Source organism: Aotus nancymaae, unplaced genomic scaffold, assembly GCF_030222135.1.
Source record: "Aotus nancymaae isolate 86718 unplaced genomic scaffold, 86718_ANA_hifiasm-v0.15.2.pri h1tg000036l, whole genome shotgun sequence".
Taxonomy (NCBI): Eukaryota; Metazoa; Chordata; class Mammalia; order Primates; family Aotidae; genus Aotus; species Aotus nancymaae.
The window spans coordinates 4,807,825-4,879,913 of record NW_026988450.1 but is presented as its reverse complement, the minus strand read 5'-3'; the positions used below and the strand labels follow the sequence as shown (position 1 = coordinate 4,879,913).

General features: G+C 41.2%; 1 protein-coding gene and 1 non-coding gene across 2 annotated transcripts; one reads left to right on the top strand and one right to left on the bottom strand.

Annotated features, from left to right (window-relative positions):
- Window positions 1-25,499: 25,499 nt before the first annotated feature.
- LOC135278105 (U6 spliceosomal RNA) lies at window positions 25,500-25,606 on the bottom strand. Its single transcript, XR_010345665.1, has one exon. It is a non-coding gene; the product is annotated as a U6 spliceosomal RNA (small nuclear RNA).
- A 7,545-nt stretch (window positions 25,607-33,151) lies between these two features.
- ALKAL1 (ALK and LTK ligand 1) lies at window positions 33,152-59,280 on the top strand. Its single transcript, XM_012442911.2, has 5 exons — window positions 33,152-33,514; window positions 50,572-50,625; window positions 53,059-53,139; window positions 54,411-54,487; window positions 58,721-59,280. The coding sequence occupies exons 1-4, from the start codon at window positions 33,325-33,327 to the stop codon at window positions 54,473-54,475; spliced, it is 390 nt and encodes a 129-aa protein (XP_012298334.2). The 5' UTR covers window positions 33,152-33,324; the 3' UTR covers window positions 54,476-54,487; window positions 58,721-59,280.
- The last annotated feature ends 12,809 nt before the right edge of the window (window positions 59,281-72,089 follow it).

Here is a 72,089-nt window from a genome sequence, read left to right as displayed (position 1 = left end):
ACAAATCTCTCTCTCTCTCTCTCTCTCTCTCTCTCTCTCTCTCTCGGATAAGCACAACAAAGAGACAAGCAATCCAATCTTCTGGTAAACTCTCCCATCCTGAATCCTTAAAAACTCTTTGTAAGAGGGTGTGCCTCTGACCTAACTTGGCCAGATGCCCCTCTCAGGGTTGTTTTCTCTAAAATAAACCTGTCCTGACTGGCAAGCCACCTTTTGTGTTTCTTTTTCTTTACATCTTACAGTTGGGACCTAGATTAACCATTTTTTTCAACCTAGAAATAAAATCTCTCTCTCTGTTTTATTTGTAAAGACACTGAAGTGTAGAGAAGTTAATGAAGTAGCCCAGGGTCAGGACTGTGAACTTTATTCATTATTCAGCAATTCAACTATTATAGACAAATGAAAATAACCTTGTCTCAAAGTCTTACTCCACCAGGCACAGTGGCTCACGCCTATAATCCCAGCACTTTGAGAGGCCGAGGCGGGTGGATCACAAGGTCAAGAGATCAAGACCATCCTGGTCAACATGGTGAAACCCCATCTCTACTAAAAATACAAAAATTAGCTGGGCATGGTGGCACACGCCTGTAGTCCCAGCTACTCAGGAGGCTGAGGCATGAGAATTGCTTGAACCCAGGAGGTGGAGGTTTCGGTGAGCTGAGATCACGCCATTGCACTCCAGCCTGGGTAACAAGAGCAAAACTCTGTCTCAAAAAAAAAAAAAAAAAGTCTTACTCCTCATTTTCCATTTTCTACAACAGGCAGTATTATTCTCCCTTTAACCCAGATGTAAAATCTATTTTATTCATAATAGATTTACTATTAAGTGTCTATTATGAAAGTAAAGGGATATAGAGTTGAGAGACTGTGGTCCCAATCCTCTACCCCAGTTGATTCTGACTCTTCTCATTCCAAAGTGGCCACTACCTTCCCTTTAGTCTCCCAAAATCAAATATATTAAGCATCAAATTGGACCACTACTTTAAGTTATTTGCTAAATTTGAATCTGCCTTAGACTCTCTTTTTTCACTTATCGTCTGACTTTGCATGTGTTTTTTTTTTAATTTAGCATCCTATCTTTATGCCTGTCACATTAGGCTCTGAGTCCAGGAAGGCAAGAACAGCAGCTGGCAAAGGCACCCAAACAAGTATATTTTATTTTGGAGACATTCTTTGTGTCTAGCCTAAATCTATCCTGATGCAGCTTCAGACAATAGAACCCTTTGCTTGGTCTACTTACAGGATAAATATGATAGAAGGGGAATTCAAAGAAGGGAAATGGGGAAAATACGACACTTTATAAGAGTGACACTTTAAAAATATGTACATTGCTGCAATCATTAACAAAACCCCTAAAAAAGACTCGGTGCTCAGAACAAACAATCCACCCTTTTAAAAAAGTAAATGATGTTTCTTGTAGCCTAGGAGGTATTTGCATGAAAAAGAGAAAGGCAGTTTTATCTTTGTTGATGGTGAGAGGATGATAACAGGATAATTTATTTTTAGTTTTTAAAGCCGGCCCCTGCTCATCTGCCTGGTAGAACCCCCGAAGCTTTATTCGGTGCACACCACCCTCAGGGCATTCACTTCTTCTTCTGACAACAGGTCCACAGGTGTCTCTGCCTAGGGGCTGAAACCGTCATTTTAGACTGCAAGACCATTAAAGGGAGAAACCTGAGTCCACTGAATCCTTTTCATAAAGCATTAGAGGAATTAGATCAACTTGGTCAAATCAGTACACCTTATAAAATTAGGGGAGAAAACTGAATTTCTTCTAAAAAAATAAACTTAGCTCCTCATTTTATCAATACCCCAAAATAATATCCTGAACTGAAGCTATGAATTGCAGATAACATTAAAAAACAAGAACAGTCCTCGGATTAAATACTGTAAAATTAAAAACAGGTGGATTTTTTCATATACAAATTAAAAATTCACTTCAGGACATGTAGTAATAAAAATGAAATGCCCACAATGCACAAAGAAATATTTCTACAAATATGAGAAAGGCTTGCTATTTTATACAATTAAAAATAAAACAAATGAACAAGAAAATCACAACAATCAATAGATAAACAGGTCAAATTATCTCAAAAGATGCCACGAAATTTTGAGTTGGAAACTGTTATCTTTAACTTTAGAAGAGAATGTGTCAAAAGAGAAAGTGGAAACTAAAAATTGTGTTGCTCAGTGGTCAAAATAACAGACTACTCTAAAAGTCACCTTAATAGTTTAATCTCACCTACTTTTCAGTGGGTTTTGTCATCTGGGAAAAATTCAAGTTTTTGTTTTTAACAGGTCTTGCTTGGTTGCCCAGGCTGGTGTGCAGTGACATGATCTCGGCTCACTGCAACCTCTCCCTCCCGGGTTCAAGCAATTCTCATGCCTCAATCTACTGAGTAGCTGGGATTACAGGTGCCCACCACCACACTTGGCTAATTTTTATATTTTTAGTAGAGACAAGGTTTTGTCATTTTGGCCAGGCTGGTCTCGAACTCCTGAACTCAAGTGATCCACCAGGCTCGGCCTCCCAAAGTGCTGGGATTGATGCAGGATTTTTTGCTCCTTAGTTCAGCTAAAATCTGAGTTCTTGTCCTACGACCAGAAAAAATTAGGCATTCAGACACATTGACCTTGGGTCCACCTGCCTGGTGCAGCAAAGCCAAACGCTGACATCAAGATTTACACCAAGAAAAAATGAAGCATTTATTAAAGTGCACCACATGAAGAGAATCAGGCAGCAAATGCTTAAGCTTCAAACTCCCAAATGGCCTAAATGTAAGAGGCTTTTTTTTGAGAGAGAGAGAGAGTGCCGAGGCTGGAGTGCAGTGGCACCATCTTGGCTCACTGCAACCCCCACCTCGTGAGTTCAAGCAATTCTTGTGTCTCAGCCACCCAAGTAGCTGGGATCACAAGTGTGCACCACCATGCCTGGCTAATTTTTGTATTTTTAGTAGAGGTGGTGTTTCACCATGTTAGCCAGGTTGGTCTCAAACTCCTGGCCTCAAGTGATCCACCTGTCTCAGTCTCCCAAAGTGCTGGGATTACAGGCATAAGCCACTGTGCCTGGCCACATGTAAGAGTTTTTAAAGGAGGAGGCAGACGTTACAGGCAAAGTCATAAATCAATACATGGAGGCTATACATTCTTTTGGTGGAAAATTGTGGGATTTCAAGGAGTGGCCCCAGAGGTCATAGGTGGATTGAAAGATTTTCTGATTTGTAGATTGTTAAGCTTTGGTCTAAAATCCTGGGGTCAGTGGAACAGAATGTTGAGCTCTGGCCTGTGGGCATGACTTCCCGTAGGACGCTTACCAAGAAATTTAGAACAAAGAACAGTAGTCAGAATTCAGTCCTCAGTTCCCTGCATCTGAGGTCTACCTGCCAGCAGACAGGATTTTCCATTTGATTTCTGAAAAGCAACTCAGGGACAGATGTTAAGATGTTATCTTGAATTTCCATAGGGAACCAAACATCTCCTGACTCTAACCTCCTTGGCTGCTGTTTTAAGCTATTGTTGTTACCTTCTTGCTTATCAGGTTGCTAGTTTTCTTCTCAAGGCCAGCTAGGTGCCTGGAATTTCCCTTGAAGCAAACTTAAGATTTTCTTTTCTTCTGATGCTTAGAGGGCTTTCACTAAGAGTTTCCACTCCATCTCAATTTAAGCTTACCCTTCATCGACCATTATTGTTTTTTCCCCCCTAGTATGTGCATCTCAGCTCTATTTTTGAGCTACCTGAGAGACAAACACTAGAGTTACATCATATGCTACTGCTAGTGGGAAATCTCAGAGCGCTGAGCCTTAATTTGGACAGAAAAAATGTTCTCGGGAATCACAGTAAATTCAATAATATTTTGACAATCTCATCAGACTTGGACTAATCTGCTGTAGACGGTGTTAGGTCATAGGTGTCAAAGAGTTTTTGGGAACTGCCTTTAGCGAGCACCAGGTTCATCAAAACTCAAAGTACCTGTGCTTATAGGACTTTCTACCCGACTTAAGCGGTTTATGCTCCTGTCAGCCAGACACTGAGCAGCATCTCTGGCGAGACTGTCTCTGGCTACCTCATTTGCTCTCTATCTTTAGAAATTCCATCTTAGGGCCTCCTCTCGGGCTAAGCTTTCTCAAAGATTTTACCTTCTAAACTTGTAGCAGGAGCAGCCGCGGGAAACAGAGCTCTCGAACACAGAATGGGGAAGGAAGGAGTTTATTATTATTATTACGGCCAGGAGCCGGGTGATGGTTCCAAATTACCCAGCTCCTCCAACAAAGGAAGGTTCCGCCTTTATATAGGCTTGCACTCTAGATATTACACGTGAAAGAATCTTAGGTTTACAGGCTTAGAAATCACCAGTGAAAGGGCTTTGGATTCACAGCTTTAGGACTCACATGTGAAAAGGTTTCGGGTTTACAACTTTAGAAATCACATATAAAAGAGTTTCAGGTTTACAGTTTTAGAAATCACATATGAAAGCCTTTTGGGTTTACAGTTTTAGGAATTGTAAGGCCGGTTGCCTCGCCGGGAGCACGGACGCAGAACCCCCCCCACGCTTCTTTTCAAAAGCTCGGACAAGCCTGGACGAGCTCAAGCAAGCTCAGACATGCTCAGGCTTGTTCCCTTCTCCCATGCTCACACAGCCTGACCTTCCCTTAAAAGAGCCCAGTATGCAAACAAGGTGTGGTAACCCTAGCGTCTTAACAACCAATAGCAGCCAAGTCTTAATAACCAATAGCAGCCGAGTCTTAACAACCAATAACAGCGGAGTCTTAACAACCAATAGCAGCCAAATCTTCAATAGCAGCTGAGTAATTCCAACCAACAACAAGCCAAGTCCTAGGTAAAGGCTTGTAACTTACCCAATAGCAGTCCTGCTCTCCCACAACCAATGGAGCTGTTTCACTCCCTATAAAACCCCTGTCTGGGAGGAGTCCATGCAACTTCTTCAGCCCCTCCTGTCGGACTGCAGAACCTCGTCCGGGAGCCTGATAAATTCCTTTGCATCAGATCTTGTGCTGGCCTCAGTTTCTTCACTTTAAACTCGGCGAGAACAGACCTTACAGGAATCACGTGAAAAGGTTTTTGGATTTGATCTTGTTTTAAGTAAAAACAGTGTCTTCCGGAGAGTTTCCCCATACAAAGCCGTGTTATTTACAGGAGGGTAAACTCAGGAGGCACCAACTGGCCAGTCTTTTCTTCTACTGAAATGCTTTGTGGAAGTCGAGGGGGAAGTTGACCCCAGATGCTCGGTCTCCTTCCTCAAACTCACTGCCACCTCCCAGAAAAGGTCTGGAAAACAAAGGTGGTTTATCGTCTATCACTACTGACTCCAGCTTGCGATGGCCATTGCGAGCGACCCAGAAAAGTGTCCTAGAAAGTCCAAGTTAGTCCTCAGATCAGATGTCACTGAAGCTGGTGCTTGTTCCTCCTGCATTGCTGAAGAGGGCTGCATGTGGAAATGCTAACAATAAAAACAGTAAAGGAATGTTTGTGTGTGTATGTCCTGCATTGCATATGAACCATGAGAAAATTAACGTACACACAAGACAAAAATTTTTAAGTTGCCTTAAATTAATAAGTTATTCCATAAATAAGTATGACCTTGTAAGCATCTCATGGTGGGACTCAATCTAATGAAAGCTACTCACTAAACACTGTATTGTCCAATGTGACTGGATTGCCCACAGCCTGGCGAGCATGATGACTTAGAGTAGAAGGGCTTTGAGTGTCCCCTGGCAACACGGGGGACTAGGCAGAATGACCAGTGAGTACATGCATGTGAATTCGTGCTATTGCTGGGGAGTATGGCTTCTTAGATGATCACTGTTCATTTGAAATTCTGGCCCTTTTGTGGCTATTGCAGTCTAACAGATAACTCTGCTGTTGAAAAGTAGGAGTTGTTTATTATCTTAGCAGTTATGTGAAAATGCTTGCAGCCAAGCCAAGGAACTAATTGCTAATTTTGCAGAGATGCAAATGTTCTTTCTGTAGACAAGGAAAGCCAAATTAATAAAAATCTCTTAAGTACCATCCTAAAACAGATCAGAAAAAAAAAAAAAAACCCCAATGTGCAAAACTGTTGAAATTGGATTTGGTTTCGATGACTATGTTCAGTGAATAAATGAATACAGAGTGAGGAAACTAACAAGTTACTGGGTGAGAGTTAAGAACATGATGTCTAGAGCAGACTAGCCAGTTCAAATTCTGACTCTACCACTTACCAGCTCTGACCTTGGACCAGTCGCTTGCTCCAACGATGAAAATGTTGATAGTGTTAATATTAACAACTTGAAGGATAGCTGGGAGGATTAAAGTTGTTAGCATATGTAAAGTGTTTAGAATGCTGTTGGCAAAAATGGTAAGCTATTGCTGCAGCATAGCCCTGTATGTTTCTCTGTTATGTAAGCACAGGGCACACATTTAGTGTGTCTTTATCTTTTTTATAATTAGCCCATTGCCTCCAAATTCATATAACAATGCTAACAGTAGAAGGGTTCCATTACAAATAATTTCAGTAAAATTACTCTGCATTCATATATCAGGCCAGTGACAATCCTCAGAGTCATTTATTCATACATTTTTCCTAGTGAGTATTGATTATTTTAAGGGCATGATCTATTAGAAATTATGACTCAGGGCCAGGCACTGTGGCTCACACCTGTAATCCCAGCACTTTGAGAGACAAAGGCAGGCAAATCACTTGAGGTCAGGAGTTCAAGACCAGACTGGCCAACATGGTTAAACCTTGTCTCTACTAAAAATACAAAAATTAACTTGGCATGGTATTGGGCGCCTGTAATCCCAGCTACTCAGGAGACTGAGGCAGGAGAATTGCTTGAACCTGGGAGGTGGAGGTTTCAGTGAGCCGAGATTGCACCACTGCACTCCAGCCTGGGTGACAGAAAGAGATTACAAAAAAGAAAGAAAAGAAGGAAAGAAGAAAGAGAGAAAGAGAAAGAGAGAGAGAAAGAAAGAAAGGAGAAAGAAAAAAGAAAGAAAGGTGACTCAGAACCAATAGAAAATAGCCTTAAATACTCTCAGTTTTATACATCAAACTTAATATTCACAATGGTTTGTACTAAAAATTATCTATACAATAAATATTTATTAAATTTATTCACTTTATTAACATGATATAATTTATGACACTAAAGATATTCTAAAACATAAGTCATAAGTAGATGATTCTCAAGAAAATGTTCATGGACATACTCTAATTGGTTCTCTTATGATTTTCTTTAATTTAGAGATGATCCTATTTTACCAGGAATAAAAACAAAACCTCTTGTTTACAGGGATAAGTCACAATTGAAAGATATTTTCATATAATAAGACAACATTTAGTCCTACTTAGACATTTTTATTTTCATTCTAATTTCTCATCCAGGTCTGGAGGATCAATTTGTAACAAGGTCTTAACTACACATTCCAAAGTACGTTAGCAGAAATGTGTAACAAAGACCTCAATTCCCATTCCGACTGTCAGAAAAAATAGTTGCGATTTTCAGCGTCTGAAACAATATTTTGTGAATGAGAGATGCCTCAAATGAAGGAAATCTCTATAGATATCAATATTTAAGTCATCCGAACTCCTCTAATAGCACAATAAGGAAATAAATAAGAGAAAGGATATTTAGATTTCAAGTAATACACTTAGGAAACACGTATTATTACTGCCCATCTGCTCCTCTCAAATATGCCTGGACATGTTTCCTAGTGGCAGAAGGTGAGACTAGGCAAAATCTCACAATTGTCAGAGTATGGTCCCGCTGAAAACAACAATAATTATCTTCCTAAAGTAAGTGTGGTGTTTCAATTATTGGTAATCAAGTTTATGATACTCTATTTTCTGTCTTCAATTTGACATCTAGGAATACTGGTTATGAAAGTGACAATTGCTTTAATAATTAGGGCACCAAAGAGCATATGAAATTAACCTTGTCTCCTTGAAATTGACTGATATTCACATGTGAAGTACAGCAGGTCTCTTTTTATCTTACATCTACTCAAATCTCTCTTTGAACTGAGGAATAGTGGATGAAAAATCTAATATGAACATGCAATTTTTTCAATTATTCAGATTTTATACATACAATAAATATTAGATGAATTCTTTTGGCAGTTGATGACTTAAAATCTATTCTCTTAATTAATAGACAACTTTTAAAATGTTTTAATTTTTTCGGAGAGTGAGTAGGCAACTTACCAAGGAAATAAATGATTTATTTGAGTGGCATGTGATCTTTTTTAGCTGTAGTCTAGATATAAAGCCTGAATTCAAACATCCACCTTAACCCCTGTATTCTAGAATTCAAACCTAGTATAAGTCATTAATAGAGTTGTATAAAAATCTAACTGATGTCTAAATTTCTCCAGAAATGGAAAAAGTTACTACCAACCAGGGCAATTTTATCTTTGCATAATCTCTTGATTCTTGAAATGTTCTTTCTTTAACCAGTTTTCTTGAAGGCACATAGAAAAATTTTGATCCATCTTCCATAGAGAAAACCTTCAAATAGGGACAATAACTATCCTAAGCTTCATGGTTCCACCATTGATTTGGATAAATAATATAATTTCTGTGACATTTAATTCCTAGATTGAAAAAAAATTGAGAAAATACATACTAGGTGTTCTGAAAAACCTTAAACTACAACTCAGAAGTTAAGTTACGTGTTTTGGAAGCAGGTAATTTTTAAAACTAATTATTCGAACACTCTTTATTAGATGTAAGAAAACCCTGGATAAATATGAGGTCATAGGACAGTTGGTTCCTGAATGAGCCCTATAAATTACATCAGAAGATGATGAAACAATGAATGACTTTGCACAGTTGGTGATAGGTAGAATCAAATTTGGAGGGACTTTCAGAAATTTGAAGCAAAAGAGTTTTGTCTTGTTTTGCCTTGTTTGCTACTGAAATATAAAATCTTTAATCAAGAAGAGGGACTTATGGTGACACCATTATAAGTCCTCTTGATGAGTGACCCTATTAGAAAATAATTGAGATAGGATGATTAAATTTGCATCACACAGACTTCAGACTTCAGGTGATGCGCCCACCTTGGCTTCCCAAAGTGCTGGGATTATAGGTGTGAGCCACTGTGCCTGGTCAGAAATTTTATTCTTAATATAATTATTGACATGACTAGATTAGGTCTACCATTTTATTGTCTGTGATGCTTTTTTAATTTTTTTTTCAGAGACAAGTTCTCACCTTGTTGCCCAGGCTGGAGTACAGTACTATTCAAATAATGTCAGAAACTATGGGAGCTAGAAGGAATACACACATGTTTTCTAAGTACTAAGAGGAAATGAGTGTCAATTATAATTTTATATACAGTAAAAACATTCTTTGGATATTAAGGGTAAATCAAGGCAAACACAGATGATGGAAAACAATAATAATTTGCCTCCAGAAGATCTATCCTGAAAAGCAGCATAAGGAATTCATAAAACAAAAAGGTTATGATAAATGAAGCAATATTAGAATGTCAAAAAGGAGGAAAGAGCGAAAGAATTATTAAAAATATGTGTAAACACAATAGACTATTCTTCTCTTGCATTTAAAAAAAAGTTTGATGATTATTAACTAAAAGTACCAATAGTATCTGATGTGTTTTTCAAAATATGTAGCGCAAATATTTAGGACAATTATAAACAGGTGAGGGTAAAGAAATTTAAGGAAGGCAAATTTTGTACACTTCTCATCACCTGGTAAAATGTTGACACTAGCAGACTGTGGTATATTTGTATAATGTAATACCTTTAACAACCACTTTTATAAAAGCCAAACAAAGAGATACACTCAAAAGCATTATCAATAAAACCAAATGGAATTCTTATAAAAGGTGCAAGTTACTGACAACAAGGTAAAAAAAAAAGCACAGAAGCACAAAACAGAAAGAACAAACATAAAATTAAAAATAAAATGGTACTGTAATCCCAGCTACTCAGGAGGCTGAGGCAGGAGAATTGCCTGAACCCAGGAGGCGGAGGTTGTGGTGAGCCGAGATCGCGCAATTGCACTCCAGCCTGGGTAACAAGAGCGAAACTCCGCCTCAAAAAAATAAATAAATAAATAAATAAATAAAATAAAATAAAATGGTAAACTTAAAGCCTTCACATAGCTATAATTACATTAAATGTAAATGGTTAAAAAGTTAAGGACAGAGATTAGCATAGTAGAAAAAACTCCAATTCATCTATATGCTGTTTTTTTTTTAAAAAAAAAAACACTTCAGATGTAATTATGTTTGTAGATTGAAAGTAAAAGGGTAGAAAATATGTACCATGCAAACATTAATCAAAATAAAGTAGAAGTGGCTATATTAATATCAAATCAAATCAGCTTTAGAGAAGAGAAAATTACCATGGAGAAAGAGGTACGTACAGAATGATAAAAGGGTCAATCCACCAAGAAGACATTGCTATAATGTGTCATTAACCAAAAAAGTCATAAAACATGTGAAGCAAAAACTGATAGAATTGAAAGGAGAAACTGACATATCCAGATCAGAGTTGGAGACTTTACCACCCCTCCTCCACATCTGATAGAATAACTAGAAAATCAACGATGTAGAAGAATTTAACAACTCCACCAATCAACAGGGTCTAATTGACATTCATAGAAAATTCATCTATCTGAAGACTGAAAACGTACACCATAACACACAGATTGATGAGGGAAGTCAAAACTTACAGTATGACAGGAATATTGATGAATTTTCTGGATTTTTTTCATTTACCTGAGGGTGATCTGATTCACATAACTATAGCAAGAACAGACAACAAAAACTCAGGGATAATCCTCTTTCTGGCTTGAAGAGTAGAAAAAAACGTCACTGTGAGTTGAGTGGGGAGAGTATGAAGGAAATCCTCATAATTTATCTCTTTTCTCCTGCTGCTTCACACCAAATGTGGCCACCGCTGCATGACAATGTTCAGCAGCACGGAGGCTAAATGAAACCCACTTTCCCCCCCTCAAAGCAACCGGGAAAAGGGACTGACGTGCTTGGGGGGAAACCCCAGAGAGAAGAGAGGTGGAGAAGGGCATCTTTAATTCTGTGTATGAACCATGCAATTCCTGAACTCACAACCAAACTGTTCATATGCAAATCAGACCCAAAGAAACACAGCAAAAGCTGTGAGAACTGTGATATAAACACCACTAACAGTTGAGGGGTGCATATGTAGGACAGAAACAAACAGAAGACGCTACTTGTGTGATAAAATACCGTAGAATAACACTCTTGTACCAATGTCAATTTTCTGGTTTTGATGTAATGCTGTTCAAAGACATTGGAAACACTGCCCGCAGAAAGCAAGTCAGAACTTGCAGTCTTAACTTAATTGAGTTTATTGCCTGACTAATAAATAATAGTTATGTAATAAATAAAATATTTATGTAAATAAATATTCTCCTGAAACTCAGAGTCTCATATGTAATATGCAAAATATCCACATTTTTATATAATCCAAAATTACTTGACATACAAATAACCATAAAAATGTGACCAATTATCAAGGAAAAAGACCAAAAGATATCAACCCTGAAATAAGTCAGATGTTGAAATTATCAAAGATATTAATGCAGTTTTCGAAATCATGTTCCATGAGATAAAGGTTTCATACTTTTGAAATGAATAGAACAATAAAGATTCTCAGCAGAAAAATAGAAGTATTTTAAAAATAGAAATTTTACAACTAAAAATTATAATAAATCAGAACTTACTTGGATGGTTTCAATAGAATAATAGATATGACTAATAAAAAAAAATCCATGAACTTGAAGACAGAGCCATTGAAATTATCTAATCTGAAGAACATGGAAAAATATTGAAAAAAAAGAACAGGGACTCAGGGCCTTGTAGAACAATATCACAACATCAAAGGTCTAATATTTATATTATTGACATTCCAGAAGAATAGAAGAAAATGATGCAGAAAAATATTTGAAAAAATAATGGATGAAAACTTCCCAGATTTGGTAAAAGACATACAGATTTAAGAATTTCGGCAAACTCCAAACAAGATAACCTCAAAGACAAGCATATTCAGACACATAATCAAACAGTAAAAACTAAAGATAAAGTCTTGTCACAGCCAGAGAAAAATGAACTGATGATATAACAATTTAATTAACAGTAGATGTCTTATAAGAACCCATGAAGGCCAGAAGGAAGTAGCACACATTTTTTTAAATGCAGAAAGTAAAGTACTATCAACTCTGAATTCTATATCCAGAGAAAATATTCTTCAAGAATAAGGCAAAGTACAGATATTCTCAGGAGAAGGAAAACTTAAAAAAATTATTACCATCAGACCCACTCTAAAAAATGCTAGAGAAAATTATTTAAGCTTAGATAAAAAGATACCAGAGAAAAACATGGAACTTCAGAAATAAAGGAAAAGTAGGAGAAATGGTAAATATCTGGGTAAATGGGTTGGCCTATTTTTTTTAAGTTCTTTAAAGATGTATGGCTGTTGAAATTTGAGAGTTATAGCACTGTCAATTGAGTGTTTCAAGTAGAGAGATGTAATACATACAATAACTGTAACACAAAGGAGGAAAGATAGAGGGACTTCGACTGTGGTGAGGCTTCAACTTTGTACTTAAAATGGTAACATACTAACTACAAGTACAGGCACTATGTATCATAATTAGATTAGGTACTGTGTATTATAATCTCTAAAACCTCTGAAAAAATATTTTGTAGTCAAATTAATAAAAAAGTCACGAATTAAATTATTAATGATTTAGACAATAAGTAAAAGGGAATGCCAAAATTATTCTACTTGCTCAAAAGAAGGCAGGGAAGAAGAAAAAGAGAAACAAAAATCATAGGGATTAAACAAACACAAACAATAAAAATGGCAGCAAAATAGCACACACCTGTAGTCTGAGCTACTCAGGAGACTGAGGCAGCAGGATCGCTGCTGCTCAGGAGTTCAAGGCTGCAGTGAGCTACGATGGCACCACTGCACTCCAGCTTGGGCAACAGAGCGAGACCCTGTCTCTGAAAAACACACAACAAACAAACAAAAAACAATTTTCTGTCTTCAAGCCAGTCAAAAATATTCTCTTTCAGCATATTAAATAAAACTTAAAACATTTCTTTCTGAATTCAGTCTATATGATCTTGCTTGATACTGACTAGCAAGCCATTTGCTGGGGGCCCAATTACCCATGCGTTTCTTCTAGGACCATGGCTGATCCTCTCATCAAGAGGTTCTCAAGCAAGTGAGCATCAAGCATCCCTGAGGAACTTGTGGAAGCACAGACTGTTGGTCCCATCCTAGGATTCTGACTCAGTAAGGCAAACAGCTCTCCCTTCCTTCCCTCCCTCCCTCCTTCCCTTCCTTCCTTCTTCTTTCCTTCCTTTCCTCCTTCCTTCCTTCCTTTTTTTGATGGAGTCTCGCTCTGTTGCCCAGGCTGGAGTACAGTGGCCCGATCTTAGCTCACTGCAACCTCCGCCTCCTGGGTTCAAGCTATTCTCCCTGACTCAGCCTCCTGAGTAGCTGGGGTTACAGGTGTGCCACTACACCCAGCTAATTTTTGTACTTTTAGTAGAATGTGGTTTTGCCTTGTTGGCCAGGCTGGTCTTGAACTCCTGACCTCAGATGATCCACCCGCCTTGGCCTCCCAAAGTTCTGCGATTACAGGCGTGAGCCACGACACCCTGCTGTGGACAGCTTTCCTTTCTAAGTTCCCCAGGGAGCCTGGGAGAACCGTTTTGAGAACCACTGCTCTAGCGTTTACATCCTGTGGGAAAAAGGAAAACAGGTCCCTTGCCTTTCTAAAGGAGGGCAGTTGATAGATGGGAATAGAGTCAAACTGAATAAAAAATAAAAATGACTGCTCCATAAATCTGGGGAAAGGGGGACAGGCCAGAGCTGAGAATAGGACAAGTCACCATGGTGAAAGCAACTTCTAAGTAGAGCCCAAGAACGCAGCTCTGGGAGGCCATGGGCGGCTCACAAATGCTTATTCATTGTGATGGAAAGGGAAAGTCACCTAACAGTAATTTGGCTAAAGAGACAAAAGACATTCTTTTAATCATTACATATGTTTTTAAAGAGAACTCGCAGGTGAGAGAGGGAAGCATCTTTGCGGGTGAGACATCCAGGATGTGGCTTGGGGACTTCTCTGTGAACAAGACCAGGCCGAGTGCCGCTGGCGCTGGCTCCCAGACACCCAGCTTCACAGCTGAGAGGAAAAGGACTGGCTGTAAAATAGAAAATAACTAATTCCTTCATAAAACTGTCAAAAATCCCCTTTGGACAGTTGGGTTTAAGTAATCATATTAATCAAGCTTGGGAGATTTACAAGGAGATTAGCAGATACATAAGGGAACTTTTTTCCCTTAAAGGGTTTGAGTTTGTTTTATATTTAAGACTGTGTAAGAAGGTAGAAGAGAGAAATTTAAACAAACTTTATAGTAGGCTTAACATGCTCAGCGGCACAGGAGGACTGGAGACTCTCCTTCTGACGGGTTTCTCAGCTCCACCATTGATCTCACTCAGAAAAAATTCATTAATTTAACTGGTGGCACAGAGTCCATTCATAAGAAATAAACCATCATATGAATGGTTTATTTAAAGCAATAAATAATATTTCTATCTATATAGCTCAAATTATATCTCTCAAAATTTATTATAAATGAACATTCTTTTTGCTGCTTATTAGATCTGATAAAGACAAGAAACAGCACATAAACTGTTAGTCTTTTGAGGTGGAAAATGCTGTTCCCCTCATTATTATAATCATAATCTAATCATCTGAACATTTTTACACTCTGAATAGAATGCAGTACTTTCTTCAGGGAACTCTAAGCAATGAGGGTTAATGTCCTTTATTTCTCTTTTTTTTTTGAGACAGAGTTTTGTTCTAGTTGCCCAGGCTGGAGTGCAATGGCGCAATCTCAGCTCACCGCAACCTCCACCTCCCAGGTTCAAGTCATTCTCCTGCCTCGGCCTCCCAAGTAACTGGGATTACAGGCATGCGCCACCACGCCCAGCTAATTTTTTGTATTTTTAGTAGAGCAGGGTTTTTCCATGCTGGTCAGGCTGGTCTCAAACTCCCGACTTCAGGTGATCCACTCACCTGGGCCTCCCAAAGTGCTGGGATTACAGGTATGATCAACTGCACCCGGCCTAATGCCCTTTATTTCTAAGAATGGCAATCAACTAAATGTATTTGTGGCCCATAATAACAGAGAGTATTTATGTGAGTTACTATAATCGAAACAAAAAGTACTTCCCTGCATCACGATCGCATTGGAATCTCATCCATTCCTTGTGAGGTTGGCCCAGCCAGATACTGGGATTACCCCATTGTTTTGAGGAGCTAAGACTCAGCTCCTCGATGTTTTGCCCACATTCATACACTAGGAAAGAGAGAAGTGGCTTCTCAGTACTGGCCTTTGATGACCAACACTTCAAGTAGACTCTTTCCTGATTCTACTGTATTTCAGGCCCTCCTCAGGAACACAGTAAAAGTTGCACAGCATGCAGAAAACTGCTATTGAGCACATTTAAACGTACTAACTGTAAGGCCAGTTGCCTCGCTGGGAGCTCGGACACTGCCCGCCCTTTGTCCGAAAGCTCGGACATACTCGGGCATGCTCCCTTCTCCCCTTCTCACACAGCCTGGCTTTCCCTTAAAGAACCCAGTATGCAAGCAGGGTCTTGTGATTCTAGCCAATAGTAGCCAAGTCTTTCTAGCCAATAGCAGCCGAGTAATTCTAACCAATAGCAGCCAAGTCCTGTATGCAAACAAAGGCTTGTAACCTTACCCAATAGTAGTCCTGCTCTCCCACAACCAATCGAGCTCCTTCACTCCCTATAAAACCCCACGTCTGAGAGGAGTCCGTGCGACTTCACTGGCCCCTCCTGTCGGACTGCAGAACCTCGCCCGGGAGCCTGAATAAATTCCTTCACACTGGATCTTCTTGTGTTGGCCTCAGTTTCTTCCTTCGAAACTCGGCAAGAACCCAAGAACAAACCTCACACTAACATTTTAGCACATTTTGAAACTACAATAATGTGTTTTATTTGCTTTTCCATGGTGATTTTCAAGAACCTTATACGATGAGGCTTAGGTCATCCAGAGCGCTCAGAGGAGCAGGATTAAGCAAAACCACCCTTTTCTAGAACTGCTAACAAGTGCTATGATCACACAGCCCTCAATGAGCAGAAAGCCAGTGCGTTTTCATCCTCCACAAGGATTTTTCTCCACTGGTCAGAGAAACTGATGAGTCTTGGGAAAGACTTGACAGCCCTAAATAAAAGAATTGTTTGTATGCTTTAGAAAAGAAGAGAATTTTTCTGAGGAAATGAAAATGCATCTTTTAATTAAAAATATGCCAAAGAGGAAGGGACTAATATACTGCTCCAGGGCCCTTGCAAAGAGTTTTAGTCTCTGTGGAAGCTCTCAGTCTAGAGCAGTTTTCAAGTGTGGTTCTTGACCCCCTGTGTCTTAATCATTGAGGTCCCATGGCAACACACACAGATGAGCTGTTCTCTTTCTGGCTGTACTGAGTCAGTCTCTGTATTGCGGCTGCCTGTTTCTCAAGTTTCCCAATTGAAATCGTAGCTCATTTTAGCCTTGAACTCCTGGGCTCAAGTGATCCTCCCGCCTCAGTCTCCTGCACAGCTGGGACTTCAGAAATGTGCCACCAGACCCAACTAATTTTAAAATTTTTTCATAGAGATGAGGTCTCGCTGTGTTGCTCAGACTGGTCTCGAACTCCTGGCGACAGGTGATCCTCCCACTTCGGTCTCCCAAAGTTTTCAGATTACAAGTATGAGCCACCACACCCGGCCCTAAGTGATTCTTATTTTCACTAAAATTTGAGAGCCCCTGATCAATACCAGAAGTTCAGTTAACTCAAGCCTCTTAAAGCAGGCTTGGTGAAAATATGTTATGCTAATCAAACTCACCTGAGTCTAATGCACTAAAATGTTCTAAAAAGTAAGAACTGTTATTACTCACCTGTCCAGGACTTAGAGAAAAGCCTAACTGATCATAGAAGCTCGAAAAATGTTGGCTGAATATTTAGTAGAACCGAGTGTCTCATATATAAAAAAATTATTGAATAAATATAAATAGGGGAGAAAGAATGAAGGAATCATTAATAACAATGGAAAATCCATTAATAACAATGGTAAATGACCATTTAGTAAACACACAGCAATTGATGCAATTGTCAGTTATCAATGGTCTAAAATTAGTAAGTTAAAATATGAGAGAAGAGGCCAGACATGGTGGTTCAAGCCTGTAATCCCAGTACTTTGGGAGGTAAAGGTGGGAGGATCGCTTGAGACCAGGTGTTTGAGACCAGACTGGGCAACATAGTGAGATGCCGTCTGTACAAACATTGAAAAATTAGCCAGGTGGGGAAATGGTGGTATGTCTGTAGTCTCAGCTACTTGGAAGGTTGAGGTGGGAGGATCACTTGAAGCTGGGAGGTTTAAGCTGCAGTGAGCTGTGATCGTGCCATTGAACTTCAGTTTGGGTGACAGAGCAAGGCATTGTCTCAAAAAAAAAAAAGTATGAGAAAGAAACGAGAAAGAGAAGCAAGGCACTTGGTCAAGGAGTGTCTTCCCACAGGATACTTACTAATTACAAAGGGAAAACCAGTAGATTTACTGTGGAGCTATCTGGCAAATGCCAGTTTGACCAAGTGATCAAACAATAGCAGTAAGAAGACATAGCGACATCACCTGTCTCCTGATAAGATGCCCTGAGTTGGGCACCCTGTTGCTTCTGTGGTGTTCTTGCCAAAATGCATGAGCAAAATTTAATCACAAAGAGACTTTGGAAAACCCAAACTGGGTGAGTGCAATGGTTCATGCCTGTAATCCCAGCACTTTGGGAGGGTAGGAGGGAGGATCGCTTGAGCCAAGGAGTTCAAGAACAGCCTGGGCAACATAGCAAAACCCTGTCTCCCCAAAAAATAAAAAAAAAATTAAAATAACTGGACATAGTTGTGTATGCCTGTGGTTTCAGCTATTTAGGTACCTGAGGTGGGAGGATTGTTTGAGCCTGGGAGTTTGAAGCTGCAGTGAGCTATGATCATGCCGCTGCACTCCAGCCTGGGCAACAGCATGAGATCCTGCTTTAAAAAAAAAAAGAAAAAGAAAAAAGAAAACCAAAACTGAGAGACATTCTGCAAAATAACTAGTCAGTGTTCTTGAAAAGTGTCAAGGTCATGAAGGACAAGAGTCTGAGGAACTTCCCAGATTGGAGGATTCTAGGAGGCCAGACTCATGAAGCAGAGTGGGATTCTGGGTCGTCCCCTGGGCTGTCAGCAGAGAACGTGGCTGAGTGTGCATCCACCCTGGAGTGTAGTTGACAATACCGTATTCATTTTAATTTTCTGGGTTTTATGATTGTACTATGGTTACATTAGATGCTAGCATTTAGGGTAGCTGGGTGAGTAGTAAATAGGAACTCTTTGTACTACTTTTGCCACTTTCGTGTGAGTCTTAAATGATTTCAATACAAAGCATTACAAAATTAAAACTTTTTAAAAAGTGCGATTCACAGACTCTCTACGCAGAATTTTTTTTTCCAGGATGGTTGGTGGGGGGGCAGGGCTTGCTCATTAAAGATGTGGTTCCCTGATTCCCACACTCAGATCTAAAAATCAGAATTTCTAGAGATGGGACCTGAGAAAACTCTGTTTTCGCCCAATTCCTGTGTGGTTCTTAAGAACACCAAAGACTGAGAAGATAGGAACTCCTATCTTGAACTCTGATAACGTTTGAGAACGTCAGAAAAGTTTATATTCTGGATTGAAAGTTAAAAGAACCAACATGTAATAGATTGGTTTAGCCACGTGTGCTGAATTATTGTGAAGTGTGAGGTTAATGAAATTAGGTAAATTCCCAGGATGTTGATCCAGATCATTCAAACTGACAATAGACTGATAAAGATAACTAATCGTGCAGTAATTTTCCTTTCACAAAGCAGTGGTGCCTCTGATGACAGCTGAAACCACTTGATAACATCTATCTCTTAGGTGGATTTTGCTCTTGTTTTAAATCATTGACTGGTAATCTGGAAAGAAATAGTCCAAGAATGGAGAGTAAACTTCATGGAGATAGTCCTTAAAACCATTTAGCTTTTTTCCTCTAATGTATACATTTATCAAGTGATTTTTTCTCTTTTTTGGTGGGGGAGACAGAGTCTAGCTTTGTCGTCCAGGCTGGAGTGCAGTGGTGTGATCTCGACTCACTGCAACCTCCGCCTCCCAGGTTTAAGCAATTCTCCTGCCTCAGCCTCCCGAGTGGCTGGGATCACAGGTGCGCAGCATCATGCCGGCTAATTTTTGTATTTTTAGTAGAGATGGGGTTTCACCATGTTGGTCAGGCTGGTCTTGAACTTCTGATCTCAGATGATCCGCCTGCCTCGGCTTCCCAAAGTGCTGGGATTACAGGCGTGAGTCACTGCGCTCGGCCTGCCGGATGTTTAATATCCCTATTTACTTTCTCTAAATGCCAGTACTAATTCCCGTGCAACATATCTATTCAACTCACTCTTCCATATTTGCAGTGGCTCTCCGAGGAAACAGTATGACCGACATTTGAGAACCATGGAAAGTATGTCAAAACGTTATGACAAACAGTATTAATATATATTGTGATGATGGTATGTTCAGTAGTTTTGGGGAGAAGGTTATAAAATCAAGGGTAGTGCTTTAAATGTTTACTCTTTTGTTATATGGAAAGCAATTTTATATGATTCTATAGAAATCATTAGAATTATACATGATCTGGACTTTTGTTTAAATGGACTTCCTATTTTAGAATTTTTTTTTAATAGGGTCTCACTCTGTTGCCCAGGCTGAAGTATAGTGGTGTGATCACGGCTCACTGCAACCTCAACTTCCTAGGCTTAAGCGACCCTTCCACCCCAGCGTTTTGAGTATCTGGGACTACAGGTACCCACCACCATGCCCAGCTAATTTTTAATGGTGAGGTAGCAAAGAAATAGGAACACTTTTACACTATTAGTGAGAATGTAAATTTGTTCAACCATTGCAGAAGAGAATGTGATTCCTCAAAGTTTTAGAACTGGAGATACTATTTGACCCAGCAATGCTGTTACTGGGTATATACTTGGAATATAAGTCATTCCAAGGATGTCTATTCTAAATCCTTGGAATATGAGTCTTTCTATTATAAAGATACATGTACGTGTATGTTCATTGCAGCACTATCCACAATAGCAAAGACATGGAATCCACCCAAATGCTCATCAATGATAGACTGGATAAATAAAATGTGGTACATTCACACCATAGAATACTATGCAGTCATAAAAAAAGAATGAGGTCATATCCTTTGCAGGGACATGGATGAAGCTGGAAGAATTATTCTGAGCAAACTAACGCAGGAACAGAAAACCAAACACCGCATGGTCTCATTTACAAGTGAGAACTGAACAATGAGAACACATGGACACAGGGAGGGGAAGAGCACGCACTGGGGCCTGCTGGGGGAGAGCAGGATGTGGGATAGAGCATCAGGAAAAAGAGCTAATGCATGCTGGGCTTACTACCTAGGGTTGACAGGTGCAGCAAACCACCATGGCACATGTTTACCTGTGTAACAAACCTGCACATCCTGCACGTATACCCTGGAACTTCAAAAATAAAATTTTTTTTTTTTTTTTTTTTTTTTTTGTAGAAACAGGGTCTCACTATGATTCCCAGGCTGCTGTTGAACTCCTGGATTCAAGTGATCCTCCCACATCAGCCTCCCTGTGTTTGGATTACAGACTTGAGCCACTGTGCCTGGCAAAAAATTTTAGATTTATAGAAAAACTGTGAAGGTGGCATGAAGCGTTCCCAACTACCCTGCACAGTTTTCCATGTTATTAATATCTTAACATTAATTTGGTAATTTGTTATAATTAATAACCCAATATTGAAAAATTGGGTTATTAACATGATAAAGCCCACACTTTATTCAGATGTTCTGTGTTTTTTTTTCTCTAATTACCTTTTTTCTGCTCCAGTATTATTTCCAGGACACCACTTCACATTTAGTCCTTTTATCTCCTTAGGCTTCTCTTGGTGAGGAGGGGCGGGGGCATGTTTCTCAGGTGTTCCTTGGCAGTTTTGTTCAGGTATTTTATAGAATGTCCCTCAATTGGGATTTGTCTGATGTTTTTCTCATGATTAGTCTGGGATTATGGGTTCTAGGGAGGAGACCAAAAAAGGTGTGGCATTTTCTTGTTTTTTGTTTTATGAGATGGAGTCTTGCTCTGTCGCCCAGGCTGGAGCGCAGTGGTGCAGTCTTGGCTCACTGCAACCTCTGCCTGCTGGGTTCAAGCGATTCTCCTGCCTCAGCCTCCCGAGTAGCTGGGATTACAAGCGTCTGCCACCACATCTGGCTAGTTTTTGTATTTTTAGTAGAGACGGGGTTTCGCCATGTTGGCCAGGCTGGTCTCTAACTCCCAACCTCAAGTGATCCCCCTGCCTTGGCCTCCCAAAGTGCTGGGATTATAGGCACGAGCCACTGCGCCCGGCCTGAAGTACATTTTCATTACATCATACCAAGGGTGCACACTACCAGCACGATATCACTGTTGGTGTTGACCTTGACCATCTGTCTGAGGCAGTGTTTCTCCGGTTTCTCTACTGTGAGGCTGCTCTTTCCCCCTGTCCATACTGTGCTCCTTGGGAAGAGGTCACTATGCTCTGACCAGACTCAAGGACTGCGGAGTTACGCATCCCTTCCTTGAGGGCATAGTATCTACATAAATTATTTAGAATTTTTCAGAAAGGAGGTTTGTCTCTTTCCTCCAATTTATTTATTCAATTATTTATTTATACCAGGAAAGACTTATGAATATTCATGGTATACCCTGGATTATAATCTAGCACTACCTTATTTCTGTTGTTGCTTAAATTATTCCAGTTTTGGCCATTGGGAGCTTTTTTTTTCCTTCCTTTAAAGGGAAATATCAATAAGGATGGCTCTTTTAGCTGGCTCCTGAGTTCCTTTGACAGACGCCTCCCTCCCCATCGTTGCATGTATGTGTGGGTGTTTTTTCTTTTTGCACTTCCTTCTGGCACTACAAGATACTTCAGGCTCCGCTCGAGTAGTTCCTGCCCCAGTGTTAGAATTGGCCGGTTGTCCAAGGAGCCCAGGACCCTTTTATTAGCTATTAGCGAATGCTATTAGAAAGCAGGACCCGGGCTCTAGGCGTGTTCCTCATTACTGGGTGTTACTGCCTCTGACCCTCTGCACTGACAGGGCAAGGCAGTACATGTGCACTAACCAGTGTATATACATGTTTCCACAAATATTTCTATGTGTAACAATGTGTACCTGTATTAAACTAAACATGAATTTATACTGAGGTTTCTAGTTTGAATCCATTATCACATGGATCATTCTAGCTTCTTCCCTTGTTTATCTGTAAACTTCACTCCCAAAGTGCCTGGCCATTTTGTCTATTTTTAGACTGAGTTGTTTGTTTTCTGAATTTTATGAGTTCTTTTTATATTTTGGATTCAAGTTCTTTATCTGCTATATATTTTGCAAACATTTTCTCCCAGTGTGTGGCTTATCTTTTCATTCTCTTAACAGTATCTCTCATAAATGTTTTAAATTTTAATAAAGTCCAACCTATCGATTTTTTTTGTCATGAAGTGTACTTTGGTAATGTATCTAAAAACTCATTACTAAATCTAAAAACCCATTGCCAAGTCCAAAGTCCAAGATCATCTGTGTTTTCTCCTAGATTTTCTTCTAGAAGTTATAGTCTTACATTTCATTTAGGCCTATGATTCATTTTAAGTTAGTATTCATGAAAGGTATACTGTCTATGTCTGTTTTTTTTTTCCTTTTGCCTATGGGTGTCCAATTTCTTCAGCATCGTTTTTGGCAAAGACTACCCTACCTCTAATAACTCATCTTTGTTTCTTTGTGATGCTATTGGCAAGCATTTTGTAATCAAGACACGATGACAATTTGTTAGACTTTTAAATGTTTTATGTGCGTACTCTTTCTCTCTTCTGTGAACACATGCATACCACTCCCTCTCTTTGGAAATTCACAGTACTTAGAGTGCACATGTCTGAAAGTATCTGATCTTGAAAACAATCCTAGGGGGATAGAAAGCCTTAAAGGAACAAAGTGCTTTGGGAATAAGTAACAGAGTAATCAATTCCAACTAGGCAAGCTGTAGGAAATGGGTGGGAATATAAGAATTGACATTTATATGATGTACCTATAGGATTTATACATATATGAATAATATATATTCTAAGGATATATCAGCTTCAGAGCAATGGGATATACTTGATGGAAAAAACAATTGAGAAGACCAGTGTAGCTGGATAATAAAGTAAGAGTGAAACTTACAAAGGTTCCAAATGACGACAGTTTTGAAAACCAGTTCGGTTGTTTGGATTTGGCACTGCACAACATATGGAGCACCTATGAGCTTATGCAGGACACTGACATGATCAGATCAGCACCTTATAGGTGGGTATTGAACAATGAGAACACGTGGACTCAGGGAGAGGAGCATCACACATTGGGGACAGTTGGTGGGGGTAGGGGAGAGACAGTGGGGGGTGGGAAGGGAGGGGCGGGTGGGGAGGGATAACATGGGGAGAAATGCCAGATATAGTATGCACCTAAAGTAAAATAAATAAATAAAAGAATGTGATTTGGCAGAAATACCAGGGGCTACTGGAAAAGGGTCAAGACTGGAGAGCTTCGTTAAGAAGTCGCTACAATTGTTCAGGCAACATTCACCCAGGGCAGTGGCAGACACAGCTAAGAGGAAAAGTGTTAGAAAATGTATTGCAGGAATGGAACATACAATCAACTATTTTTAGCAATTTACTGTTTTTCTGCTGTAACAATCCGTCTAGACATTAAATCGCCACTGCCACCTATTGGTGAAAAAACTTCCCATTCTAATGTTGCCCTGCACAGGAAGAGAAACATATCACAGTATGTTGGCAAGAATGATGTTGATTTCTCCCACTCTCTCAAATCAACTTGTCCCCAGAATATTTACTAAGCTCTGTTCAAATTATTGAGGAAGAATTAAAACGTATGCCCTGTCTTCAGGCTGGGAACGTTCAAGATATAGCTTGGGAGATAACACATGCAAAGCAATTACCTGCTAACCTGTTTAAATGCAACGTGAGGTCCCTGAAGGAGGAATTTGATGGGACTGCTTTTACTTGCCACTGGCTGAAGGAGTGGTGAGGTGTCGATCATCCGTAAAGAACACCCACAGGAGGCAAGCTTTAGATGTGGTCTAAAGGGAAGTCCACAAGTCCGACGTATCTAAGAGAGCTTGTGACTTCCGACTCAGTGGTGTTTCTAACAAACTGGCTTGGGAGTTTGTTATCCCGAACTTTAAGCCAGCTGTATTTTCTGAGATGGGGACAGAAACATCTCCCTTCTTGAAAGTAAGTACTTGTTTGCAGGCAAAGGTCCTTCTGTGGTCTGATGACCACAGGAAGATCCAGATCTCTCCAAAGAAATAAAAACGGCATTCACATCACTAGCAGAGAATTGAAAATTGTGAGCAGTTATCTGAGTGGGCTCAAATGGAGGACAGAAACACTATCAGCTGGTCTCTGGGTGTCCTGAAATTTCTGCCATGGTGTTGACTTTAAAGGAACCTAAAAATAAGTCTAATCTATACATGGCAGTCACCAAAAGTGGTGACTTTTTGTCTTATCATTCTTGTCTTATGGTGAGCAAACGGAGTCTTGAAGAGAGTCCAATACTCCCGTATGACCACAAAGCTATTAAGTGATGGAGCTGGAATTTGAATCCATTGTAGACTCAGGGCCCATTTTCCAGCTTCCACATTCGACTGCTTCCTCCACTCCACTCTCACTCAACAGCAGCTGAACAATAAAGCATTCATGAATTGCTGCTCCCACGTACCATGACTGATTCTTATTATTGGAAGTCCAGCCTGACAGTTATTAAAGTATTTAAGAGCACTGTCAGTCGTTCATTTTAAGATGATTGTACATATTAAAAACACAAATATTAGTTTGTGTGTCTTAATGGCATACTTATCCAATCCCTCTTTCCCCTCAATACATGAATTACTGGAAATTCGTACCTTGGCTCTCTGGCTGTCCTTATTTAGCGTGTCTTAAGGTTTTGTTGTCTCACATTTTGGCATTTCATTTTTTTAAAATTTTTTTTAAAGATGAGGTTTCACCATGTTGGTCAGGCTGGTCTTGAACTCCCCACCTCAGGTGATCCGCCCGCCTTGGCCTCCAAAGTGCTTGGATTACAGGCGTGAGCCACCAGGCGTAGCCTCATTTTTTTTTTTTTTGTATAAGTATTTTTAAATTAAAAATAAAAAGGGAAAGCGATGACGTCACCGGCCCTGTGACTTCATTGCAGGGTCGTGGAAGGGAAGTAAAGGGCCCTGTGACGTCATTGCGGGATCGCAGAAGGGAAGCAAAGCGAGATGACAGGTGGCCGACTGCAGCAAAAATATGGAACGCTTCATGAATTTGCGTGTCATCCTTGCGCAGGGGCCATGCTAATCTTCTCTGTATCATTCCAATTTTAGTATATGTGCTGCCGAAGCGAGCACACATTTAGCCATTTCAACCTGTAATTTTATTTCCCCTTCAAGATCAGAGTGATGACTTATAACTCAGTTTTGCTCTGCGTAGCATTTTACATGTAAAAGTTTATGAAATACTTTTAAATTAAGTTCCAACCTTTTACTTAAAAAAAAATTATTCCCAGTCACATGGTTTATTTGCACTCGGCATAGGAAAAAGTTTTTGAAAGTTTGTAATGATTCAGTTACCTAAGAATATAACTATTTTTTTATCTTTCTGAGTATCTCAGCTTAAAAATATGAATGGAATACACCATGATGTATTTGCTCTAGAATTATAAATATTATCTTTTTCCTCCCACTTTAAGTATGCCACTTAGCTGATTCTGAATCTCAAACGTGATGTAAAATAGCTGAGACTAAACATGTAAGCGAGGGAACGCACAGACATTTATAAATTAAGCTTTTTATCATTCCAGTATAATTTAGGAACATCTTTAAAATTCCCCTGTGCATTTAGAGCGGCCACTGTTCACATGATCTGTGCTCGTGTAGCCAAGGCAGCTCTTCCATAAAGTCCAGGCCGAAGCCTCATTTGGCAGAGATTGTCCGTGTGGAATCAACAAGCATTTCCCCTAAGGACAACCATGCAGCATAACTATACCGCCTAATTCTCTTCTCGCCTGGCCTTAATTAAAAGGGAAATATGGACAAGGAATCTTGAACAAAGAGAAAGCAGTTTCCTAAATTCCTTTTACCCAAACAAATTTTCTCTATTTAGATGCTGCACTGTAAAATATTTTTCCTAAGACAATAGGAAATACAGACTCATTACTATTCAGCATTTCAAACAAAAAGCTTTATGTTTTTTAGAAATTGCAGATTGTCATAAAGCCAGGTTGTTATAGAAAATGTTAGTTTGTAAACACGCCTATTGTATATTCATTTGAATTACAAATGACCGTATTCATTTTTGCCTTTTGTTTTCTTCTCTTAGTTTTACTACGTCATTTTATAAGTCACATATATATACTCACACAATGAAAACTCTGAAGAACTAGTAGTAGCTCTAAAAGGGAAAATTAAAAACATATCTGAAAAAACGATTTTAGGAAAGGGCTTAGTAAAGTTGGAGCGAAGTTGGGAAGAACTGCATGAATTCAGGACCCTTAACACGTAGATCTTTGATGCTCTGTTATATGCGCTCATGTGGAACAAACTCACCCCATCTCCAGTAAAATCTCCTTTGGAGTGGCCAGGTCAATGTCTCTCCCTGATGGAAAGCAATCAGGGAAATCAAGGCAGGCCTAGACACCTTTGCTGCTCTCACAGATGCTGTGGAGTGTCAAAGAGAAAGGAGACAGGCCACAGGACCCCGCTGACCAGACTGTGTTGTTTGAGCATCAAAAGAGGATAAACGATATTGTGATTATTATTACAGATTCTTAATTTTACTCAAAAGGGAAAAATATGCGGTACACTAGACACAGAGCTTATATGATTTAAAAATCATATTTACAGACATTCACACTATGCATGTATTGGATGAAGTTTAGGTCAAATCAGATAGCAAAATATTGAGTAACAATCTTGCAAATGGGGCATGTTTGTGTGTGTGTGTGTGCGTGTACACGTGCGCACGTGTGTGTGCATGCAATTCCATGAATATCGGTAGAAAAAAACTGAAAGAAATTATTGTAAAAGTTGGGTCAGAGGTTGTAGTGAAAAGAAAAAATGGTCAGAGTAAAATGTAACACACCAAGTTTTAGAGAGACATGATGTGAAGTATTTTATTGCTGTCAAAAGGGGCCATCAACTCTACAACATGGCTTAACCGTCTTGGAAGTTCCATGTTTTTATGTTACTGTCCTGACATGTTCCTCAAGTTCATAATTGAATCAAGCTCCTATCAGATAGCCTCGAATCAATAACCTAACTTGATCTAAAACAGGACTTCTAACCTGAAACAGAACTTGTATTTAATTTTGGTCAGAAAAATAGCCTTGTATCTAAGAAGGTAGAAAACATGTATACAGATAGAGATGATGATTTTTAAAAATTAAGTTTTGTGATGGTTAATACTGAGTGTCGACTTGATTGGATTGAAGGATACAAAGTATTGATTTGAGTCAGTGGGCTGGGGAAGGCAGAGCCACCCTCAATCTGGTGGGCACCTTCTAATTAGCTGCCAGTGAACATAAAGCAGGCAGAAAAATGTGAAAAGGCGAGACTGGCCTAGCCTCTCAGCCTATATCTTTCTCCTGTGCTGGCTGCTTCCTGCCCTTGAATGTTGGACTCCAAAGATTTTCAGTTTTGAAACTCAGTTTTGAACTGGCTCTTCTTGCTCCTCAAGCTTGCAGACAGCCTATTGTAGGGCCTTGCAATTTTGTAAGTTCATACACACACACACACACACACACACACACACACACACACACACACTATTAGTTCTGTTCCTCTAGAGAACCCTGACTAATACAGATTTTGGTAAAGGGAGTGGTTCTAGAGGAACAGAATATTAAGGATGGAGTTCTTTCATTGGTTTTGGGTTTTTGGAAATTGGCAGCTTAATACGATTAGACCTAAAAATGCTGAGGACTCTACTTTTAATGGTATGGAGAACACTGATAGTCCTTGGCTTGAACTGTTTAGAGAATTATGCAAAATAAATGCATGTGACACTCCTGATTCACCACTCGTGAGACGCAAGGAGTTTGGTGACTCTGTACATAATACCTTTGACCACATGCAGAGACCCAAGGAACATAATGAAGCTGGTTGCTTGCTCCTTAGTGGACAAAGTGATGAAAGAAAATGAGGAACTCAGGGATTCTGTCTCCTGGCTTCGGAAGCAGATACTGAACCTGAAATCTGCTCAGATTTCCCTGAGTCAAAGTCTTATCTCCTGTAGAGAAAGAGCTGACATTGTGGAAAGACAGACACAAACGCTCGTATCACGCGAGTGGCTGACCTGCAAGGAAAGGTGCAGGCGTGGCCTCACCAGGTGTCCACTGTTAAAGTGAGGGTGTTGACTGGACAAGAATGGGACCCTGCAACTTGGAATGGGGACATGTGGGAGGACCCTGACCCAGAGATTGTAAACTCTGTTGAACCTTTTTTGCCAGAAGGAACAGCTTCTCCATACCCAGTGGTGGCCACGTCCCCTCCTCAGCCTATGCTGCCATCTGCCTTTCCACCTGTGTGTGAGCAGATAAACCCTGTGCTGCCAGAGACAGCAGTGATGGCTCCCCCCGAGACAAGTGACAGGCAAAATAATGTTGATTCTCCTCAGGAGCCACCCCCAACACCCTTATTTGCTTTTACACCCATAATTAGACTAAAGTCCTGGCGGGCTCCTGGAAGTGAGGTTGAGAGTATGACCCATGAGGAGATGTGCCAGACTCGAAAAGAACTGTTTGAGTTCTGTAGTCTATATAAACAGAAGTCTGGAGAACAGCCATGGAAACGGACATTAAGGGTATATGGTTGGAGCAGGCTGAATTTATTGATTTGGGTCCACTAAGTAGGGACTCTGCTTTTAATGTTGCAGCTTGGGGAGATAAAAAAGGTTCTAACAGTTTATTTGCTTGGTTAGCTGAAATATGGATTAAAAGATAGCTCACTGTGAGCAAGCTGGAAACGTCTGATCTCCCTTGCTTTAATGTAGAGGAAGGGATCTAAAGGCTTAGGGAGATTGGGGTGGTGGAGTGGATTAGTCACTTTAGACCTACTCTCATCCCAGCTGGGAGGGTCCAGAAGATATACCCTTGAACAATGCCTTGCAAAATAGATTTGTGAGGGCAGCACCTGCATCTTTGAAGAGCCCTGTAATTGCTCTTTTCTGTCTGTCAGATCTAATGGTGGGAACCACAGTCATTCAACTACCAAATTTAAATACAATGGGAATAATTGGATCTCGAGGAGGCAGGGGCCAACTAGCAGCACTCAACCGTCAAAGGCAAGTTGCCTATAGCTACTGTAATGGACAGCAGAGGCAAAGTGGCAATTGGAATAGTCTGACTCATGTAGAGCTCTGGCATTGGCTAATTAATCAGTATTCCTAGAAGTGAAATTGATAGGAAGCCTGCTGCATTCCTACTTAATTTATATAAGGAGAAAAATTCTAGGTTGAATGGACAAAAGACTAATTTGAATAACTAAAACAGAATCATGACCCATCAATTAATTTCCAGACTTGAGACAGTTTATAAACCCAGAACCCCCTGAATGAAGGGGAGACTGAGTCCCCTTGAGGAAGGACCCCACTACATCATCAACAATTTATGCAGTGAATCTTTTCCCCATCCTTCCCCAAGGAGACCTCCAGCCTTTTACCAGGGTAACTGTGCATTGGGGAAAGGGAAATAGTCAGACATTTTGGGACTACTGAACACTGGCTCTGAGCTACCATTGATTCCAGAAGACCCAAAATGTCATTGTGGTCCTCCAGTTAAAGTAGGGGATTATGGAGGTCAGGTAATTAATGGAGTTTTAGCTTAGGTCTGACTTACAATGGGTCCAGTGGGTCCCCAGACTCATCCTATCATTTTCCCAGTGCCAGAATGCTTAATTGGCTTAGACATACTTAGCAGCTGGCAGAACCCCCACATTGGTCCCTGACTGGTAGAGTGAGGGCTACCATGGTGGGAAAGGCCAAATGGAAGCCATTAGAACTGCCTCTACTTAGAAAAATCGTAAATCAAAAACAATATCACATCCCTGGAGGGATTGAGGGGATTAGTGCAACCATCAAGGACTTGAAAGACGCAGGGGTGGTGCTTCTTCCAACCACATCCCCATTCAACTCTCCTATTTGGCCTATGCAGAAGATGGATGGATCTTGGAGAATGACAGTGGATTAACATAAGCTTAACCAAGTGGTGGCTCCAATTGCAGTTGCTGTACCAGATGTGGTTTCATTGCTTGAGCAAATTAACACATCTCCTAGTACCTGGTATGCAGGCATTGCCTTGGCAAATGCCTTTTTCTCCATTCCTGTCCATTAGGCCCACCAGAAGCAATTTGCCTTCAGCTGGCAAGGCCAGCAACATACCTTTACTCTCCTACCTCAGGGGTATATCAACTCTGGCTTTGTGTCATAATCTTATTTTTGTGATGGTTAATACTGTCAACTTGATTGGATTGAAGGATACAAAATATTGATCTCAGGTGTGTCTGTGAGGCTGTTGCCAAAAGAGATTAACATTTGAGTCAGTGGGCTGGGGAAGACAGATCCACCCTTAATCTGGAAGGCACCATCTAATCAGCTGCCAGTGAATATAAAGCAGGCAGAAAAACGTGAGAAGGTGAGACTGGCCTAGCCTCCCAGCCTATATCTTTCTCCCTCTAACATCGGAATCCAAAGTTCTTCAGTTTTGAGACTTGGACTGACTCTCCTTGCTCCTTAAGCTTGCAGACAGTCTATTGTGGGACCTTGTGATTGTGTAAGTTAATACTTAATAAATTTAATAAATTCCCATATATATACATATATATGCATAGATAGACACATATCAGGGTATGTATGTGTGTGTATATATATGTGTGTGTGTGTGTATCCTGTTAGTTCTGTCCTTCTAGAGAACCCTAATACAAGTTCATATTACCAATATTTTGGGGCAATGTAGCAACGGATTTTTCAATACTTGTGGCTTTTGAAATTTTTTTTTTTTTTTAATGGAGACTTGTTCTGTCACCCAGGCTGAAGTGCAGTGGTGTAATCTCAGCTCACTGCAATCTCTGCCTCCCGGATTCAAGCAGTTCTCTGCCTTAGCCTCTGAGTAGCTGGGGTTACAGGTGCCCACCACCGCATCCTCAGTAACACTTGCTAATTTATTATTTAATGTGTAGAAATGGATAATTAGCATCACTTTGATGGCTAATGACATCAAAGTGGCCCCAAACTGTTAGGCTTGAAAACTTCATTGCTTTGTTGATTTCCTCTAGTTTTCAGAATAGGAAGAGAGAAATCATTCAGCTTCCAGTTTTTGCTGTCTTTTGCTCTGATAGCTGGTTGATAAAGTCCATTTGTCATGGTTTCATCATCACTTCTTCCTCAGCATTATTTCAGACTGCATTTCTCCATCATTTTTCAGACTAGTTCCTAACTTTTAATTTTCTAATTAAAATTAATTTTTGAAATGCCTGTCAATGTCTGTGAACTTCTACTCTTAACCTGTTTTTTCTAGGACGACTCTTCTGCGTCTCCCATGGTGGAAGCCATTCTCTTACACCACTGTGTTTTCTTACTAAATACCAGATTCCTATGCTTGCTTAACAGCGAAATGATTGGAAAAAACAGTCTTCACCTGTGTCACAACTTCCTCAAAACAGCTTCATCCAAAGGCACGATTTCACAGGGCTCCTGCAAAGCTTGCTTTGTTTCCCCAATTTCTTAGGCATGTTGGAAATGCGAAGCCTAGATAAACTATTTGAAGGAGTTGAGGTCATGTTTCAGGATCTGTGTCAGACAAGATCCCTTTTTGTAGAGTAATTCAACGTTGGGCCACGCCTAAGGGGTAAGAAGCCTCAGTTCCCTTAGTTATTCCTGCCGTCGTCTTCTTTCCACCTATTTGCACTTTGCATATGAGGAGATAATTAGTAGTCAATTGATTAGAGAGCCAGTTCAACGTTTTTCAATATACTTAATATAAAGCAATAAAGCAAAGGGCTGAAATGACTAAAACCACAAAGTTTACAGAGCGCGGTTTCTTCAGAGATGCTCGCTTTATTTTAATCAGAACTAGCCTTAATTTCATTTTGTAAGTTGCTAACACTAAAACTCTTTAGAGTTAGAGTTAGAAGAGTTCCCTAACTTGAAAAATCCAGCCGGCTGCTTTCCTGGGCGCACTGGTCAACCTTGGCGATTTCACCTGGGGAAGCACGGGAATCCGCCACTCCCCACCAGGGAGGCCAGGGAAGCTGGGCGTGTGTCCCGGTGCCCCCGACCTCCTCGGCTCTCCGCTCCCCAACCCGGGAGAGAACCCGGTGCCGCGCCCAGAGGGCAGGTCGGGCCTCCCGGGCTGGGGTAGGGGCTGCGGGCGCGACGGCGTAGCCAGCATTCCTGAGCAAGCAGGAGCTCGGCAGGAGAGCGCACCTACACCTTTGCGCCCAAGGCACCGCCATCTCCGCTCATCCTGGCCGCACCCCTGCGCTGCCTTCTTCCGTCCGGACCTAGGCGCCGCGGGTTCTACAGACCCCGCCAGCCAAGGGAAGCTTGACGGACCCCGAGGCTGAGCGGGAAGGGCAGGAGAGGGCGGGAGACAGAGCTCGGGGAGAACCGCTGGGGGCGATGCGGCGGGTACCCTACTGGGTCCTCCCAGGGACGGCGACCGGAGAGCGAGCCTGGGGTCCGGGTCCTGAGGCAGGCGTTGCGTAGGAAGCCCTGAGACCCGCTGAGTCCAAGGCTGGGGTCCGCTGGGGCAGACGGCAAGGACTTCAGAGGGTCCCGCACAGCGGGACACGCCCTCATCCCGGGGGTACGACACTGCGGCCCCAGGCACCGCCTCCCGTTCCCGCCCCCGCGCCCCGCGGCGCGTTAAGTAAGCTACCGCACGCGGGGTGCCGGGTCCCAGTGCAGCTCCAGCCGACCCCGGACGCACAGGAGGGTTGGCGCGCGGTGAGGACTGCGGCCGGCCGGGTACCCGCGCTCTGGGTCCCGCTGGTCCTCTCCTGGGCTGCGCACTCTCCCGACCGGCGTCAGGCTCCTCCGCGAGCCTCCCGCTCTCTCCTCCCGGTGTGCGAACATGCGGCTACCTAAGCCCGGCGCCCAGCTGCCCGCGCTCCTCCTGCTGGCGCTGGCTTTGTCACCGCACGGAGCTCACGGGAGGCCCCGAGGGCACAGGGGAACCCGCGTCGTGGATGAGGAACCCAAACCGTTGCTTTTCCTCTCCGCGGCCGAAGGCGGCCGCACTCCCGGCGGCTTCCAGAGCGCAGGTATGATGTCCAAGTCCAGCTCCATCCTTTGCCCTGCGCCTGGGGCTTCCTGGATTCCCTTGGGAGCCGGTGGAGGCACTGGTTTTGGGAAACCTGAAATTAGTACAGTAGAAAACAGAGCATCTCTGCAGATTCCGAGCTCTCTGAAAGAGGTCATAAGCGTATTAGATTTACGAAGATTGAGACTTAAGAAATCAGGCTGGCAACGGGACCAGCTTTTTATGTCCCTTCTCAGGTGTGGGAGGCCTTTTTGGAAATAAACTGGTAGAGCAGCCCAAAGACAAGGGTTTCAGTCCCACCGGGCGAGGGTAGTGGACAGGTTAGGTCCCTATCAGCGCCTCATTTCTGGGTCTTCCGGGGCTTTGAGAACTAACTAAGATTACTGCCCGCAGACACCTGACCGTGCCAGGAATGCCCCGTTCTTCTCCCCTTCACGCTGGCCGCACGGCGTAGCTGAGGACTGGCCAATTTCAGCAGGCGGCGGCTTATGTTACGGGGACCGTTCCTAGATTATTTTAGAAGGGCGCAAGACGCAGTCGGCTGCTCCCAAATCAACTTTGGACAGTTGGATTCCTGCTACTTAGATGCCCGAGGGGAGTGGAAGGAATGAGGGAGGAAGTCGCTGCTCTAGAGAGTCATGAGACATCCACAGGCAGAGAAGTCGTGTGAATGCGGGGGAAAACGGAAAAGCCCCTGGAAAAGGGGGTCCGAGGGGGCGGCCGGGCACTTGGGGCGGCGCTGGAGGGAGGAGGGCAGGATGCGCAGGGAAGGAAGGTGGGGACAGAAGCGAGAAGCTCCTCACACGTGTCTGTTCGCACCCAGCAAGAGCAGAGCAAGGTGGAGCTGCCGGCAAGGCTGGGACAGAAGGGCCCCTCTGCAGGGGCACTTGGTGGCCTGCACTGGGCTTGGGGAGAGGAGAAGGCTCAGGGTGGCCTGGGGATGCCCCGCAGCTAGCGGCTGGCCGTGGGACCAGAGCTCCTGACCCCGTCCCCTCAGGCTTCACGGCTAAAAAAGCAAATAAGTGTTTCTTAGTACCATTTTTCTTTCACAACAGTTGTAATATAAATATATACTTATTCACTCCACAAACTTTCTTCAAGTTCCTATCTGTCACCACGCAGAGGGCGGAGGCCACCCAGAGGAGCAGACAGCAGTGTCTTTGCTTTCCCGCACACCTGGGTGTGGAGGGAGGGGCTGGTACAGACCTGCACTGAGGAGCAGGGTGTCCTGCCCCGGGGAGGTGATGGAGAAGGTGGGAGGCTGAGGTGGGCTGCCCAGTCGGTGTGTGGACCACCTGGGCAGAGCCTCTCAGTCCAGCCGGCCATTGGGGAGCCCTCAGGACGGAAGGGCACAGGGTCAGTGTCCGCAGCACAGCCGTGCAGCTATGGTGCACACGGATCATGCACTTTGACTTGAAATTATTCTAGCCTAAAATGTTTATCTCAGAGAATAAAATGTCAGTTTGGAATGTGAACCGCCTGGGAGAAAGGCTCTCAAGGCACAGAAGCAACAGGACACACACTCATTCAGACCTTCTGTTTCATTCGACAGTCCTTTCTCTTTGATTCAAAGACAGTGAAGACTTACTGAAGTGAGTTACAGGGATAAAACAATATTTTATTTATGTATTTACTTATTTTGAGACGGAGTTTTGCTCTTGTCGCCCAGACTGGAGTGCAGTGACTCGATCTCGGCTCACTGCAACCTCCGCCTCCCAGGTTCAAGCCATTCTCCTGCCTCAGCCTCCCAAATAGCTGGGATTACAGGCCTGCCACCATGCCCAGGCTAATTCTCTTTTTGTATTTTTAGTAGAAACGGGGTTTCACCATGTTGCTCAGGCTGGGTCTTGAACTCCTGACCTCAGGTGATCTTGCCTCGGCCTCCCAAAATGCTGGAATTACAGGCGTGAGCCACTGCGCCCGGCCAACAATATTTTATGAAAAGTTAAAAGTGACAACCATCTGAAGTTTTAAAAAACAATATAGTCAGACAGAAAGTGCCCTGTGGGCGTCTTGAAAGTCATTGCTTTCTGTGATTGTAGTCTTATCTTTTGACTGCTGTACTACATTCACAAGGGAAGAAAAGGGTGGCTCATGACATCCGTATGAGTCTGTGAATGGAGTACTTGCGCATGGATCAGAGACAAACAAGGACTTGAGAATATAGAGGACAAGGTCCTCTCTGGATGGTCTCATGGGGCACACTCAGCAGGTGGCAGGAGTTATATTCATTCAGGAGGAGAATATCTCCCAGGTCCCGGAGGGACATCATAAGCACTATGTCTTGTGATTTCTAATAGATTTAAAAACAAAGTAGGGTAGGGGTTGTACCCTGAACTTTAAGTCAAAAGAATAAAAATTAATTACTACATTAAAGAATTACTCATTACTACTGCATTAATTGATGAAGTGTTAAAATAGCCACACCTGAAGAATTCTTTATAGATATAGCAAAAATAGAAGATACCTCAGAAGAAAGAAAGGAAATCTAACACATCGGCTAGGTTATGTGGACAATGAGCAATAAACTTGCTTATCTCATATGCTGATTGTAAGGTTTGTTCTTGGGTTCTTGCTGAGTTTAAAAAGAAGAAACTGAGGCCAACACAAGAAGATCCAATATAAAGGAATTTATTCAGGCTCCCAGGTGAGGTTCTGCGGTCCGACAGGAGGGGCCAGAGAAGTCGCACGGACCCCTCTCAGACCCCTCTCAGACGTGGGGTTTTATAGGGAGTGAAGGAGCTCGATTGGTTGTGGGAGAGCAGGACTACTGTTGGGTAACTTTACAAGCCTTTGTTTGCATACAGGACTTGGCTGCTATTGGTTAGAATGGCTGCTATTGGCTAGAAAGACTTGGCTGCTTATTGGCTAGAATCACAAGACCCTGCTTGCATACTGGGTTCTTTAAGGGAAAGCCAGGCTTTGCGAGAAGGGGAAAAGGGAACAACCCGAGCATGTCCGAGCTTTTGGACAAAAAGGCAGGTGGTGGGGGGGGGGGGGGGGGGCGGCGGTGGCTGGGGGGGGGTGGTGGTGGTGGGATGTGCGTCCGAGCTCCCGGTGAGGCAGCCCGCCTTACACTGATGAATTAAATTTTGGTTCAGTTGTGTTACTTTTAGAGCTTTATCCATCCATTCTTTTAAACCTACATATATGCCATTCTTAGGAAAAACATTTCTTATGAGTGCTTAATCTAATTTATTATCTGATTCAGTAATTTACATTACTTTGGTAAAATTTTTAACATATGGTAATCAGATAATAACTGCACATTTCAGAAACATTCACAATAAGGTATTTTGAAATATATTGGAAAACTCTTGCTGCATAAAGAATTCCATTGCCTGCCGGGCGCGGTCGCTTACACCTGTAATCCCAGCACCTTGAGAGGCCGAGGTGGGCGGATCACGAGGTCAAGAGGTCGAGACCATCCTGGCCAACATGGTGAAACCCCGTCTCTACTAAAAAATACAAAAATTAGCTGAGCGTGGTGGCGTGCGCCTGTAGTCCAAGCTACTCAGGAGGTTGAGGCAGGAGAATTGCTTGAACCCGGGAGGCGGAGATTGCAGTGAGCCGAGACTGTGCCACTGCACTACAGCCTGGTGCCTGGTGACAGACCAAGACTCTGTCTCAAAAAAAAAAAAAAAAAAAAGAATTCCATTGCCTCATCTAGGAAACCACATACTGTATTTACAAAAAGTTAGTTTAAAACTGTTACAGAAGATTACAAAGAGAGACATAAGCTTTCTGGTAGCCACTTTTTGCATTACATGACTAGATCTCCCTTCCACGTGGGATCTACCACCATCCATGTTTTAAAATGTACCTGGGATTTGTTTTAGTCGGTGGTAGTAAGACACAGACACATGGAAATGACCGTCATGAAGGAAGACGTTTATCTTAACGGGTCCCTAAGGACAGGAGCACAGCGCACCACACAGGGCCACAGCGGGAAGCACCAGGGCAGGTCAGGAGCAAGGAAGAACAGGGAAAATGTGGGTAAGAGGTTGTACTGTGATTTCCCCAGGAAAGCCAAGGCATGGCAGGTGGGCTTAGGACTGGCTGGTTTGAATGATTTCAATGGCCCCTGGGACTAAGGGCTGCCTCTAGTTGTCAGGTACCTGACCCTGGAGGGATGAGGGCAGAGGAACATTGGCCCAGCGTCTGAGAGCCCAGTAGAGGAGGTGGTGAAGGTGTGCGCTCTGCATTGGTGCTTTGTAAATGAAAAGCGAGCTTGCACCATTTCTTTACCTTGTCCTTTAAATTTGTATATTCATTATCTGTTGAATAGCTCAGCCACAGAATCTCAATCTTGATCCTTTCCTACCTAAGCCTGTGTTCTGTCTCTGTGAGTTTACTCTCCTAGGAATGGCTACCCTGGGAGGGGCAGTCTCTCCAGAGTCAACAAGGCCCCACAATGTCAAAGCATCAGAAATACAGAAAATAAAAATGCATGCTTAATACAGCTCACAGGGCAAAGTCCGATATCCTCTGCCAGCTTCGCCTGTGTTCCAGACCTCCATCATCTCTTCCTGCCCGTGACCCCGCCTGGACTCCAGTTGACTCCAGTGGGCATCTGTCAGCCTTTATCTTACTTGGCCTGCTGGACACTTTGCTGCAATTGACCCATCTCTTCCTCTTTAAATGATTCCTGATTCCACAGTTATTCTTGCTTTGTTCTCTTCTTCTCTAGCCATTCCTTCTTTCTCCAAGCATCTCTTCTTCAGCCTTTAAGTGTTTGTGCACCCCAAGGGTTCCATGTTTATCAATGGATTTTTCACAAAACCCATGGAAGATTCTAAAAGGTATCTTCTTCCTTTTTCTTTACCTTGTCCTTCAAATTCACATATTCATTAGCTGCTGAATATCTCAGCTACAGAATCTCAAACTTGACCCTTTCCTGCCTAAACCTGTGTTCTGCCTTCAAACATGCTCTCTGTCCTTTATTTCTGGTCACAGTAAAGGCAAGTTTTGTTTCTTGGAGATCGTGCTTCTAGGGTGGTTAATTTCCCGCTGGATTAACAGTCTTCTGGAGTTTCCCAGTTGCTTAGTTTGTTGATAAGACTTATCATTGTCTAATCCAAGAACATCATTAGGGCTGGATCCTGTGTTTCCTGCAAGAACTAATCTACTGTCGTTTGGTTGTCATTTTTTTGTTGTTGTGGTTTTGAGACAAAGTCTCGCTCTGTTGCCCAGGCTGGAGTGCAGTGGTGCGATCTCAGCTTACTGCAACCTCTGCCTCCCGAGTTCAAGCAATTCTCCTGCTTCAGCCTCCCAAGTAGTTGGGACTATAGGCACATGCCACCATACCCGGCTAACTTTTTTTTTTTTTGTATTTTTAGTAGAGATGGGGTTTCACTATGTTGGCCAGGCTGATCTCAAACTTCTGACCTCGTAATCCGCCCACCTCAGCCTTCTGAGGATTACAGGTGTGAGCCACTGTACCTGGCCGACATTCTTAATAATTGATTACACATAAAAATCTTAACACATGTGAAATGTGAAATGTTTTTGAAATGTTTCAGCATTTTTATAAGAATCTCATTTATCTTTTTAAGTGTCTGTAGAAATGATTATTTTAAATCTGGAAGGAGGATTAGCAAGATTAAACCAGAAACTGAATAAATCATTTTCATGAGCTCAGTCTTCAGATGAAATTGCTAAAATTTAAATTAAACATGAATTGTCCTGTGGTTAAAACAAGAAGAAAGTCTACTTTACAACATGATTTTGTACTTTTTCAAGTTTTCTGGACTCATTTAATATTCTGTCCTTTGGTGAATATGCAATCTAATGTTAGAATTTTATCATAATATTGTATCATATAGGACTTCGAAAGGATTTAGAGATTATTTACTTTGTCTACTTGAATTTATAAAAGAAACCCAAGGCATCTTTGGAGGTTTGGCTGGACACAGGATTTTACTTTGGCTGAGAAGGCAAAGCATGACTGTCCAGTCTTAAGAGAGGACACAAGACATGGTTGGGTATAGCATATGACTATGTGTTTGAAGTCAGATCATTTAAAATAAACTTTAGGTGGTTCTTGTAATATAATCAGTGACATGTTACAGATGCTGCACCTTCCAGTTTTTTTTTTTTTTAGAGATGGAGTCTCACTCTGTCACCCATGCTGGAGGGCAGTGGCATGATCATAGCTCACTACAATTTCTAACTACTGGGCTCAAGTGATCCTCCTACCTCAGCCTGCCAAGTGGCATGGACTACAGTCATGCACCATCATGCTCAGCTCATTTTAAAATTTTTTGTAGAGATAGAGTCTCACTATGTTTTGCAGGCTGGTCTCGAACTTCTGACCTCAAGTGATTTTTGCACCTTGGCCTCCAAAGTGCTGGGATAACATTGTGTCCAGCCCCCCAAATATATTCTATTAAGCACCGTAGTTCAATTTTAGAAATAATTTAAGCACCAGATGTATGAAAATCAAGTCGCTCACGTACACAACACTACATACACATTTTTCCTTGCTCTGTCAGCTTCGAGGGGCAAGAAGCAGTCACACTCTAGTCACCAGGAGCACTCCAAGCGTCCTGATCTTGGTTTCCAATGCCATTCTCCAATAAAAGGAACCAGGGTTCATTGGAGAAATCCCTCAAATGAAGACTAGGACAGAAAACAATAAGAAATAAGCCTAGAGTATCTGGTAATGCCAGAAAGTTTTAAAAAATTGCTAAAGAAATACAAAGCAGGCCGGGCGCGGTGGCTCACGCCTATAATCCCAGCACTTTGGGAGGCCGAGGCGGGGGATCACAAGAGATTGAGATCATCCTGGTCAACAAGGTGAAACCCCGTCTCTACTAAAAATACAAAAATTAGCTGGGCATGGTGGCGCGCGCCTGTAGTCCCAGCTACTTGGGAGGCTGAGGCAGGAGAATTGCTTGAACCCAGGAGGCGGAGGTTGCGGTGAGCCGAGATCGCGCCATTGCACTCCAGCCTGGGTAACAAGAGCGAAACTCTGTCTCAAAAAAAAAAAAAAAAAAGAAACACAAAGCAATAAAAATAACAACAAAAACCTACCAGTGACAGAGTCAAAGGAACGCAGGAGCCAACTAAAACATTTTGTAATGGCCAGAACCAGAACCATCTGAGATACAAAACAAAGAAAGTAGTATTAGATTATAACACAAAGTATAAAATAAATACTCGTCAGTCATTGCTTGTGTAAGTAAATGATTGACTAAATAAATAACTGGAGGGGAAGAGACAAGCCTCTCATGCAGAAGAATTCTAAATAAGGCATGTAGATACTGTGTACTCAAAGAAGGGACATATAACTCCCCAGTCCTCAAGTGTGGGCTCAGCATAGTGACCTCCTTCTGTGAAGTACAGTGACAGGGAGGGGAAAGGGGGAGGCGGCGGGGACAGGGAAGGAGGAGCTTTGCAGTAAGACACCTGGCACACAGGGCCTCAGCCAGGAAGTCAAGGTCAACATCAGCAAAGATAAATTACGCTAAAAGTGTGTACCCTTCACAGCATGTGATGAAAAGGGCATTTTCCCTTGGTGGTCTTCCTCCCTAAAACCCACAAGAGTTTAATCACAAGAAAAACATCAGGCAAATCTCAGATGAGGGACATTCTACAAATACCTGACCAGAACTCCTCCAAATGGTCAAAGTTACCATAACAAGGAAATTTTGAGAGACTATCACAGCCAAGAGGCGTCTAAGGAAACATAATGACTAAGTGTAATGTGAAATTCTGGGACAAAAAAAGGACATCAAGGAAAAATGAAGGAAATCTGAAAGGAGTGTGGACCTCAGGGAGTAAGAACGTGTCAGTACTGGTTCACTAATTGCGAGAAATGTGCCACACTAATGTAATGTTAATAATAAGAGACACCAGGGCCGGGCATATGGGAATGCTCTGTATTATGTAATTTTTCTGTGCATCTAAAAGTGCTTAATAATAAAACACTTATTTAAAAAATTTTGTATCACTCTTGAAGGTGGTTGACATCTTCCAAAACATTGGATTTTGGTTTTAGAATGTAAATACTGTCCTTCAAAGGTATTTGTCATGGAAAGAATAATTGTATAAATAAAAATTTAATTTTCTAAAGCTACATAGAAAAATCAGAAAAAAATCTAAATAACATGACTACAAAAACTTTAATATAAATAACCTGGAGTGAGTAATGTTTTAAAAATATTTCTAGTCTGGGAAAGTGGCTCATACCTGAAATTTCAACTCTGGGAAGCTGAGGCAGGAGGATTTCTTGAGGCCAGTAGTTTGAGACCTGCTTACACCTGAAATCTCAGCAATTTGGGAGGTTAAAGGCAGGAGGAATCTTTTGAGGTTAGGAGTTTGAGACCGGCTTGGGCAACAAAGTAAAATCTCTTCTCTACAAAAAGTTAAAAAAGGAAAAAAGAATTAGCCGAGCATGGTGGCATGCCTGTAGTCCCCGCTACTTGGGAGGCTGAGACAGGAGGATTGCTTAAACCCAGCAGTTTGAAGCTGCAGTGAGCTATGATTGCACCACCGCACTCCAGCTATGGTGATAGGGCAAGACTCTGTTTCTAAAAAAACCCAAACGTAAATATTTTCTATTTTTGGAAGTTTTTCAGTCAGGATATTTTTTTGTTGGTGAGTCTTTACAACTTGTACTGGCTGAATTAACTAGCTAATTTCTTTCACAGGAGACTGTAATAAAATCTCACATTACAGAATATATTTATTTATATAAAAGTTATGCCCCACTGAAATTTTGTAAATAAGTCGTGTTTTTTGATGTCTTGGTTAAATCATTTAAAAATAATTTTGAGCAGATTATTGTGAAAATAATTAACTTTGTAATGCAAATAATTAATTCCAATTTATTTGTTTAGTGAATTCAGATTTCACACATTAGGAGTTTGTGTTCCTCTTACCCCAAAATATGTGGAGGATCTCGTCCCCTAGGGCCTCAGAGTGTGGCCTTATTGGGAAATAGGGTAACTGCAGGTGTAATTAGTTAAGATGAGGTCGGTCATACTGGAGGAAAATTGACCCTTTTTCAGTATGACTGGTGTCTTTTTTTTTTTTTTTTTTTTTTTGTAACAGAGTCTTGCTCTGTTGCCAGGCACCAGGCTGGAGTGCAGTGGCACGATCTCGGTTCACTGCAGCCTCCACCTCCCGGGTTCAAGCAATTCTCCTGCCTCAGCCTCCCAAGTAGCTTGGACTACAGGCACGCGCCAGGACGCCCAGCTAATTTTTGTGTTTTTTAGTAGAGACGGGGTTTCACCATGTTGGCCAGGATGGTCTCAATCTCTTGACCTTGTGATCCACCCACCTCGGCCTTCCAAAGTGCTGGGATTACAGACGTGAGCCACCGCACCAGGCCGACTGGTGTCTTAATAAGATGATGGCCATGGGAAGATAAAGACACAGGAGAACTCCATGTGACAACGAAGGCAGAGATTGGAGTGAAGCATCCACTAATCAAAGAATGCCAAGGATTGCCGGGAGCCACCAGAAGCTGGAACAGGCGAGGCAGGATCATTACCTCAAGACTTCAGAGAAAGCATAGCCCTGCCCACATCTTGGTTTCAGACTTCTTGCCTCTAGAACTGGGAGACAGTAAGTCTGCTGATACAAGCTATCCCATTTCTAGAACTTTGTTATGGCGGCCCTAGAAAACAAATACACAATATATGGTCCTTTCTGAAGGCAGAATCCATCTGTACTTATTCCGAATGGAGAGTATGAGAAACTGTTAGCAACTACTCAACTCTGTCTCTCCACCTCAAAAGTTCCACACAAAATTATACCAATGGGAGTATATCCAACATACTGTGTTCCAGTAAAATAAAAGTCTGACTCTGTCAGTCTAGGCTTGGTCCATATTTCTAACATGCTCCCAGAGGATGCTGACACTGCTGGTCTATAGAACATAGCAAAAATTTAGAAGATCATAAGCAACATTTGAGTTTACTCTTTTATCCTCTGTGTAATTTGCAGCCTAAATGGCGTTTAGGTCTCACTAACCACCCGGCTAATGTGTGTGTGTAAAAAAGAGAGTTACACACATACACCCTTCTATTTAAATATCTAAAACTGTAATAGAAGAAGCATGATATAAAAACATGTATTTACAAATACACATTTCCAAGTATATACTGGTACAGATGTTATGTAACTACGTAAGGAAAGAAGAAGGCACACATTTTATGACAGTTTATTTTTAAATGCTTTTAACTTAGTATTTTTATGTATGTATTTATTTTTGAGACGGCTCGCTCTGTCACCGAAGCTGGAGTGCAGTGTTGCAATCTCAGCTCACTGCAACCGCTGTCTCCCAGGTTCAATTAATTCTCCTGCCTCAGCCTCTCGAGTAGCTGGGATTGCAGGTGCACGCCACCATGCCCGACTGATTTTTGTATTTTTAGTTTCATCATGTTGGCCAGGCTGGTGTCTAACTCCTGACCTCAAGTGATCCACCTGCCTCAGCCTCTCAAAGTGCTGAGATTACAGGTATGAGCCACTGCGCCCAGCCAATTTAGTATTTTTTAAAAAACATTTCTTTAATATATTTAAAAGGTCATACTAGAGTCGGCCCTTTTTCACTATGGCTGGTGTTGTTAACAAGATGACAGCCATGGGAAGATACAGAGACACAAGAAAACTCCATGTGACGATGAAGCCAGAGATCGAAGTAGCTTTTTCTACTGTTATGTATTTAATATAGTAAAGGTTTTTCTGCATATATTTTAAAAATTTGAATTTTTTGTGATATTGAAATTAAATTTAAATTTTTCTCCAAACACAGTTCTCATCAGTAATTCTGTCAGTACTGCTATAATAAAGGTAATTGTTCTTATTTTTGAAATGGGAACTTGTTATACATTGATTAGATTGATTAGTATTGATTAGTAATGAGATTAATAGTGCCACGTCTTTAAAACAAGTAACTCAAAGTGCTGCACAGCAAGCATTTTAATTTAAGTACCTAATGTAATGCTAGATTGAAATGTAGTACTTCACAAAGGACCGAGGATCATTTAACAAGGCTTACCAACAGTAAATCATATCAGAACAAATTACCTTTATGATAAGATAGTCAAATTATATGCAGGTAGAAGCAAGCAATAAACATATTCAATTATTTTGTTTTCTGGTTGTACTGCTTTACGGTTTTTTCATTATTTTACATAATCATGGCTTTTTTTTAAACAAGAATATAGGAATAAGAGATAAACATGCCAACATATATATGCACATAAATATGCAAATCTATTTCTTTAAAAGATTTTGTAAACTTACAGTTGATGAGGGTGGCAGATGGCAACTGTTTTAGTAAATAAAAACTAGAAATTTTTAGAATTGGATGAATGAGACAGTCATTTATTCAAGTTGTTCCAAGATAATGATCACCCATTACCTAGAGATCTTTGTTTTTAACCCTTCCGAATAATGTAATTCTTTATATAATTGTAGTTACATACCACAGGAATGAAGTGTACATTTTATTTTATTGCTTATTTTATTTTTTAATTGGCAAATAATAATGGGGTACACAGTGATGTTTGATATATATAATGCACAGTGATCTGATCAGGGTCATTAGCATATCCATCTCAAACAATTATCATTTCTTTGTCTTGGGAACATTCAATATCCTCCTTCTAACTACTTGAAACTGTATAGTATATTATTGTTTGCTACAGTCATCCTACGGTGCTATAGAACACTAGCACTTCTTTCTCCTATCTAGCTGTTATTTGAAGCTTACATTTTTTTATTTATTTATTTTTTATTTTTCTTTTGAGACAGAGTCTCACTCTTGTTGCCCAGACTGGAGTGTGATCTCGGCTCACTGCAACCTCCACCTCCTGGGTTCAAACGATTCTCCTGCCTCAGCCTCCTGAGTAGCTGGGATTACAGGTGTGCACCACCATGCCCAGCTAAGTTTTTTGTGTTTTTAGTAGAGATGGGGTTTTGCCATGCTGGCAGGCTGGTCTTGAACTCCTGACCTCATGATCCACCCACCTCAGCCTTCCAAAGTGCTGCTGGGATTACAGGCATGAGCCACCGCGCCCGGTCTGAAGCTTTCATTTTAGACTTGTGCCCTCCAACACTGCAGCCATGAGCTACGTGGCTATTGAGTACTTGACTCAACACACGGCTGGTCCAAACTGAGATTTTCTGTATGTGCAAAATATACCCTGGATTTAGAAAACTTAGTGCAAAGAAAGTAAACTATTGCATTAGTAATTAATAATGATAACATGTTGAAATGATAATAGGCTATACTCGGCTACAATAAATTTTTATTATTATTTTCAGTTTTAATTTTAGAGATGAGGTCTCACTGTGTTTCCCGGGCTGGTCTCAAACTCTTGGACTCAAGCAATCCTCCAGCCTCATCCTCCCACAGTGCTGGGATTACAGGTGTGGGCCACTGTGACTAGCCAGATTATTACATTAATTCACGTTTCTTTTTACTTTTTAAATGTGGCTACTAAACACATAGAATTACATGTGTGGCTCCCATTTATCTCATTGTAGATTCTGCTCTCTTAGAGCATTTTCCATCACAGAGAAATCAACTGGTTGTGTTGTTTTGGGGGAGTTTTCTTTTTATTTATTTACTTTGTTTTTTAAGATGGAGTCTTGCTCTGTCACCCAAGCTGGAGTGCAGTGGCTCGATCTCTGCTCAGTGCAACCTCCACCTCCTGGGTTGAAGTGATTGTCCTGCCTCAGGCTTCTGAGTACCTGGGATTACAGGCACATGCCACGACGCCTGGCTGTTTTTTTTTGAATCTTTAGTGGAAATGGGGTTTTGCCATGTTGGTCAGGCAGATCTTGAACTCGTAACCTCAGGCAATCCACCCACCTTGGCCTCTGAAAGTGCTGGAATTACAGGTGTGAGCCACTGCGCCAGGCCTGGGGTAATTTTCTTACATTGTTTATTTAATATTTTGTGGCTCAAAACTATCAGGTGTATCTAGTCACTAAATGCAAATTGATTTTCAATCAACTAGTTTTTATTGAAAAATTAATACAGGTTTATATTTTAAAAAGTTAAAAGTACTAAAAAGGGTGTGCATGGAAAAGTATCCGTTCTCTCCACCCCCAGAATTCTGCTCCCTGGCTCCTCCCACCATTTTAGTTTGTTTTTTAGTACAAATAGGAGTGTACTGCAGAGCAGGGATTGGCAAACTAGGAAGGGCCGCAGAGTCTATATTCTGGGCTTTGTGAGCCATACTGTGTCTGCAACAGCTACTCAGTTCTGCCTTGTAGTGAAAAAGCAGCCACTGACCACCTCTGTACAAATGGATGTGGGCATGTTGCAGCAGGACCTTATTCACAAACACAGGTGCAGGCTGGCTCTGGCTCAGGAGCCGTCATTTGCTGGCCCCTGCGTAGGCCAGTGCTAGCCAATACAGTTACGGTCACGTGCCACAAAAGGACGTTTCCATTGTCTACAGACTGCATAGGCCCATGGTGGGCCTATAAGATTATAATACTGTATTTTGTGTTCCTTTTCTATGTTTAGATATGTTTAGAGTCGCAAATACTCACCGTGGTGTTACAGCTCCCGACAGTATTCAGTGCAACAGGTTTTGTAGCTTAGGAGCAATAGGCTGTACCATCAAGCCTGAGTGTCGGGAGGCTCTACCACCAAGGTTTATGTAAGTGTGCTCTATGATGCTCCCACAGCGAAGGATTCACGTACCGATGCATTTCTCAGCACGTATTCCCATCATTAAGCAGCCCATGACTGTACGCCTTTGTAAACCTTTCAACTTCTCTCTCTGCATCTATCCTTTGCCCTCCATACTGTAACCCAAAGAGTGCCTGAGACAGGTCTCAATCAATTTAGAAAGTTTATTTTGTCTAGGTTAAGGATGCACCCATGACACAGCCTCAGGAGGTCCTGCTGACCTGTGCCCAAGGTAGTTGGGGTACAGCTTGCTTACATTTTAGGGAGACTTGAGGCATCAATCAATATATGTAAGATGTACATTGGTTGGGTTCAGTAAGGCAGGACAAGTTGAAGGGGGATGGGCGAGGGGAAACGGGTTTGAGGGGAAAAGGGGGTGTGCAGGGAGGTGGGGGTCTCTAGGTCAGAAGTAGATAAGAGACAAAAGTCTGTATTCTTTTGAGTCCTCGATCAGCCTTCCACTGAATACTCAACTTAGTGTGGTTCAGTGAATCTGCATTTTTACATAGTCAGTACGGCAGGGGAAGCAATCAGATATGCATTTGTCTCAGGTGAGCCTCAGAGGGATGACTTTGTGTGCTGTCTGTTCTCCATCCACAAAGAATTTCCTTGTGGGCAAATCATGAGGGAGGTGTGTAGCTTTTTATCTTTGTAGCTAACTTATGTAGGAATAAAATGGGAGGCAGGTTTGCCTGACATAGTTCCCAAATTGACTTTTCCCTTGGTTTAGTGATTTTGGGGTCCTGAGATTTATTTTCCTTTCACAATACTTAGGCATAATTGTTTTTTATTATTAAAAATAGTTTACGCTGGGCTCAGTGGCTCATGCCTTTAATCCTAACACTTTGGGAGGCTGAGGTGGGAGGATCACTTGAGCCCAGCAGGTAGAGCCTGCAGTGAGCCATCATCGCACCACTGCACTCCAGCCTGGGCAACAGAGCAAGATTCTGTCTCAAAAAAGCAAAGTTTATTTATTAAAAATACTTTGAATGGGATATAATTTTATTTATTTTAAATGTTCATCATGTTTTGATATATGTATACAGAGTGCAGTGGTTACTGTGGTCCAGCAAGTCATATCCATCCTCCCACAGTTCCCCTTTGTTTGGTGGTGAGAGCCCCTGAACTCTGCTCTCTTAGACATTATCCTGCATGCAACACATCGTCATTCCCTGCAGTCCTCCCGCCACGCATCAGACCTCTGGACTTGCTCATCCTACCCATCTGCAGCTTTGTATCCTTTGGCCAATTTTCCCCATTCCCTCCCGCCCACTAATGATCTTTTGAAAATGAAGCTTAACCGTGCCATTCCTTTTCCTAAAGCCCTTTGGTTCCTCATCACCCACAGGATTAAGCACAAAGTCTGTGCACGGCTTGACTCTAAAGCCCGCCTGCAGCCTCATCTCACCCCTCTCTTCTTCAGCTGCTCTGGACATTTCCCCCAATACCTGAACACGCTGCAGTCCTCCCCATTCCCATCTCTTCTTACCTGCTTATCTCTGGCTTCAGGTGTCAACTTAAACACCACTTCTCCGTTTCAGTTAAATCAATCTGCTGTGCGTTCCTGTGTTCCTATATGATGTCTGTGCTTTGAAGTTAAAATTCAAGTGAATTAAAATTGTGGTTTTCTTGGTGGGCTGTACGGAGCGCCAGAAGGTGCCGATGTTTCCCTCTGAGCGGTAGCAACCCTCTCGGCTTCCCATTCCTTGAACATGTGCCAGGTGCCCCTGCCAGCAAAGCCGGGTTGTACAGGGGGACAAAACTGAGTCTCTTTCCTCAGGAAGCCATAATTTCAGTGGGGACAGACACGCAAACGGCGCACCATCATGCTAACCAGAACATGACATCTGCTTTGACAGAAGTTATAAAGTGTGTTAGCGGGTGGAGATGAGGACGGCAATTTAATTAAAATATGTAATTTTCTACACACCTGAGTGTCGTCATTGTCACCGGGTCTAGAGATTAAAATTATACTCTAAAAGGCTTTCGGAAATAGAATATTTATAAAGTCTTTGAGCACGCCTTAGCCACAGTAGGCGCTTCTGCTGCACTCAGCTCATTCATTTTTCAGAAAGCACCAGTGTAGCTCCTGGCCCAAATATTGACACCACCGAAGCCAATTTGCTGCGTTTGATTTCTGACAAGCATAGGGTAAAAGACCTATGTTCGGGCTGGAGTATTATTGAAGAGGAGAGGACAGGTTTACATGATGAAGTACTTCCATTTTACTGCTGCTTTGTTTTTCTGGATTAGTTTTAATTGTTTGTCAAGTGCAGGTGTTCATTGTCAAATGGGAGGGGCACTCCGATCTCTCTGCATTCCTGCTGCACCCGCACGATCACGCCCCGAATCAGGCCCTGAACTCACATGAGGCTGCCCGGAACTGGGGAGCTCCCTGCACAGGGAAGGGCTCAGATGTCCCTCAGGGGCTCCTGGGATATAAGGAACAGTTAGAATTCCTGCATCTGCATTTTCCAAGCCTCAGTCACCACTGCCTTGTCCCAGCAAAGTCACACTTGTCACCGTGGTGGCTGAGACTCTCCTGTGAAGAGATGACAAACGTTTACTTCCTCATTATAATCTTAAAATGTTGTAAGTTTAAAGGTGTGTCTACCATCAGACCTTGAGTCTCAACTATTTTATCGAAGGTTAGGTTTTCTCTTCCTTTGAAAGAGTTGCACATATTCCTAATTGTTTGTATAAATTGCATTTTCTGGATGGTGTAGTTTTAGTGAGTACAAGGTGAAGTCTGAGATACAATTTTATTTTTAAATTTTATTGTGTATTAAGAGTGCAAAGGCTTCCAAGTGGGAGAGATCATGACCTAAGTACATTTCAGTTTGTTCTGGTTACTGGAGAGAAAGATGATCATGGGGAGGAGAGGAGGGGATAGGAGGCCACTGTCAAGGCACGGTCACAAAAGGATGATGGCTTGGACCAGACTCGTGTTGAGGGAAGGAGAAAGAAGTGAGTGGGTCTGGGATAATTTGGAGGTGGAATACATAAAACTAACTCATAGATTGGGTGTAGTGGTGAGGGAAAAAGGAAGTCAAGCATAACTCCTTGAGCTGGGGCCTGATCAAGAGTGATGCCACTTCAGTGGACTGAGGAACACAGGGAGAAACAGGTCCGGGCAGAGGGAAAAGGAGATGTTTCACTGTGGCTGTGCACTTTTGAGAGGTCTGGAAGGTACCCTTCGTGCCGCAGGGCAAGCTGTGAGCTGTACTGGAGTTTTGGAGCCCCCAGTGGTCAGGGCTGGAGACACCAGTTTGGGATCAGCTAAATAAACTGCCACGAATTCATGTGTTTAGTGCCTTATTAAGTATTTAGCATATTAAGGATATTTTAAATGGCAGAAATGCATTCAAGAAATTCTGAAGGTTTTTTTTTCTTTTCAGAAATATTCCCAAGAGATTCTAACTTAAAAGACAAATTCATAAAGCATTTCACAGGTAAGTACAAAATTTATCGGTGATTCCATTCACTAAATAAAAAGACTGTTTCAGATGACTATGTCAGGCACTAGGGCTATGAAGATAAATGTCTGTAATGGACTCACGGTCCAGCTGGGGAGATGGATGGATGGATGCTACTAAGTTGTGTTAACTGTAATGTTAACCAGCCTTTAATAAGTAATAGAAGTATGAACCACGTTTTAAGGATACACAGGAAGTGAATGATAATTCTTGGCCAAGAACTACCAAGAAAGACTTGTAGTAGACACAGTATGTAAGGTGGCCTTTAAGAGATGAATAAGGCTTTCCCATGGTGAGAGGCGCAGGGTGTGGTTTAGGCAAGGACAGGCGTGCATAGACTGTGGGTGGGCTTAGATGGGGTTGTCTGTGACCCTGGGCAAATATATGGCTGGAAAGGTAGGTTGGCGTCATGTTGTGGATAATCTTAAATGGCATACTGAAGAATTCAGACTCTGTTTGCCAACCAGGCAGAGGGTAAGGAGGGAGGGGGCAATAGAAATTTTTTTGAACGACGAGGGACAGACTTTCATATGCTACATCTTTTGAAACATTTTTTATTTTTTTATTTTTATTTTTTTAGATGGACTTTTGGTCTTGTTTCCGAGGCTGGAGTGCAGTGGCGTGATCTTGGCTCACCGCAACCTCCGCCTCCCGGGTTCAAGTTATTCTCCTGCCTCAGCCTCCCAAGTAGCTGGGATTATAGGCATGTGCCATCACGCCTGGTTAATTTTTTTGTGTTTTTAGTAGAGACGGAGTTTCACCATGTTGGCCAGGTTGGTCTTGAACTCCTGGCCTCAAGTGATCCATCTGCTTTGGCCTCCCAAAGTGCTGGGATTAAAAGTGTGAGCCACTGAATCCGGCCAGAAATTTTTTATTTTTAAGACAGGCTCTGGCTCCATTACTCAGGCTGAAGTGCAGTGTGAGATCACGACTCCCTACAGCCTCGAACAAATAGACTCAAGGGATCCTCCCACTCAAGCCTCCCAAGTAGCTGGGACAGCAGTGCCATCACATGCAGCTAATGTTTTATTTTTTTTAGAGATGGGGTCTCACTATGTTGCCCAGGTTGGTCTTGAACTCCTGGCTCAAATGATCCTCCTGCCTCAGCCTCCCAAAGCACTGGGGTTACGGTTGTGAGCCACTGCACTGGGCCCACCCGCCACATCTTGAGCACAGATGAAATACTGTCCCGTTTTGTTCTTCATATCAACTTTGCGAATCATTTGCACATCGTCCTGTGCCTTAAGTTCTAGCAAATCACTGAAGTATTTTGAACAGTACACCACCGTATTTACTATTGCCATTGCCTCTCTGTTCCCATCATCCCAGCTGCTTTTTTTTTCTTTTGCACCTCAAGCCTATAATATGGGAAAGACATGGTTTTCCCACTTAGTCAAGTCCTGGGGCCATATCTGTTTGTTAACGGGAAAGATGGTCCTGAGGATCAAGTGGAGATGCACCTGCAGGGCGCGGGGATGTGTGAGGATCTTGAGCCTCTTGAGGCAGCTGTGAGTGACATGACTGTGGACCCCACGAGAAGCAGACTCCAGAGGGAGGGAGGGATGAATATTTTGTTGTTGTTGTTTTTAGAGGTAGGGTCTTACTCTGTCGCCCAGGCTGGAGTGCAGTGGTGTGATCATAGCTCACTGTAGCCTCCAACTCCTGGGCTCAAGGGATCCTCCTGCCTCAGCCTCCAGAGTAACTGAACTGGGACTACAGGCATGTACCGCCATGCCTGGCTAATTTTTTATTTTTATTTTTTGTAGAGACAGGGTCTTGCTATGGTGCCTAGGCTGTTCTTGAACTCCTGGGCTCAAGTGATTCTCCTGTCTTGGCCTCTCAAAGTGCTGGGATTACAGATGTGAGCTACTGCAGCCCATTCAAGATGAAAGTTTTGATGGGCCCTACCTTGGATTTAAAGGGAGAGACGAGGGACTTCTCAAGGCCCTGCCCATTTTACAATTATCCTAGACACTAATAAGACGCAAATTACTATAAATAGAAAATGGAATAAATGTCTTGGCATGTAAACATTAATTGCTATTAAATAAAAACCAAGTAGAAACCAAAAATATTTATTTTTTGTACTTCTTGTCTACTTGATTTGCTCTCTACGCACTTTTTCTGTCCAGAGGTTTTTCCTTCTAATTTTTCTAGACGGTTCTCCTAAATCTGAAGATTCCATTATATGAGATGTTGAGAATGTGGAATGAATTTAGAATTTTTTTCATAGGCCAAAACTCTGCCTCCCACAGAGCCTGGGTGAAGGGAAGAGCTCTTAGGCACGTTCTTTTAAGGGCATGGAAGGATGTAAACTGCTGTTATATCACATCCACCCATGAAGTGCTAGGAAATTTGTTTAGAAAACATGCCTATGTTTATAATAAGCATTCTTTCCCTGTGCTCTAGGCCCAGTCACATTTTCACCAGAATGCAGCAAACATTTCCACCGACTCTATTACAACACCAGGGAGTGCTCAACGCCAGCTTGTAAGTAATTTGGGTGGGGCTTTTTTTTTGTTTTTAATTATCCAACAATAAATATGCATAATTTTAAACTTCAGATGTCTGTGGGTAGGAAGTAGTAGACTAAACAGTGTATGAGGTTCTGTTTATAACACTGACAGTACCTAAGGTTTGTGTGAACTGTTGCCGCTGTAAGGAATGAAACCACATTCTAATTGGGAATCTGTTCAAATCTGATAATAGCCAGATTTCCTTAAACACCAAAGTGTTTGTTAGGATTTAAACATCTTATCATGATTCACATTCCTTGGCATAAATAAGGTGCTCTCTCATATAAATGAAAAAAATGAGATGACTGTGAACTCTAAGTAAAAATTTTCTCGTAAGTTATTTTAAAGTAAATATTTTTTATATCACATCATTTATATAATGGTGCTGGATTTTTCTGAGTAATGATAGCATGTAAATGTTGCTATAATTCTTTTGGATACTTAAGTTACTGAAGTTAATAATAATTCTAAACATAATATTTAAGTGCTATCATTTAAAGTGCCCGAATTATGATTTTGTGTGGTAACTCAAGTTGGCTGTTTTTAAATTCCTTTCTAAGCCTCAACTTTCCTTTTAAAGAACATGAATTCTAAGCATTTCGTTTCTTTTTAACTAGATTGCTCATCTTGAGGAATATTGAATTTTACTCAGCATGTTAAGTTGGATTCGTTATAATTTTTTCAAAAACGACTTGTGTTTAGGCCGGTGTGGTGGCTCATGGCTGTTATCTCAGCACTTTGAGAGGCCGAGGCAGGCGAATTGCTTGAGCTTAGGTGTTTGAGACCAGCCTTAGCAACGTGGTGAAACCCTCTATCTACCAAAAATACAAAAATTAGCCAGTCTCACAATCCAGCTTCAAAATAAATATAAACACAAATAGATTAAAATTCAAAAATAAAATAAAGAATCAACTTGTATTTAATGGCTAAAGGAAGTTAATCACATTGGATTCCAGGCAGAATGACTAATGGTAGCCCAGCATGGTGGAGAAAGCTTTTGATTAGTTATGGGGTAATTAATTAACATTCTCAGGCTCTTGTTTCATCTCTAAAGTGAAGATAGGAGTAGCACCTTCCTGATTGTGTTATTAAAAGAAATGATGAGAAAATCCATTTTCAGCACTTGATATGGCAGACATTTATTAAATTGTAGCCATTATTATATGAATTAGTGACAATAACAACATGATTTCCCCCACATTTCTAGTAATCTATACATAACTTACCTTTAAATGTTTTTCCTAGATTACAAAAGATGTGCTAGATTGTTAACAAGATTAGCAGTGAGTCCACTGTGCTCCCAGACCTAGCAAACCTACCCTGTGAGTATATATTTTTCTTATCTTGTTTAATAGTTTAACTTTAGTTTTTAAACATTTTTTCTTTTTTTTTAGTTGACACATAATGATTGTACATATTTATGGGGTACAGTATGACATTTTGATACTTGTATGTCGCAAACATTTATTACTTTTTTGTATTGTGAACATTCAAAACCTTCTTTTCCAGCTTTATAAATAAATAAATAAATTATAAGTAGCCAGATTCACCGTACAGTGCTGCAGAGCCCCAGAACCCGTTCCTCATGTCTGTCTGTAATTTGTAGTCACTAACCAACCTCTCCCTAGCTGTGCCTCCCCACTTCTCTTTAGCTCCTCCTTCTTCTTCCTTTTTTTTGAGATGGAATCTCATTCTGTTGCCCAGGCTGGAGTGCAGTGGCACCCTCTTGGCTTACTGCAACCTCTGCCTCCCAGGTTCAAGTGATTCTCATGCGTCAGCCTCCCCAGTAGCTAGGATTACAGGCATGCACCACCACACCCAGAAAACTTCTGTATTTTTAGTAGAGATGGTGTTTCACCCTGTTGGCCAAGCTGGTCTCGAACTCCTGACCTTGAGTGATCCTGCCTTGGCCTCCCAAAGTGCTGGGATTACAAGTGTGAGCTGCCAGGCCTGGTCCTCTTTAGCTTCTAATACCCAACATTCTACTCTCTCCTTCCATGAGCTTAATTTTTTTTTAGCTTCCTCATATGAGTGAGAATATTTATCTTTTTGTGCCTGACTCACTTCACTTAACATAATGTCCTCCAGCTTCATCCATGATGCCTTCAATGATAACATTGTATTCTTTTTATGGCTGAATAGTATTCCATTGTGTATATACACCACATTTTCTTTATCCATTAATCTATTGATGGACATTTAGGTTGATTGCCTATTTTGGCTGTTGTGAATAGTACTGCAATAAACATGGGGGGTGCAGGTATCCCTTTGATATACTGATTTCCTTTCCTTTGGATAATACCCAGTCATGGAATTTTGGGATCATATGGTGGTTCCATTTTTAGTTGTTTTGAGAAACTTCCTTACTGTTGTTCATAATGACTGTACTATTTTACATTCCCATCAACAGTGTATAAGGGTTCCTATTTCTCTGCGTCCTCACTAGCATTTATTGTCATTTTGACAATAGCTATTCTAAGTGGGACGAGATGATATCTCACTGTAGTTATGATTTGCATTTCCCTAATGATTAGTGATGTTTTGATTTTTTTCATGTATTTGTTAGACATTTGTATGTCTTCTTTTGAGAAATGTCTCTTTAGATACTTTGCCCTCTTTTAAATCAGATTATCTGGTTTTTGGTGTTTAATTGTTTGTGTATTCTGGATATTAGTTCCTTGTCAGGTGAATGGTTTGCAAATCTTTTCTCACATTCTACATGTTGTGTCTTCACTCTGTGAATAGTCTAATTTTCTTAAAAAAATAATATCAGAAGCCAGGAAGCCTGTTTTAGCAATACTTAGTGAATTTAATCTAAGGATTTTTCATTAAGTGTTAAAACTTGGTCTAAATGAAAAGACTGTTTTTTGTTTTTTTGAGATGGAGTTTTTTGCTTTTGTTGCCCAGGCTGGAGTGCAATGGCGCAATCTCTGCTCACTGCAACCTCTGCCTCCCAGCTTCAAGCGATTCTCCTGCCTCAGCCTCCCAAGTAGCTGAGATTACAGGCATGCACTAACATGCCCAGCCAATTTTTATATTTTTAATAGAGATGGAGTTTTCCCATGTTGGTCAGGCTGGTCTCGAACTCCTGACCTCAGGTGATCGACCCACCTTGGCCTCCCAAAGTGCTGGGATTACAGGCGTGAGCCACCGTGCCTGGCCTAAGACTGTTTTAATGAATTAGTTTAAAATATCCTCAACAGTGATTGAATTAAGATAGTTTTTTTGACACCCTTACCGGCCCTGAGTGATTTCCAAAAATCTTTCAGCATTTAGTGTTATTTTATGATTGTGAAGAAACATTATGGGGATAGACATTAGATGAACAAAATTACTTACGAAGGCCTATTTTTTAGCTTTCCAAAATATCTAATAAAGATGAAACCAGGTCTTTGGTACAGACTGTAGGTAGGAAACAGAGAGAAGATATTGTAATAATAAGACAAAAAGCAAGCAATAAAAAAGATAATGAACATGTAATTATTTCTTGCTCTAGGCTATTACTTTACAAGAGTGAAATGGCAAGTCAGAATTTTCATTCTGGCTAATTTATCCTAGAAGCCCTTGGGCAATAAAGTATTTGTACAATTCTAAATAAATAGATTGTAAATTGTAACATTTATTTTAAAAAGTAAAATCTATACAAAATACTGAAAGATACTTATTTCTTTTCAAATATTTATCTCATCAGTTCTTTCTCAGTGTAGTGCCAAGTCAACTTTTTTTGGGTCAGCATTTCAGTACCATGGACAAGTCCTTTTAAGGCAACTGGTTCCTCAGGTTGTGAAGGTGGGAATGAAAGTCATAGAGGACTTGTAGCCTAAGGTTAATCATGACTATCTTGAACTGGCCAGTACAACTCAATATATCCGAAAGAACTGCATGAGGATTTACTTAAACCACCTCACGGTTTTGTTGTGACAACTACTGAGACAATCCTCATCTATTATTGTTGCTATACTTATAGTCTTATTTTAAAAGCTATTATTACACATTACTGATAGTAATTAGAACAGTTAGTTCTGCATATCTACAGTTGCTAAATTGAAAAAAAATATTTTTTTTGATTAAGAAAATAAACTAGGTTTTAGTGGTAGGATACTTCAAATCAATTACTCTCAACCTACCTGTCTCAAAGCTTGCTTTCTTGTTCGCTTTCTTTCTTTCTTCTCTTTCTTTCTTTCTTCTTTCTTTCTTTTTCTCTCTCTCTTTCTTCTTTCATGTTTTCTTGCTTGCTTGCTTTCTTCTCTCTCTCTCTCTCTTTCTTTCTTTGCTTTTCTTTTCTTTTTTTTTGTACAGGGTCTTACTCTGTTGCCCAAGCTGGAGTGCAGTAGCTTAATGGTAGCTTGGTGTAGCATCAACCTCCCAGGCTCAAGTGATCCTCCCACCTCAGTCTCTCAAGTAGCTGGGACTCTTGCTACCATGCTCAGCTATTTTTTTTTTTTTTTTAATGGAGACAGCATCTTACTATGTTGTCTAGGCTGGTCTCAAGCCCTTGGGCTCAAGTGATCCTCCATTCTTGGCCACCCGAAGTGTTGGAATTACAGGCATAAGCCGCCGTGCCATCCTCAGTGCTTTTGAATAATGCAAAACATGAATCAAGAAAATTCACTTGGTTATCGAAATGACCAAAATCAAGTTATGTTTATCTCTTTCTTTGTTTTTACTATATTTCAGTAAATGAGTAACTTTGCCTAAAGTCCCAAACAACACAATACTGGAAAAGTTTCCCCAAACAAATACTGTATTATAATTTAAAATAATGTACACAAACTTACATTCTCCTGGGCTAGATCATGGAAGACAGAGCTGATAACATGACTTTTAAAAATTATAGGTTGTAGAGACAGTGATTTTCTCTATAGGAATTATCTGTGATAGTATCAGTTTGGAATTATTTATTTAATAATATTTGCAATCAGTATTACGGATTAATAAATGTTAGGGATGGCCAGGAATGGTGGCTCAAGCCTGTAATCCCAGCACTTTGGGAGGTCGAGGTGGGCAGATCATGAAGTCAGGAGTTTGAGACCAGCCTGACCAACATGGTGAAATCCTGTTTCTACTAAAAATACAAAAAAATTAGCCGGGTATGGTGGTGCGCATCTGTAATCCCAGCTACCTAGGAGGCTGAGGTAGGAGAATTGCTTGAACCCAGGAGGTGGAGGTTGCAGTGAGCTGAGATCACGCCACTGCACTCCAGCCTGGGTGACAGGGTGAGACTCCATTTCAAAAAAATAAAAAATAAAAATAAATAAATAAATATTAGGAATATTTAATGAATTGTTTAAAAGATGTCAAGTTCTTTTCTGTTTTGATATGTCTAGATATCATAATCTTTAAGGGAAAAATAATTTTTTAAAGTCTCTAAAGATACTGATCAATCTTCCTGCCCCTCTGCACACATATTAGTCTGTATTCTTAGGATTAGACTGTAAATTAGGAGTCCACAGATTCTTTACGTAAAATAAAATAAAACTATTGAAACTGTATATATTTTTAAGTATTCTAAAAACCAGCTCATAAATGATATGCTGCTTCTTTTCCCCCTACAGGCATCTTCTAACAATGTACATCTAATTTGAAGAAAAAGTGCCTCAAATCATGAAAAATGGAAAAAAAAAAGATGAAATTTCTAATTTTATGAATATTAAGATAAGTAAAATAAGAGAATTCCCAGAAATAACTGGTTAGCTGTGTCCTGTCATAGGATGTAGTCTTTCTTGCCTTATCTTTTTGTGTATACAGTAATTTATAATTTTGTAAAACAGTTTGAATCTCGTATTGAAAATTAGATATTTTGTATGATTCTATTTTATTTTTACTAGGTATATTATTTTCTCTATATGGTTAACATTCTAATTAAACATTTAATTGTGTAAATTATCTCTGAGAGTGCCAGTGAGAAATAATGATTTTTTTTGGATATGACTGTTAGTAATGTTTGTCAGATCATCATGTACCAAGTTAAATTTTATAATTCTTATTTAATATTTAAATACATGTATTTAGAACTTGTTGTTTTTACTTGCATTAAATTGAAATATGAATTTTATTAAAGCTGAAATACGAAAAAATGCGTTGTTTTCTTTGAATTAAAGATGTTTGTAACAGAGGTTATGCTTTCGAAGTATGATTCCTACATATGTATTGTGCATAAATAGGTATTGTTTGAATTGATAATTAGAATCCTCAGACAATTTCTGCCTTTTGAAGTTAGAACATCTGATATTGCTGTTTTAAATACCAAGAAGTCCAGTTGTTCTTGGACTGGCAAGCTGTATATCAAGGAATGAGAAGAATGTATGGGTGGTCTGGGTGTTCTGTTTAGAATATAGCAGAACACTCTGACGTATCCAAGAAGCCTCATTTAAAACAATGACAAAAATCATGACCTACAATAGAACAATGGACGACCGCTATGCTTTTAATGAGTAGACAAAGCACGAGTTGCTTAACAATACGTAAACAGTGCAGTCGTTGGCTTTTTATCACTTGCCAACTGCTTGTGTTGGTGTTACGAAGACATATGTGTCTCTGTGCTACACGGAAGCCATCACTTCAATTTTGCAGTGCCTTTGGTCTCTTCCGTAACTTCCAGACAGTGTACCATGTCTATTTGTGCATGTATACACACATTCTCCTTTGTTCCTCAGAAATCCAAGCTTAAAAATGCCCCCTTGACTTCAGGAATATTATGAAGCTACATTTTCCGTTTTTAGTTTTACTCGTTTTGATCTGTGAGCAAAGACAATTCTGCATTAATGCTATGTAATAAAGAATGAAAAAAGACCACTTTTCAGTTAATTGTACTTATCATAGTAATTATAATCCTACATCTGGGAAAATGAAGTCATTTTTGATTATAAGCATCTGGGGAGCTGAGGGCTATTTTTACAAGGTGAAGAGGCTATTGAATGATGACATAAAATAACTTACTTGTGAGACATATTTGGCTAAAATACAGAAAATAGCCTAAAGGGGCTTCGTGATTAGTATGGTTTTAATAAGATAAATGATTTCAGATGCAATTCTATGAAATTAGATTTTAAACATTCTCATAGATGTCTAGTATGCCTCAGAAATATATTCCATGCTATATATTTTTTAAAAACCCACAGATATATTAAATATTACTCCAGTTAAAATCATGTTTATTTTACTACATGATCTTCATTTTCTCATTGTAATATTTCAATATAGAGAGATTGAAAGGATATGAAAGAGATTTTTGATTTGTCTCCCTAGCAAAAATTTTCTCACATGGACAAGTGAGTGATTGAAACATATGTAGGGTAAAATATTCATGGTGTCTCGGTAAAGTAACATCCACACAATCGGAGAAATGATCTCATTGTCTAAGCAGCAAGCCAGGAGGTTAACAATGTTTTCAGAATATTTAGAGCTACATCAGCTAAGTGGGCTCTTCTCAACGAGGCACTTACAGTATTTAGGCAAACAACCCAGATAAGCTTGGAGCTGTCTGTGTAATCACCTAACCTGCCACTTCACTTTTTATTGTACATCTTTTGCTTTGAAAGGCAAAATGTGGTTAGTAAAACTAGCCCTTGAGACATTTTAGAGGAGAGGAAGTGGGCTTTAAACTTGGGATGGAGAGGGGAGGTGTATGTTTTATCATTTTCTATGTGGTAAAAAATCGTTGACTGGAAAATCTAACTCTATCTAAAGTAGCTTTTCCTCACATTTTCAAATTGCTTAATTTGCTTCAAATCATTTATCACTCTATGCAATCACACTTGTTGGTTTCTTATCTACCTCAACACAACAAATGGCAATGAATTCTCTCTACAAGAGAAGGGACTGTCTTCTGAAGCATTTCTAGAGCCTCCAAAGATGCCTGGTTCATAGTAGGTACTTTGTGTAGTGAAAGAATAAACAATCATCTCATACTCCAATGAATGAGATTAAAAAACACCCTGTAATGGTCATAAAAGGCAGACAATGATTTATGAAGCACTATTGAGCAGTTGTCTAGTGACTCATCAAAACTTTTATGCTTTCTATGAAAACATGGTGTTTGCCCACTTCATTTCTACCCCTGTAACTGCTTCAATTTATCCAACTCATGGATACAAGGAACCCTCCTACACTGGCATTGAAACTCAATGCCTGTGGGCCAGCTGATTAACACAAGTGATCTGATGGTACCACAGAGACCTTACTTGGTCTGGGGTGGGGCAGGTTTACAACCCCACTGCATCTTACTGGCCCATGCTGCCAAGTGAGAATGCAGGCTTCCTTTTGAGTTTTCTAGGAAAACTGCAATCTGGATTTTTATGTGAAACATCTCAGTTTCTAAATGTTGGCATTTACTAGAAAAATTCCGATGTATATGCCAGCCAAATAAAAATATTTGGAGCCCTATTTGGCTCAGGAGCTGCTATTATTTGACAGCTGATGGACAGTTTTCTGTCTGGTCCCTATGGAGATTTAGTGATTAGTTTTATATTTGTGCCTTGGCTTTGGCCTGGCAGCTCCCTAATACCCTGCTCCTGGGGAGCTTTCTCCTGGGCTCCTTCTGTGTAGCCCCCGGCAAGGTAAACCACATCTCTATGTCTTTCACAGAACGCTGAGGTACCTCTTGATCCTCAACAAAGGTAAGTGTTTGCCTCTTCAGTGTGTGCCAATCATAGGTGGGGAGGTTGATGAAGGGGGAGAAGTGCAGAGAGGGAGTGAGAGAGAGAGATAGAGATAGAGATAGATAGGTAGATAGATGGATAGATGGTTTGAGATAAACACACTGCTCTATTTACCTATCTGCATCAAGCCAGGTGTGTTAGGTTCTCTTAGAGGGACAGAACTAATAGGATGTGTATATATATGAGAGTTTAATAGGTATTAACTTGCACAATCACAAGGTCCCACAATAGGCTGTCTGTGAGCTGAGAAGCAAGGAAAGCCAGTCTGAGTCCCAGAACTGAAGAACCTGGAGTCCGATACTCGAGGGCAGGAAGCATCCAGCATGGGAGAAAGATGTAAGCTGAGAGGTTAAGCTCATCTCTCTTTTTTTTCACATTTTTCTGCCTGCTTTATATTTGCTGGAAGCCGATTAGATGGTGGCCACCAGATTAAGGGTGGATCTGCCTTCCCCAGCCCTATGACTCAAATGTTAATCTGTTTTGGCAACACCCACACAGACACACCCAGAATTAATACTTTGTATCCCTCAATCCAATCAAGTTGACACTCAGTATTAACTATCACAAGTCTACCCCTTGTCAACTCAAACCCATACACATCTTCTGAGATCATACATAATCTTCAAATTAAAACAATAATGACATCATAATTACACCTAACACAGTACAACTGTCCTTCGTACAACCGGAAACGCACCAGTCCCCAACTCAAATACTATTACATAAAGTTAACAATACTTAAATGCTGATATGAAGTCAGTAAATCTTATGTCACATGATAAAGGAAGAGGAACTAAAACGAAGACATTTTCTTAGTACAAGTGCATGCGCAAACACGCTCTTAACAAAAGAAGGAGGAAATACTCATGACGGTTACAGTCTTCGCTTCTGGAGCTGGTCTCATGGTTGTAGCTGGTATTGATGACTCTCTTCTTCTACCACCCATTCTACATTCCCCTTGCCTTCAGCAAGCACCTCAGCAGGCCATGGTTTTTTTTTTTTTTCCTGGTAGAGTGACCCAAACCTTCATTCCTGAAGGGTCTGGACCATTTGTAGCCCTGCCTGGACAGGGCTGTTGTAGTTTCCCATTGACCTTAATCAAAGGACATGGTAATACTAACAGATGCCCTAGTGGATCTCCTGTATTTCATGCATATGCTTCCTTAGTTCCACTATGGAGTAGTAGATGGATTTCATCTAGATAGACCGCGTCAATCACCTCAGCCAACACTGTAACTCCCTTCTTAGCCTGTTGACTTAAAGATAGGAGGAGTCCAAAGTGTCCAGCTGCTAATCTTAACTTCCAGTTTAATGGAATTGTTGCTACGTCTCCTGGTGGCAGTGTTCCTCCCTTTGGAACTAAGACCTCTAGGCCAGCAGAATGTAATGTCTTGAGAATAGGAAGCAAATTTTTGCTAGTAGATCACTAGGGGTGATGGTGTGATGCCACTTTCACTTCCACCCCTTGATTCCTGGACCCATGAATCTTGGCTATAAGAGAAACAGACCATATATTGAATGCTGATTCAGAGCATACACGGCCTTCTGGAGAACTTGCCTCAGGCCTGCAAAGTATTGTTGCTTAGTTGGTGTTGCAATTGTGGCCCCCAAAGGCCATTCCACTGTTCTATCAATCCAGTTGCTTCAAGATGATGAGGAAAATGTAAGACCAGCGCATTCCATGAGTATGAGCCGTACTTCTAAAGTGAGTGCCTTGGTCAGAAGCAACACTGTGTGGAATACCATGATGGTGGATAAGGCATGCCGTGAGTCCGTGGATGATAATCTTGGGCAGAAGCATTGCTTGCAGAATAGGCAAACCCGTATCCGGAGTAAGTGTCTATTATAGTGAGGACAAACCTCTCCCTTCTCCATGATGGAAGAGGTACAATATAAGCAACCTGTCACCAGGTAGCTGGCTGATCACCCCGAGAAATGGTGCCATATTGAGGGCTCAGTATTGGTCTCTGCTGCTGGCAAATTGGGCACTCAACAGTGGCCGTAGCCAGGTCAGCCTTGGTGAATGGAAGTCCAGGTTGCTCAGCCCATGCGTAATCTCCATCCCTGCCACCATGGGGAATTTGTTCATGGGCCCATAAGGTGATGACGGGGGTGACTGGGAAAAGAGACTGAGTGGTGTCCACAGAATGCGTCATCCTATCCACTTGATTATTAAACTCCTCCTCCGAGATCACCTGTTGGTGAGCACTCACATGGAATACAAATATCTTCACTTCACCACTCAGGGAGGTTTATCCGCATACCTCTTCCCCAAATTTGCTTGTCACCAATTTTTCAATCACATTTCTTCTAAGTCTGTGCCCATCCAGCCAAACCATTGGCTATAGTCCACGAATCAGTATACAACTGCACATCTGGTGATTTGTCCTTCCATGTAAAGTGCACAGCCAGGTGCACTGCTTGAAGTTCTGCCCACTGGGAAGATTTCCCTTCACTGCTGTCCTTCAGGGACATACTAGAAAGGGGCTGTGGTGCTGCAGCTGTCCACTTTCAGGTGGTGCCTGCATATTGTGCAGAACCATCTGTGAACCAGGCCCTAGTCTTCTCTTCCTATGTCAACCGATCATAGGGAACTTCCCATGAGGCCATTGGTGCAGGCTAGGGGACAGGAGGCAGGGTGGCAGGAGTGAGAACCATGGGCATTTGAGCCACTTCCTCATGTAACTTGTGCCTTCAGGACCTACTTGAGCCCAATCACACATATACCACCTCTATTTGGTGTATGTGAAATGCTGCTGTGCGTGACCAACTTTATGGTTAGATGAGTCAGAGAGCACCCAGTTCATGATCGGCAGTTCAGGTCTCATGGTGACTTGATGACCCAGAGTCAAACGTTCAGCTTCCACCAAAGCCCAGTAATAGGCCAAGAGCTGTCTCTCAAAAGGAGAGTAGTTTTCTGCAGAAGATGGTCTTGCTCCAAACTCCTAGAGGCCTCCAGCAGCCTGGACCTATTGCAGAGCCTTCTTCTGCAAATGACCTTTCGGGTCATTTGATGAATGGGCTGGAGTAACACACCCAAATGAGGAATGTGTTGCCTCCAAAATCCAAATAGACTCATTAGGTGTTGTGCCTGTTTCTTGGTTGTAGGAGGGGCCAAATGCAGCAACTTATACTCACCTTAGAAGGAATATCTTGACAGGCCTTACACTACTGGACCCCCCAAAATTTTACTGATGTGGAAGCTCCCTGAATTTTAGTTGGGTTTATTTCCCATCCTCTGGGACACAAATGTCTCACCAGTAAGTCAAGTGTGTTTGCTACTTCTTGCTCATCGGATCCGACAGCATAATGTCATCAATGCAATGGACCAGTGGGATATCTTGTGAAAGCAAAAAGTAGTCAAGGTCTCTCTGAATAAGATTGAGATGCAAAGCCAGAGAGGTGATGTTTCGCCATGCTATTTACAACAACAAAGACATGGAATCAATCTAGGTACCCATCAATGGTGGGTTGGATAAAGAACATGTGGCACATACACAACCATGAAATACTATGCAGCCATATAAAAGAATGAATGGTTTGTCACCACTGATTCAGCATCTTGGTGCTGCCCTTGTAATAGTGAGTGAGCTCCCATGGGACCTGGGAGTGCGTGGCACCTCTGTGCCTCTTTCTTGCTCCTGGTCTGACCATATGATGTGTTTGCTTCTCTTTTGCCTTCCGCTATGATTATAAGCTTCCTGAGGCTTCCCCAGTGGCAGAACAGATGCCAACACCATACTTCCTATAAAGCCTGCAGAACTGGGAGCCTGCAGAACTCTTTTCTTTCTAAATTACTCAATCTCTGGTATTACGTTATAGCAATGCAAGAATGGCCTAACACAGAATGGATGTTATTAAAAAGTCAAAAAAGAACACGTTGGCATGGGTGTGGAGAAAAGAAAATTTTTATACATTGCCGATAGGAATGTAAATTAGTTCAACTTCTACGAACAATAGTATGGAGATTTCTCAAAAAACTAAAAATAGAACTACAATTTGACTCAGCAATCCCACTATTGGGTATCCACCCAAAGGAAAAGAAATTAATATATTAAAAATATGCCTGTATAGGGATGTGTATCACAGCACTATTTACCATAGAAAGTCATAGAACCAACCTATGAGTCTATCAATGCTTGGATAAAAGATACATATATGTATATGTCTAAAAGGAAATACTATGTAACCCCAAAATAGAATGAAATCATGTCCTCTGCGGCAACATGGATGGAGCTAGAGGCCATTATCTTAAGTGAACTAACTCAGAAACAAAAAAACCAAATACCACATGTTCTCACTTGTAAATGAGGGCTAAACAATGGGCACACATGGTCATAAAGATGGAAATAGTAGACACTGGGAACTCCAAAACAGAGGAGGACCTTGCAGAGGTTGAAAAATAACCTGCCCGATACAATGTTGACTATTCAGGTAACGAGCACTCTAGAATCCCAGTCCCCACCAGTACGCAGCATACTCTTAAAACAAACAAGCACATATACCCCCGGATCTAAAACAAAAAACTAAATAAAATAGAATTGATATTGTTAAAATGATACCACCTGAAACAGTCTACAGATTTAATGCAATCCCTATCAAAATACCAATGGCATTCTCCACAGAAGAGAAAATATCTTAATGTTTGCGTGAAACCACAAATGACCCTGAACAACCAAAGCAATTCTGAGCAAAAAGAACTACTAGACTTCAAAATATACTACAAAACTGTAGTAACCAAAACATCATGATATTGGTATCATGGTGCTGGCCAAAAAACAGACAAATAGCCCAATTTAACAGAATAGAGAACCCAGAAATCAATCCACATATCTACAGTCAACTGATTTGTGACAAGGTCCCAAGAACACTCACTGGGGAAAGGACAGTGTTGGGGAAACCAGAAATCCACGCCCAGAAGAACGAAATGACTCCTGCCTCTCATGTTACACCAGAATCAACACAAGGTGGATTAAAGAGCTAAGTGTAAGACCTAAAGCTGCAAAACTACTAGATGAAAACATAGGAAAAATGCTTCAGGGCATTGGTCTGGGTAAACATTTTATGAATAATATCCCAAAGGCATAGCACGAAGCAAAAAAAAAAAAAAAAAAAAAAAAAAAACCCAAATGGGATTATTTCTTTCATTTTGTTCTTTCGTTTTAGCAGACTTTAAAATTTTATTTTAGTATCCAACAAATGGGATTATATTGAACTAAAAAGCATTAAAAGTGAAAAGATAACCTATAGAATGGGAAAAAAGTATTTGCTATTCAGTTACTCACTTGACAGAGGATTCCATTCAGAGCATACAAGGACTCCAAACGTCAACAGAAAAAAAAGCAATTTGAGTAAAAGATGGGCAAAATTTCTGAACAGATATTCCTCAAAAGAAGACATACAAATGGCTAACAAATATATGAAAAAAATTCTAACCATCACTAATCATCAGCAAAATGCAAATCAAAACCACAATGAGGTATCATCTCACCCGCGTTAGGAGGACTATTCTAAAGAAGACGTACATGTGACCAACAAGCATATGAAAAAATGCTCAACATCACTAATCATTAGAGAAAGGCAAATCAAAACCACAATGAAATATCACCTCACACTAGTCAGAACGGCTACTATTAAAAGGTTAAAAAATAACAGATGCTTGTGAGGTTGCAGAGGAAAGGGAACATTTACACGTTGCTGGTGGGAGGTAAACTAGCTCAGTCATTGTGGAAAGCAGTGTGGCAACTCCTCAAAGAACTTAAAACAGAATTACCATGTGACTCAGCAATGTCATTGCTGAGTATGCAACCAAAGGAAAATAAATCAGTCTATCATAAAGACACATGCAAGCATGTGTTCACTGCAGCACTATTCACAATAGCAAAGACATGGAATCAATCTAGATGCCCATCAATGGTAGACTGGATGAAGAAAATGTGATACATGAACACCATGGAATACTATGCAGTCATGAAAAGAATGAGATCACATTATTTTCAGCAACATGAATGGAGCTGGAGGCCATTCTCCTAAGCAAACTAACACAGGAACAGAAAACCAAATACTGCGTGTTCTTGCTTGTAAGTGGGAGGTAAATATTGAGCACTCATGGACACAAAGAAGGGAGCAACAGACACCAAGGCCTACTTGAGGGTGAAGGGTGGGAGGAGGGTGAGGATCAAAAAGCTACCTGTGGGGTACTATGCTTATTACCTGGGTGACAAAATCTGTACACTGAAGTCCTGGGACACACGTTTACATAGGTAACAAGAGACAAAGTAACAGACCTGCACATGTGTCCCTGAATCTAAGATAAAAGTTAAGGCTAGACATGGTGGCTCACACCTGTAATCCCAGCACTTTGGGAAGCCGAAGTAGGAGGATCACTTGAGGTCAGGAGTTTGAGACCGGTCTGGCCAAGATGGTGAAACCCCATCTCTACTGAAAATAGAAACATGAGCCAGGCATGGTGGTGGGCACCTGCCATCCCAGCTACTCTGGAGGCTGAGGCAGGATAATCACTTGAATCCAGGAGGTGGAGATTGCAATGAGCCAAGATTGTACCACTGCACTCCAGTCTGGACGACAGAGCAAAATTTTGTCTCAATAAATAAATAAAGGGACATGGATGAACCTGGAAACCATCATTCTCAGCAAACTGACACAAGAACAGAAAATCAAACACCACATGTTCTCACTCATAGGCGGGTGTTGAACAATGGGAACACATGGACACAGGGAGGGGAGCATCACACACTGGGGTCTGTTGGGGGGAAATAGGGGAGGGACAGCGGGGGGTGGGGAGTTGGGTAGAGATAGCATGGGGAGAAATGCCAGATATAGGTGATGGGGAGGAAGGCAGCAAACCGCACTGCCATGTGTGTACCTATGCAACAATCTTACATGTTCTTCACATGTACCCCAAAACTAAAATGCAATAAAAAAATAAATAAAAAAATTAATGTTAAAAAGAATACAATTTTTTAAAATAAATTTTTAAAAAAGTTTAATAAAATGATCCGTTTTAGTCACTGAAATATAGAAATAAATACATTAATTTTTTTTATTTTATAAAGTATATTTGTATACATGTTAAAGATTACTTTGGTTCCAAGAAACAAAAACAATCTGATTTAGATCAAACAAACAGAGATAAATCTATGGGTCTGAGTTAGAAGGGCAACGCTTGGGTTCAAACTTGGCCTCTGGAAGGACAAGAACTGGAAAGCTCCTGGAACCTTGGCAGTGAGAATTTGCAGAGCTTCCTTGAAAAACATTGCCGTTGGTAAGATTCAGTTCTCAACATCCTCACTTCTACATCATTCCGAAGTGGAAGTTCTCAGTAAGGAGACTCTGAGTGACTCAGACTGGATGAGGTGTTGACAGCCAAGAGTGGGCTTTTCCTAGGAAATAAAACTGCAATCCGCTCGCCACGTTGTCCCCTAGAGGGCAAACATTTCCAGCAGTCTGTCAAAGGTTCTTGCTTCTGTGAAATATCGAACATCTCTTCAATCCATTTGCTTGAGTTAAATACCAGGCTATCATAAGCTATAAGAAGCTATAATAGGGACAAGAAGAAAGACGGTGTCTTCTGTTTATTTTACTAATTCCACGGCATTGCTGATTTATCACAGTGTGCAAAAGGGCCTTTAGAGAGTCATGGAATGTACTTGGTTTGCTGTAAAGAATTAGAATCTCACTTAATCATCATTTGGAGTTATGTTATTATTATTAAAACAGCAGCTTCCAAAATTAGAATTTTAGTTCTGCAGCCTTAAAACATTTGTGCAATGACTTAAAATATGAAAATATTAGTACATGAATTTCTGACATGTGTTCTAATGAAAATGACTTCATGATGCTTATTAGAGTAAAACCTAGACAATAACCATTTATTTTTGAATGTATAGCATGTGCCAAACATTAGGCTGAGAAGTTTCTCATGTTTGTTAATTTTGTAAGCATTCTAGGAGGTAGATATCATCAGTGTTCAGCCTCATTTTAAAGATAAAGAGACTGAAGCCAAGAGATTTTTAATAACTTCCCCAAATTTAAACAGATAACAAGTAGCAGAGTTAAGATTTAATGAAGGGTTTTTGACTGTAAGTCTGACATTCTTTGGACTGTATTACACTGCCTCAAATAGTATAAATCTTTCCAATTGGGTCTGAGTCCAGTGGGTACGTTGTTATTCCTGGGATGGAAGTGCTGGTGACTGTAGGGCAAATTGGGCTGGGAGTGGAGTTCATGAATCAGCTTGGACAGAGAGGATGAGTTACGCTAAGAAAAAAAAAAAAACACCAAAGGCATAACCAGAAAAGGCAAAAGCATGCAGAAAATTTTAGATGTGAGTCCAGGGCACAACGAGACATAGGATTGGTATCTGGGAAGGTAGAGAGACAGTGGAGGAGATTTGGAGAGGCTGTGGTTAAAATATTTAAGAGCTGGGCATGGCGGCTCACGTCTGTAAACCCAGTACTTGGGAGGCCAAAAGTTTAGCAGCCTGGGCAGTGTGGTGAGACCCCATCTCTGCAAAAAACTAAAAAATTTAGCCAGATGTTGTGGTGTGGGCCTGCAGTCCCAGCTACTCAGGAGGCTGAGGCAGGAGGATTGCTTGAACCTGGCAGGTGGAGGCTGCCGTGTGCCGTGATCACACCACTGCACTTGAGCCTGGGGGACAAAGTAAGATGCTGTCTCAAAAAAAAGAAAAAAAGAAAGAAAGAAAAGACATTTAAGAAGCAGTGTGTGAACAGGAGTAGATTAGATATATTGAGGTACACAGGGCAGGAACAGGCTGAAGTTCACAGATTAAAGGGACTATGAGGAGCTGGATGTCTTTCTTTCCTTTCTTTCTTCTTTCTTTCTTTTCTTTTCTTTCTTTCTTTCTCCTTCTTTCCTTCCTTCCTTCCTTCCTTCTTTCTTCCTTCTTTCTTTCTTTCTTCTTCCTTCCTTCTTTCTTTCTTTTTCTTTCTTTCTTTCCTTTTTCTTTCTTTCTTCTGTACTTTGCCAAGCTGCACAGAATCAGGGCTTCTCTGAGGCCTGCTGGTGGGAGGTCGTGCTGCGCTGGCAGCACCTGTGAAGTGACATCCAAATGCGTGCCCCCAGCCACAAGAGTCCTACCGAATCAGGCACCGGCAACTGTTGTCAGTGGTACATGGCATCTAGGATCTCTTGCTCCCCCCCAGAATGGATATAAGCCCCTTTTAATGCTCGCTAGAGAAAGAGATGGTAAAGGTCAGTTAGATGTGAATGGAATGGGAGTTTTAAGCTTTACAATTTCAGATATAAAGGTTATCACCAATGATTAGTATTTTAGATGGTGCAAAGCAGCTTGCCCCTGACAGACCCCAACCACCATATAACACACAGACTCATTCACACACCATTCACAGATCAGGTGGTTACGCCCAGCTTTTCTCTCTCTCTGTCTTTGCTTTTTGTAGGGGGTGGGGAGAAGTTTTTTTTTTTTTTTGAGACAGGGTCTGGCTCTGTCCCCCAGGCTGGTGTGCAGTGACACGATCTCAGCTCTCTAAAGCCTCCACCTCTTGGGCTCAAGAAATCCTCCCCTGGGCTACAGGCGCACACCACTAGGCCCATCTAATTTTTGTGTTTTTAGTAGAGATGGGGTCTTGTCATGTTGACCAGGCTGGTCTTGAGCTCCTAGCCTCAAGTGATCCTCCTGCTTTGGCCTCTCGAAGTGTTGGGATTACAGGCATGAGCCACAGCGCCCAGCTGATTCCCAGCTTTTCTCCTATGGTTAAGTGCTACTACTTGATCTCCACCACGTCAGAATCCATTATTCTCACTAGATCAGGTAAACTAATTCCACACAACTGTAGCCTCTCCCACATTATCTCTGCCTGCAGAGCTGTAGAGCTTATCAAGGATGTCAACGGTCCCCTTCAGCAATGCATTTTATTTTATTTTATTTTTGAGATGGAGTCTTGCTCTGTCTCCCAGGCTGGAGTGCAGTGGCGTGATCTCGGCTCACTGCAACTTCTGCCTCCAAGGTTCAAGCGATTCTCCTGCCTTAGCCTCCCAAGTAGCTGGGACTATGGGCGTGTAGTCCATCCTCACTATTGTGCTACCATGATTGGCTAATTTTTGTATTTTTAGTAGAGACCGGGTTTCACTGTGTTGGCGAGGCTGGTCTTGAACTCCTGACATCATAATCTGCCCACCTCAGCCTTCCAAAGTGCTGGGATTACAGGCGTGAGTCACTGCGCCCCGCCACCAATGCATTTTATATTGTCTTGGTGAATGG

Bases quoted from the DNA above. Each gene is read 5' to 3' on its own strand.
- ALKAL1 (XM_012442911.2), top strand. From the start codon at position 33,325: ATGCGGCTACCTAAGCCCGGCGCCCAGCTGCCCGCGCTCCTCCTGCTG. The intron at 50,626-53,058 runs GTAAGTACAAAA...CCTGTGCTCTAG, and splicing joins ATTCATAAAGCATTTCACAG to GCCCAGTCACATTTTCACCA. The intron at 53,140-54,410 runs GTAAGTAATTTG...TGTTTTTCCTAG, and splicing joins GGAGTGCTCAACGCCAGCTT to ATTACAAAAGATGTGCTAGA.